Consider the following 72,089-nt stretch of genomic DNA (forward strand, 5'->3'; position numbering starts at 1 on the left):
TGTTAAGCCACTCAACAACCCTTGAAGAAGCATGTGTTCTTTGTCGAGCACAGAGATACAGAGACCAATAAGACATGGTTCTCGTCACACGCTTTCTGAAGAAAATGTATCTGCTCCATGCCTTCCCGAATGGGTACTTCCCCATATGGCATCCTGAACAGATGTCTCAAAGTCATTTCCATGCTAATAGAAAATAAACCTGAATTCTTAAAATCAAACGTTCTGAATATTCAGACATTTTCTACAATGCTCAACACTTTGTTTTTTTTTCCTCTGAAATGCCTAAGGCTATGGAGTGTGACCCTTTATTACTAAGCCTAATATGAAAAATGCTTTAAAGCCACATGATGGATGGAATATCAGTTTGCAGTAAGAAATACCTTCAATTGTACATATCAAAGAGAGAGAAAAAAGCATTCTGATTTCTTTTTACCCCGTGGCCTGACAACTTGAAAGAATATTCTTTTATTCCAAAGAGGCTATTTGGGGGCCCTTTTCTGGAAATCAATGCTAGGTATTTAGGTATTTTGAGAGTGAACAGAAGATCGTGCTGTTAAAAGTTTTTGCCTATCATAATAACAAATCAATAAAATAAAAACAAAGACACAATACACATAGGAACAAAACAAATGTGGATTCTTTAAAAAGACTAAGAAAACAGGTAGATATTCAACAAGAATGAGCAAGAGAAACAAAAGAAGGCAAAAATAAACACTATTAAGCATGAAAAGGAGCCATAACTATAAATACAGTAAAGATGTTTTTTTTAAGTATGAGAATTCGATTCTCTACTTTAAAGCAGTAAAATAAAAAAAAAGAAGAAATGGAAAAATCTCCTAGAAAAATATGTTACCAAAATTGACACCAAAAAATAGAAAAAGAACAAAAGCTGTTGAATGTATCTTTATAAGTTCAGTCTAAAGCTCTAATTCAGAAGTAGACAGTACAAAAACAGGAAAGCAATAGGTCAATCTCAGTTAAAAACATCAATGCAAAAATCCTAAATAAGACATTAGCAAACATATCCAGCAGTGTGGTGTGTATATAAATGTATATTTATTTTAAAATATATGTTTTTTTTTCTTTTTTGTTTTGATTTTTTTTTGCAGTACGTGGGCCTCTCACTGTTGTGGCCTCTCCCGTTGCAGAGCACAGGCTCCAGACGCATAAGCTCAGCGGCCACAGCTCACGGGCCCAGCTGCTCCACAGCATGTGGGACCCTCCCGGACCAGGGCACAAACCCGCGTCCCCTGCCTCGGCAGGCAGACTCTCAACCACTGTGCCACCAGGGAAGCCCTAAAATATATGTTTTTTGATATGATATACATCATGTATCATATATATCATGATCACATATATATCATATTTATCACATGGTAAATATATGGTGTGCATGAGTGTTTGTGATGACCAGTAAGGTTTATCCCAGAAGCTCAAGGAAGATTCAACATTAGAAAATCATACTGTAATTCACCACACGGACAGATTAAGAAGGAAAGACTAATCATCACAATAGATGCAGAAAAAGACATTTATAAAATTTAGTACCCATTCACAATTTAAGAGTACAGTAAAATACCTAGCCAACCAAGAATAGAAGGAAGTTTTTACTCAGCAGTTTCTACTAAAAACCTACAATAAACTTTAGGAACATATTTCCTTTAAAGTCAGGAACTAGAAAAATATGTTTTTTCTAACAACACTCCACTCATCATTGTGTGACATATTGGGCTGACACAATAAACAAAGGAAAAGGAGTAAGAGAAATAAGGATTTGAAATGGAGAAAAAAAAAGAATCATGTGCACAAAGGACTGTCTACATAGAGAATCCATGAGAAACTACAAACAATTAAAAGTCATAAGAGAGTTTGGCAAGAATGCTGAAGACAAGATTAATATACAGACATCCATGGCGTCCTTATCAGCAACAATGAATTAGAAAATGTAATTTTTAAAAGATCCCATTAGCAATAACAATAAACTATGACAAACCTAGGAATGAATCTAAAGAAAGAGGTGCAAGAGTTAAATGAAAGCAAATTATAAAACTTCACTGAAAGTCCTAAGACCTAAATAAACAGAGATATATCTCATGCTCAGAGATGAGAGGATTCAACATCAACATCAGTTCCTCCTAAGTTAATACATAAATTGAATGTAATTCATATTAAAGTCCTAGAAAGGTTTGTTTTTTTGTTTTTGTTTTTGTTTTTGTCTTTGTTTTGCGGTACGCGGGCCTCTCACTGTTGTGGCCTCTCCCGTTGCAGAGCACAGGCTCTGGACGTGCAGGCTCAGTGGCCATGGCTCACGGGCCTAGCCGCTCCGTGGCATGTGGGATCTTCCCGGACCGGGGCACGAACCCGTGTTCCCTGCATCAGCAGGCAGACTCTCAACCACTGCGCCACCAGGGAAGCCCCTTAGAAAGGTTTTTCATGAACATTTTTAGCTGGTTTTAAAATTCATATGGAAGAATTAAAGTCAAAAAACAGCCAAGACGATATTGAAAAAGTGTAAGATGGACACTTGTCTTACCAGATATCAAAACATTTATTAAAGCCTTATGATTAAGACACAATAGGATTGGTACAGAGTTAGACCAATGTAATAGGGAGAGCCCCTCTGTGTATAGGAACTTGTGATGTGACAGAGGTAGCATTATAGAACTGCGGGAAATGACTGAACTATATATTAAATGGTTCTGGGACAACTGGTTATTTACAGGGGAAAAAAATAGATCTCTAACTCATGCTGTATCCAAAAATGAATTCCAAGAGAATTACAGTTAACTTTAAAAGATTTAGGAAAAAATACAGACACTATTTTTATAATCCCAGACTAGGCAATGACACAATAGCACAAACCATGAAGCAAAAAAAAAAAAAAAATATTGACCAATATGATTTTAAAACTTTTGTGACAAGACACCAGAAAACACAGGTGAAAGGCAAGAAATGGACAGAGCTGGAAGCTGTAAGAGGCCAGCCTTGCTGACACCTTGATTTTAGCTCTTTAAGACTCAATTTGGACTTCTGACCTCCAGAACTGTAAGAAAATTAATTAGTTCTGTTTTAAACCAAACCAAACCAAAACAAAACAGAAATGGAGAGAGTAGTTTTGTTTTTGTTTATTAAGTATCCAGGATATATAGTGAATGTTTGGTAACTGTAAGGAAAAACACAAGTAACCCACTACAAAAAATGAGCAAAATCTATAAACTGGCAATGCATAGAAAAAGAAACCCAAATGACCAACAATCATGAGAAAGAAAAGCATAAATCACCAGAAATCCAGAGAAGTATAAATCAATACCACAATGAGATACCTTTCAATCTATCAGATTAGCAAAATGTAAAAGCCTGATTATGCCAAGAGTTGGAGAAGATGCAGAGCAACTAGAACTCTCATACACGGCTCTGGAAGTGCAAATTGAGAGCAATTCAGCAACATCTACCAAAGTGGATGATGTTTGTCCCCTAAGACCCAGAAATCCACATCTGCATCTATACCTTTGAGAAGCTCACATGTCCACATGGAAACAAGCCCAAAGAAGTACACAACAGGGGCTTCCCTGGTGGTGCAGTGGTTAACAGTCTGCCTGCCAATGCAGGAGACACGGGTTCGAGCCCTGGTCTGGGAAGATCCCACATGCCGCGGAGCAACTAAGCCCGTGTGCCACAGCTACTAAGACTGCGCTCTAGAGTCTTCGAGCCACAGCTACTGAAGCCCGCGAGCCTAGAGCCTGTGCTCTGCAACAAGAGAAGCCACTGCAATAAGAGAAGCCACTGCAATGAGAAGCCCATGCACCGCAACGAAGAATGGCCCCGCTGGCCACAATGAGAGGAAGTCCGCGCACAGCAATGAAGACTCAATGCAGCCAAAAATAAATAAATAAATAAATAAATAAATTTATTAAAGAAAAAAAAGAAGTACACAACAACTGTCTGTAAAATGAAAAGGTGGAAACAATCTAAACTCCCATCAATTAGAGAATGGATATATTATGATATATTCACTGAAAGGAATTAATACAGCAGGTAAGGAAACTAGCTCTACATCAATTAATTAGGATAAATCCTAAAAACGTAACTTTGAGTGATAAAGCAAGCTGAAGAAAGATGGATTACTGAGTAAGAACATTACCGTAAATGTTTTAAACTCACAAAATAACACCAGTTATTATTCATGACACATAGCCAGGAGCCAAATGCAACAACATGCATGTAACAACACAACTTTGGAAGACTGGCTGCCTCTAGGAAAGCTGCAGGGGAATGGGATCAGGGTGAGGTAGAAAAGAGGCTTTAACTGCAACATTTTCTGCAAAAAAAAAAAAAAAACTTTAAAAAATGTGGCTAAATGTCAACATTTATTAAATCTGAGTAGAGGGCGAAACAAAAAAAAAAACGTTTTCGCCTATCAATATTTAGAATATTTCCTATTTTATTTTTTAATTAATTAATTAATTAATTTTATTTTTGGCTGTGTTGGGTCCTCATTGCTGTGGGCGGGCTTTCTTTTAGTTGCAGTGAGCAGGGGCTACTCTTCTTTGCCGTGCACGGGCTTCTCATTGCAGTGGCTTCTCTTTGTTGCGGAGCACGGGCTCTAGAGCGCAGGCTCAGTAGTTGTGGCACACGGGCTTAGCTGTTCCGTGGCATGTGGGATCTTCTTGCACCAGGGCTCAAAACCGTGTCCCCTGCACTGGCAGGCAGATTCTTAACCACTGCACCACCAGGGAAGCCCCTATGTTAATTTTGTCATGTTACCAGTGACAATGTAGATAAAAACCTAGAATAGTACAGAATTGAAATTTGCCCCACATTTTTCTTTACCCCCACATGTATCCTGATGAGAAGAGCTTCCTGTTTTACTCATATTTTAGATTCAATCATCTTTCCAAGACCTTCTGAACTCCAAGCAGAAAAGCACCACCTGAAGGTCAAAGACAGAGGCACTTAGGTCTGTGGTCCACACATGTCTCCAAGGTGAACCCCAAGGTGTCTTGTCCCTCTAACCCATGTGACTCCACCAAGAAGGGGTTTTATTACTATAAAGATTAAACTGTTTGATATTTAAAAATCATTTTATCAATTTCTATAGACTTAATGAAATTATAAGTTTCAGGAAATTATAGTACAAAGCAGAAATGTCATAAAGCCAATAATAGCCTCGCTGGCATAAAAGATGATCCCCATGGCTCCACGCATAACCCACGTCACTACTGTGCAGCCCACATTCAGCTTGAAGTCAGCTCTTCTCATTCACCCTGGTTTACTTTCCTCTCCAGCTGATGGCTATTCTGAATGGGTGCACTTGGCAGATATCAACATATTTGCCAGGCATACTGACCTCAGTTAGAGACTATTGAGTTCACTACCCCAGGAACATAAACATTTAAGGTGCATTGAAAACTTTGTTTTAGAATTGCCTTTCCAATCATTAAACAATAAGCAACTTTTTCCTGCTATTTACTTTTCTGTTGTATAGCACTTTACATTTAATAGAACATTTGCACCTTATAAAGCATACATTTCTAACACAGGAACATATAAGTATAGGTAGGATGGGTGGCGGTTCTTTCTCATTTACATTCACCAGAACAGCGGGCTCCAATGGGCCACTGGATGAACACACACAGACCTCCATTTCTAATAGACCCCTTCTGCTCCTTACATAGGGGACACAATCCACCTTTCACCTAAGGTTCACACACTCCCTCTGAAGCCCTTTCGGTTCAATCAGAATCAAGAGCTGTCATCTGTGAAGCTGTCAGGATGTCACAGAGGAGAACATGGATTCCACATGCTCTGCTGGGGGGATTCCAGGACAAGGAGGAAAGTAAGGGCAGAGAGATGTCCGGTTTTCCAAAAACTGGACCTAGAATTAGCAAAGTTCTCACTCGGGGTGAGCTTGGCTCTAGGATCAATGACAATTACCCACTGGCAATGATAGAAGAAAATATGATTCTCACTAATAATGGTTTGTTTCAACAAAAGTCTGCAGTTAAATTTATTTTGTCCTTACGTGGGAAGATGCTTACATTTCGCCAGGATCAATCTGATCATGAGAAGAATTGTGGGTGCACTGCTGACAGATAACAAGGACTACAAATGGTGACAGAATCCCATGAGGTCACCCCCAGAAACAGCCAAAGTCATGAAGACATCGTGTCATATTACTGAACATCCAGATGGACTTGCAGCCAGAATGCATTCTGCCCCTAGGAGCCCAGCATTGGATGCCCACACTGGAGAAGCTCATGGGGATGCCAGCGTCCACTTCTCAGCATGTTCCCCATTGAAATCCCTGATCATCTCCTGAGCTCCTTCCCTGGGCCAGGCACTGAGCTGTGAGGGACACTGCGATGAATTGGACATGTAGCCTCCATGGGAAATAGCATGTGATATGGCATGAGCAAGAGAGACAGTTAAAGAGGGGTAGGGGACATTGTCAGGGCTCAAAGAGGGACAGATCATATATTCACAATGGCCATGATGTGGAAACAACCTGTGTCCATCAATGACTGAATGAATAAAGAAGATACACACACACACACACAATGGAATACTATTCAGACATGAGAAAAAAGAAAATCCTGCCATTTCCAACAAGATGGATGAGTCTTGAGAGCATTAAGCTAAGTGAAACAAGTCAGAGAAAGACAAATATGTATGATCTCACTTATATGTGGAATCTAAAAAAGCAAAACTCGTAGAAACAGAGAGTAGGCTGGTGGTTACCAGGGGCTGCCAACTGTCACTTATCAATGAGTTCCTGAAGCTACTTCTTCTTATACCCATTATATTTCATTAATTTATGTTACCTGTCTGACCCCCGTAGGCCTTGACTTTGCAATGCCTGTTCTCATTCAATCTCCTCCTTTTCCAGATAAGAACACAGCAACCCAGAAGGAAATGAAAGGACTTACTTAAGTCACACAACTGCTTTGTGGTGGGTGGGGTTAAAACTCAGGTCTCTGACTCTCAGTCCAAATCCCATACAGCATCATCCAGTTTCCCCCTCACTCTAGAAAAGGTTTTACAAATGTCTCATACTGTTTATTTTGTTCAAAAATAATCAGGAACAAATTCAAGAACAGCAAACACATAGTATCTCCAGATGTCCAGACACTGCCCTGAGTGCTGGTGGAGTAGAGATGGAGCAGACAGGACCCCTTCCTGCTCAAAGAAACTCTGTAAAAGTCTGTGGGAGGACGGAGAAAGGAGCCCCTCAACCTCCTGAGGAGCCAGGAGACAGCAAGGAGAGGCTGGTAAGATGGAGGGAACTACGCCTTTGCCCAGTGGAAAGTCACTGGGGGCACATAAAGGGGGAAAAGTTACTCTGGACAAAGAGAGTCAATCATCTTTTTCCTTAAAATTCTTCATAGCATGTAACAATACAGGAAGTCAATTTTCCCTGGCAGATCTATATGCTTGCAAAAACAGGTCCAAACAACCCAAGTCATATACCTGGAGTTGCGGATGGAGTGAAGAATTTGATCCCTCGTGGCTCAATGCCAACTGAACATCTGTTCTTGAATCCTCTTTTAGTTCAAATCCCAGCCCCACATCAGATTAGAGAACTGTACATCCAATGAAAATCAGCTCCACCTGTTAGGCCACCCTCTGGCAGAATAAGGGCACCTCACGTCTCACCAGTCAGTACAACCCACCTTCAGGCTGGCATTACTAGCAAAGTTAAAAATCACTCAGGAGAACAGATGGTCCAGAAATAGATTATCATACATAGACAACAGATTTTCAACAAAGGCAAATCAATGGAGAAAGAATAGACTTTTCAACACATGTTGTTGGAGCAACTGGACATCCATATGGAAAACAAAATTAAACCTCAACCTAAACTTCATACCTTATTAAAAATTAACTAAAATTTGTACATGGACTTAAAAGTAAACTTTAAAACTATAAGGCTTTTATAAGAAACCATAGGAGGAAATATTTAGAACTTAGGGCTTGGTGAAGAGTTCTTAGATATGACACCAAAACCATGGGCCATAAAAGAAAAAAATGAATGAACAGAACTTAATCAAAATGTGTAAAAAAAAATCTTTACTCTGAGAAAGTCACTATTAAGAGAATTAAATGACAAGCTACAAACTTGGAGAAAATATTTGCTAATCTTTTTTTTTCTTTGGTGTGCATATATCTTTTATTTTTTAATTGGGGTACAGTTTCTTTACAAAGTTGTATTAGTTTCTGCTGTGCAATGAAGCGAATCAGCTATATGTATACATATATCCCATCCCTCTTGGACCTCCCCCACCCCATCCCACCCATCTAGGTCACCACAGAGCACCAAGCTGAGCTCCCTGCATGATATAGCATGTTCCCACTAGCTATCTGTTTTACACATGGTAGTGTATATACGTCAATCCCAATCTCCCAATTCGTTCCATCCCTCTTCCCCCCCCACCGTGTCCACACGTCCATTCTCTATGTGTGTGTCTCTATTCTTGCCCTGCAACATATTTGCTAATCTTATACCTGACAAAGAACTTGTATACAGAGTAAAGAACATTTAAAGCTCAACTAAAAACCAATTTTTAAAAATTGGCAAAGCTGTGAATAGACCCTTCACCAAAGAGATATAGAAGGCAAATAAACACATTAAAAAGGTGCCATTAGGAAAATGCAAATTAATGCCACACTGAGCTACCACTACACCTGTTAGGATGGGAAAATAACAATCTGGCAATACCAAGTCCTGACAAGGATTCAGAACGACTAAATCTTTCATAAACTACTGATTGGGATGCAAAAAGGTATGATATTTTTTGAGAATTATTTTGCAGTTTCTTATAAAGTTACACATATATTCACCATATGACCCAGCAATCCTACTCCTAATATATTTGCCCTAGTCATTTACCCAAGTGAATTATGTTCACATAAAATCCTGTAACTGAATGCTTAATAGCACATTTATAATCATCAAAAACTGTAAATAACAGGAATGAGTTTCTGTGGGAGAATGGATATCCAGAAGTGGTACATCTATATATGGAATACTACTCAGTGATAAAAAGGAACAAACTACTAATATAAGCAATCTGGATGATCTTCCAGAGAATTATGCTGAGAGAGAAAAAAAGATAATCTCAAAAGATTATACACTCTAGGATGACATTCTTAAATAGGCAAAACTATAGAAAGAAGTACAGATCAGTGACTGTCAGGTTTTCTGGCTGTGGGAGAGTTTGACAATAAAGGGGCGACATGAGAGAATTTTAGGGGGTGATAGAACTGTTTTGCATCCTGACTGTGTTGGTAGTTATGTGAATTTATGCATGTGTTAAAATTCATAGAACTGTACACACCAAAAAAGTTAATTTTATAGTATGTTAATTAAAAACAATCACAAAGACAACACTGGAGTTGGGGAGAGTTAAGTATGTGAAAAAATAGTGGTATTAGTCAGGATTCTCCAGAGAAAGAAACCAATAGAATGGAAGGATGGATGGACGGATGGATGGACAGGTAGAGAGATAGATAGATGACAGATACATAGATATATAGATACACAGATACATACATTTATTGTAAAGAATTGGCTCACGTGGTTACGGAGGATGAGAAGTCCCAAGACCAGCAGTCAGCAAGCTGGAGACCCAGGAGGTCTGATGTGGAGATCCAGTGTGAGTCCAAAAGCCTGAGAACTAGGAGAGCCAATGGTGTAAATTCCAGTCCTAAAGTTGGCAGTCTCAACTGTACTTGAGATCCGAGTCTACTATGGATGCTTTTATTCCTTCTCTACCTATTATCAGACGTTTGGTATTATTGCTAAACCTACCTCAAATATGGAGGCCAGAAACCACATTAAAGCAGATATAAATCGCTTTAACGTCTCAGACAGCAAAATTTGATGTAAATTCCCCAACCCTAGTGCTATGGACTGAATGTTTTTGTCCTCTCAAAATTCATATGTTGAAACCCTAATCCCAATGTGACGGTATTAGGAGGTGAGGCCTTTGGGAGGCAATTAGATCATGAGGGTGGAGACCTCAGGATGGGATTAGTGTCCTTATAAGAAGAGAAACAAGAGGAACATGGCTCCCTCTCTCTCCCAAGATGGGAAGATGGCCTTCTGAAAACCAGGAAGAGGGCTCTCACCAGACACTAGACCTGCTGGCACCTTGATCTTGGACTTCCCACCTCCAGAACTGTAAGAAATAAATGTCTGCTGTTGCTGAGGCACCCAGTCTGTGGCATCTTTGTTACAGCACCTTGAACTCATGTGGACCCCTAGCAGCAATGTGAGTGCCTCGTGGAAGAAGGAATAAGTGACTCAGTCAGTGTCTGACAGGATGAGGTTCCGGGATCTATGGGGAAATCCAAGTAGAGATGCCAAGGAGGAAGCTGCGTCTCTAGAAGATAGGTGTGCGTGGTGGATCCGGGTGTGAGGGTGTCGGCAGTGAGGGTGAGGATGAATGAGGGCCCCTGACCACATCTGAAGAGCAGGAATGCCCAGTGCACTCAAGGCAGAGGTTCAGGAAACATAAACTTTTAAAGCGTGAGTAGGGAAAGAGGATTATCTGGCAGAGTCTGAAGAAGGATTGCACTCAGAGAGAAAATCAGGAGAGAATGGTTTCACATGAAGAAAGCAGATCAAGAAGAGGGTGGTCACAATGCCAACGACTGCAAACATTCCTATAGGAAGAGAAAATGGGGAAAAAGAAATTATCTTGTTCATGGATTATTTGAAAAAGTCCAGACCACTAATTTTCTATTGTGCACCCATTTTACCCAGGAAAGATAATGTTCTTCTGATTCGAAATGACAGAGCAGACAGTTCAAGGAGGGAATGGCAGCCACAGGTTCATCGGGAGATGGCAGGAGAATATTTAACCATTTACAACACATACAGGCCCTCCGGTCAGCCTAACGACCGATGTTCCTGCTGCTGAAGGACCACACAGGTATCATCTCAGTCACTGTCAGTAAATTTTGTCATCACTTGTAGAACAGGAGACAGATGCCAGGAGATTGGGGATGGGCAAAGGTTGCTGAGAATGTCAAGACAAGGGAAACAAATGGGGACTTAGAGAATAACCCTGTCAGTCTGGCCCTGCATCCTAACACACACACACACAGCTCACCCCCACCCCGTTCCTTTCCTGTGCATGTGTTTTTACAGGTGCACACACCACACGAGTATCAGTTGCCTGTGAGGGAAGGATCTGCTCCAGGCCTCTCTCCTTGGCTTGTGGCTGACCATCTTCTCCCCCGTCTCTCACATCATCTCCCCTCTATCTGTGCCTCTGTGTCCACATTTCCCGTTTTCATAAGACACCAGTCATATGGGATCTCATGGTGTTTACTTGGTTACCTCTGTAAAGACCCTGTTTCCAAATACAGTCACATTCTGAGGCCCTGGGAATTAGGATTCAACATGCGTATTTTGCAGGATACCATTCAACTCTTAACGATGTCCAAGCTGAACCCATTTTCTAAGGGCTGGTCTTCTCCTTATTACCCATAAACAGAACAGAAAACTAGTGAATGATGATATCCTATGTGGAGGGTCCAGGCCTCAAATCCTTTCCATTTTATGTGAAAGAAAAACAGAAACATTGGTGTAGACCCATTTGAACACATGCACAAACACAAAACCAAAGGAGTTCTGGAACTTCAGCCTCATCTACAAATGCTTCCCTAGAACAGACCCATCCCTGCCTTGGCTGCTCGGCTGACTTAGGGTTACTCATTTACCAATAGCGTGAGTCACAGGGATCTCAGAATAAGCAAGACATCCACTGCTGCCAAACAGAACAGGTCACAGGAAGCCCACGGCCAGGTAGAGCAACAGAAGGAGCCAGGCCGAACCTGGGAAAGTCTCCTCACCTCTCTCAGCCTCAATTTCCCATCACTAAAGTGCAGACGAGAACAATAGTACAGCCCACTGGCTCATTCTAAAGATTAAGCAAGACATGAAGCTAAATGTACATCACAGTGCCTGACAAATAGCAAGTGGTCCATAAATGTTAGCTTAAAAAGATGTAAAGCGTGGCCAGGTGTGAGGTAAGTACTCATTCTTCCTGGTTCACTGGATTTAGAAGTGATAACCAGGTGGCCTCTTGCTTCACTTAGCATCCTCTGGAGGCCGAAATGCTAGCCCACTCCCATTGCTGGAGTTTAATGTGTTAAGATTCCTCGTTTCATAGAAGGCTTGCTTTGAGATCCATAATACAAGAGGGGTTCTCCCAAACACACACAGGCAGTATAGACCGGGGCAATCGTTTCCATGACAACAAGGAACCTAGGAAAGTGACAGGTAAATTTCTGCCATGTCCGTACCTCATCCCACTCTTCTCACAGGTGAGTTTTTTGCCTCATGGTTTTGAGACACTGAAAAATCCAACAGCCCACCTTAGAATATGCGCCACAGAAAAGATACTTAAAAGGCAAGTCCAGTCTGCCTAAGGTTTTGAATGGACATCAATCATCCCTTTAGGTTAATGCAGATGTCAGACCAAGGGTAAGAGAATGTGTGTATAGGGTGGGGGGCATTCATAGCTTGTCATCATGTGTTGAAACAATTCTTGATTTCACTGAGGATAGACAACAAGAAGCTCTTTTCTTCAGGTCCACAAAGTCTGGTCAGGTGAGCTCTGGGGCGTTTGCTTCATTAAAGCAGAAGTTTAGCCCCTGGAGGAAGGACACCACCTAACACTTGGAGCACGAGGAATGTCTTGGCAAAAACAAACCAGCCTCACTGTGCTCTGGAGCCGCACACAGACGCTCTCAGGAGATGCTGGTGGAACTGAACAAAGCTGAGTTAGACAGCTCCTCACAGACTGGCACCCTGACAGCAAGCATTTCACCGCCTTCCTTCCTCTCTCAGCACCGCATCCACTGGTCATGAACTTTCACCCATTTCGCCATGAAACTCTGTGGAATCCTGTTAGCCTGTTCTTGTTCATTGCCTCAGCCTTGTGTCAGGCTCTCATGGCTCACATTTGTCCTTCGCCCCCCTTTGGCACCACAGATATAAGGAAATCCGAAGTCCCCGGCACGCCATTCAGAGGCGCTCTACACCGGGGCGCCAAGCTCTGTTTCCAGGCTGTTTCTCACCACTCCGCACCTAAACTCTGCTCCACCCACAAGGGCCATCCACGTCCCTTTCTCTGAAACCTCAGACAAACTCCTTGGTCACTGCTTTCGCTTTCGCTGCTTTTTCAACCTTTAACAGCCTTTTCACCTCCTCAGTTACATCTTACCCCCTGCCTATCAACGCCTCCTCAACCATCAGAGACCTTCGCTTCCTCCGGGAAAGAATTAATAACGTCTCAAAACCTCTGTAAGTCTTTCATTTTATTTTTTTTTCTTATGACACTAGGAGGTAGTGTACTTTAGGAGAAAAGGTGGAGTCAAATAAGTTTTGTTTAAAATCCCAGGCCTACTACTTTTTAGGAGTCTGACTTTGGGCGTGTTACCTAACCTCTCTATGCCTGAATTTCCTTATAACAGAAGTTACTGGTATGATATAAGCACTTAAATATGATTTCCCTTGTTCTTCCCCAGCATGGTCTGTGTGCGAGCATGCTCTCTCTCTGTCTCATATCTGTGTATATATGCATATATATTATACATCTATAGGCACAATAGAGGTACTCAATAACTATTTGTTGAATTAATGAAAAATTAGTATATTCTTAATGAACGCTTTTTAGTTGAGCTGATTCATTCCATTAAATATTTGTATTCTGATCACAGGAGGAAGCTAAGCTAGAGAAAGAAAAAATATGTCATCACCCCTCAATTCCAGTCCAGCATTCACCATCTTTATCATTGTCACCACCACCACCACCATTTCTTTCTTCTTACTGCACTCTTCTTCCTATGGAACCTTTATTCCAAAGAGAACAAAGCACCTAATTACCCTTACAATAGTTCTATCTTATGATTAATCAAAACCACCTGGGAAAGCAAGTGAAAAATTCCAATTTTTTCAGTCCAATTCCCCTTCCTAAAATTATGTGTGGAATGACTTCAGAAGAGGATTCATCATAGCGAGGGTGCAGATCCCTGCCTTTAGAAATCAAAGCTGCCTGACTACAGAGCTGATGGCCATGGACACTCCAGGACAAGGCCCACATTCAGCAGGTGCTCAATATTATGAGAAAGAGTCAAGAAACACACAAGAGGAAGTGCCCACAGTTGATTCAATTCTGATGTTCATCATCTAACACATCTTCCAGTGTCCAATAATTACTAAGTGCAGCCAAAGGATCTTTACCTTTACAAAATGATTGTATATTTCTTAGTTAATGCAAATACCTCCTGAGATAAAACCCAGAGCAATGCATACAGAGTCACTGAAAAGTTCATACCTTTTGTCTAAATAATATGAATTCTCAAAATTTATCCTCACAAAATCATTTCCAAAGGAACAAAACCCAATAAGTACAAAAATATTTACTGTTCTTTAATAATAGAAAACATATGGAAACACTTTATATGTCCAAGAATAGGGAAATAATTTTTTTCCCAGAGGCACTCCATGATTATTTAATTAGATCACTTCCACATCATAGGGTTGTGAGGATAATTCAGGTGAACCGTGAAGTGTATAATCGGTCCTTCAGAACTGTCAGCTTTACAATGATATTTTGTCCCAAATCCTCAGCGTCCATAAAAACTTGGCCTCTGCAGTCTCATTTCTTCCTATTCCCGACACACAGACCCTCCCTTGGGAGCAGGGTCTCCACCATCAGACCTGCTCTTCTCGCCCGACTTCTACGTTTACACCCACCATGCATCAAATGCTACAGACCAGGCTCTGTAGTAAGAAAGTTCCATAAATTCTCTCAATCAAACCACCAAAAGCCCTTAGGAGGTCGCTTCTCTCACTGCTACCATCTTAGAGAGCAGGGCACAGGCCCTGAGGGTTTGAGTGACTTCCCCAATGTCAACTCAGGCGGCGAGCCCTCTTCCCAGGTCGGAGGTGCACCCTCGGTCCGTGCAAACCCCGCCCAGCCCCGCACTTCCGGCCACTTCCCCGCTGCCCCGCGCGCCCCTCTCACCGAGAACCTGAGTCAGGCCTTGAGGGCACGCCCCGCCGTCCTGGGTGGTTTTCCCCTTTTCTCCGACAGAGACTGAGGGTGAGATCCATGTTGGTGTCCCAGACGTGAGGAGGTCACCCTGAGGTGACCCAACGGACAAGTCCGGCAGAGGAGGGAGGGAATGTCCCGCCGCAGGCCAGGGTGTGGTGGGGTGAGGGGAGCTCCGCGCGGGACTTGCCGGGAACGGCCGATCACTTGGTGGGGAGGGGGCGCATGCGCGCCCAGCCAGGGAAATTCTCTTTAAAGCGCGCGGGACTGGCCGGGAACGCCGATCACTTGGTGGGGAGGGGGCGCATGCGCGCCCAGCCAGGGAAATTCTCTTTAAAGCGTTAAGTCCTGCTACCCTTCTGAGTCTGTTTCCTTATGTGTAAATTGGAAATACTATTTACTTAATTGTTTTAGGGGATCAAATTAATTAATGCAAATAAAGTAGGTACATTCGAAATTGGGTTCCAAGAGAGTCCTCGTAGTAGTAAACCGCCTTTTCACTTGAACTCTTTTGAAAGGTTTTTATTTATTGTTCCTTGCAGTCCAGTGATCTTGGATTCTGATGAGCGGCGTGGTGCAGAGACAGACACAGAGAAACATGGCCCTCTCTTCACTCTACCCGTAAGTGGGTGAAAAAATGCAATAAATGTTTAATTATAGGTAACATAAATTACCAGATATAACACCTATACAAATGTCATTCCAATTCTGTTTTTCCATAGAGATGCATGTTGACAATGGGCCACCCACTGCGCAGCCCCATATGTGCAAGATCTCATTAAATACTGATTGTTTCTTACATCTTACAGATGAGGAAACGGAAGCTCAGAAAAGTTATATATCATGAGTTGAGGAGATGAAATTTCTGTATGGAAGAGTTTAGGCCTGCAGTCTCCATTAGTATGTGAGTGTGTGTGTGTGTGTGTGTGTGTGTGTGTGTGTGTGAGAGAGAGAGAGAGAGAGAGAGAGAGAGAGAGAGAGAGAGAGAGAGAGAATGAAAGAAAGAACACAGAAGTGAAGAGCCAGGAGTGGGAGTTGGCTAAAGGACTGACTTGTTTTGAAGTTAAATTTGCCTACAAAACATTTTTTTTACTTAGTGTTTTTTGTTTGTTTTTGTTTAAAATGTTTTGCATGGTTTGTGGAAGTTACTCAAGATTAGGGTACTTGTCTTGAAGCTTCATTTGTATCTGATGCAATCTGTCTTTATCAGTGTTTAGGTATGTGTTCCTTTGGGGTAGATTGTGGAGCATAGGGCTGTTGAACCATCGCATGTGGAAGGCTAAAGTACTTACAAATAAATCCCTCTCTCCTCTCTTGCTCCCCCATTGATTAAAATCTAGTCCAGAGTCACACAGATTGGCCAGACTCTAAAACCAAAGTGCCTAGCCACAAAGGTGACCTCCCTTTACAGGAACAATAATATCTGTTTTTAAATCTCACATTACTAAAGTACTGTATGGTTTTCAAAGAATTTTTTGATCTGTAATTTTATTTAAGTGTGACCCAACTTGCAGAGAAAACATTCTTATTTTAATGAGACCAACTTAAAGATACCTTCAAGTAATCCAGATATCCCAGAACTCACCAGCCTGAAAGATGACATTTATTTTTCATAACCAAAGCATGAAACTCAAGCCTCCACCAACCTGATTGCTGGAAATCAGGCTTCTATTTCCAAAATATCCCCTTGGTGTATCTTGGGGTACTTTCAGTTGCAGGCATCACACAGGGTCCACTCTGTTCTTTGCTTTATTCTCCCCCAGGTTGCTGCCTTCCAAGTAAGTGAGAAGAGGCTTCACCATTTTCACTGCCCATCTTGCAAGGCCCAAGGTCAACACCAAGAGTGCTATATCCAGATGCTGTCTCAGGTTCCCATCTTCAGGGTATAAGGCATTGCTGGGAGAAAAGACTCCAAGAACTCCAGTTCAGGGTCTCACCTTAGCCCTGAAGCAGCTCAGCTTGCAGTCCATGTTGTTGCACATGGAGAGTTTTGAAAGCTTTGGGCTGGAATCTCACCCCTTACTTGCTTAGAATTTCATCACTTATCTTGTAAAAATATGATTCTCTAGATTCCTGGGGCCCAGGAGGAGCTCAAACCAGAGGAGCTCAAACCCAGGCCAAAAGACCAGATGGCTGATGGTTTTCTGGTGGTTGTCTGGAAACAGATTCTGAGGCAGAAAGTTGCTTACCAGAGGTGAACTGGGGAAAGCTCTTGAGAGTGGCAGTGTTGAAGTTTACCTGAGCCCTGGGTTCCCAGAAGGCAGTAGCAGTTAAGAACTCATCCACCACGACCACTCTGTTTTGTTCTGGAAATGGCTAACCACAAAGGACCATCCAACACTGGCATATTTGCATAAGCCCAGATAAGACCATCTCTATCCATCTACTTGGCCTCTGTAATACTCTTGGATGAAGCAAATGACTCTCTTGTCTCCTGCTTTTATAAAATTCGAGCCCCCTTCTTTTTCTTTGAGAAGTTCCTTATTAATGAATATTCTACCTATTGCATCTCCTTAAGTGCCTTGTGCCATTAATTCTGTCTTTGACCAGAGACAGGGCTGTGAGGAGGTTAGGGAGGAACGGCTGAGCGGTAGAAGATGCCAAAGGACAGTGTAGTTGCAAATGGGGCCTCAGCTGATCCCATAGGGGCTCCAGAGCTGACGTGGTCCTTCAGAGCTGTCCCAAATTCAAGCAAGGACCCCCAGCCTTTCTGTCCTTGAATTAGTCAGTTATCCAGCCCTAGGCAGGAGATGTAACCTGGAGCAAAACAGTTCTCTGAGGCCTAAAGTGATTCCCAGTGAGAAGAAGCAACTGTGACCTTTCAGCAGCCAAATTCCCAGGAGCTAAGGATGGTGCCAGCATGGGGGATCTGGACCAAGGTATCCACTCCACTGATGGGAAACTAGCCATGGATCTTCCACATTTCTGCCCTCCTTCCATCCCAGCCCCCAGGGAAAATGACTCCTTCCTTCTCAACTTAAAATCGAAAGCTGCCATGAATATCAGTGAGCGGAAAGGATGCAAACAAAGCTGGGATGGAGCTAAGATACAGAAGATAGCCAGGAGCAACTGGGCAAAGGGGAGGGGCATGCCCTCTACATACCAGGAGTGTTTCTCAAACTGTGGTTCACAGACTTTCCCATGCTGGTCTCTTAATGCATTAAACTTGATAACATGCCACTTTATACTTTTGTTTCTGAAATGAGTTAGCAATTTCCTCATGAATATTTAATGAAAATAAAATTAAAAAGCCAACTGACACCATTTGTTGCTACCTAATCAAAGTTAGCTCAAGTCTCTCCATTCTTTCCAAGGAGAGGTTTTACTGACTACATTCCCATGAATTTGTATGAGCTTGGGCTCAAGACAGAAATATTGTAAGTCACTCTTTTGTTATAACGAGACTGATCCTTTGTACATTTTTCCTTCTTCCCAGAAGCAGTTACTGAACTCCTATCCTGTGTCAGGTATCATATTATACCCTGTGAGGAAGACAAACTTTTTTCTCTATCTTTCCCCCTGTGATTACTGCCTCCATAAGGCACATATGACTTTGCTGGGATGATGTCAGTGACAAGAGAGAGGCAAGATGCAGAGCAGTTAACTGAGGAGCCAGGGTTAATGAGCATGTGAAGACAACATTGTGTAAAGTGTTTTTTCTAGATTCTAGAAATCTGGAATCTAGAAGCATTGCTGGTCTAGTGGGTAGCTAAATGGAGACACAGGGTAGTGGGAGGGTGTGATTTTTTTCTTTGTTTTATGTTTCGTTCTATAGTGGGAGAAACTGAGCATGTTTAAGTGCTAATGAGAAGGAACAAGGAAGCCAGTAGACAAGATTGGAAATAGAGGAGATAGGCTCCTGCATCTGAAAATGGGTGAGAAATGGGATTTGCTTCAGACAGAAGAGTATGTCTTTAACTGTGGTTGGACGGACTTCCCTGGTGGCACAGTGATTAAGAATCCGCCGGTGTGCCTACAGATTCTGCCTGTGTGCCTATTGCTCTACCTTCTCTACAAGAGAAGCCACCACAATGAGAAGCCCGTGCACCACGATGAAGAGTAGCCCCCGCTCGCTGCAACTAGAGAAAGCTCACGTGCAGCAATGAAGACCCAACGCAGACAAAAATAAAAATAAATAAAATAAATAAATTTATAAAAACCTTGCCTTCATGAAGCAGCATAGAAAAAACTTATTATGTAAAATTTTAAAAATAAGTACAATGAGGTAACTGTGGTTGGAGAAAGGAGAGGTTAGAGAAGGAGGTCAGAAATGGAAGGACAGTTGGACTGATCCAGGGTTATGGCTTTTCCAGATGATACACAGGACAGTGAAGACTCAAAGCAGGTAAAGGGGTCAGCCACTGACTAATTGAGGAGATAGATCTAGCATCTAGATTAAAAGAGAAGAGGGGCCGATAACCAAAGAAAACAGATGGTTTGGGAGAAAATGGAAGAGTTTAAAGTTGGGAGCTACCAAATGGGTTTTTTAAAGGCAGTGTTGAAGGAGAGAGAGAGAAGAGTAGTAAGAGCAAGCACTTACGAAAAGCCAGCCATTGTTCTAAGCCATCAAGTTGAAATAACCTGAAGAGACATAGGCTATTATTTTCCACATTTTGTATAAGAGGAAACTGAGGCACTAAGTGGTTAAATCATGTGTGTAAGGTCACACAGCTAAGAAGTGGTACAGCTTTGGTAAGTCTGGTTTTACTCTCTGCTTCTCTCTGCTTTGACCAGGCCAGAGAGGAGAGTTTGAGTTTGTTATTTCAGGTTGGCAGTGTGGGTGATGACGAGGTCCAGGGTCTAGGTGAGGATGTGGTCTAGGGTGGAGCATAGCAATGTGTTGATGAAGTGGGACAGGTGCTGTACCTAGTCCACTACAGCTCTTTGGCCCTCTCCTTTTGCTCTGCAAACAGGACTGCCACATCCCAAGGACCTTCTGCTGGTCTTTGTCATTGCAGCCTCATGGGGCCACTGTCACCAGCTAGTCTTTGACTGGGTACCCAGTAGAGAAGATAACTGTGAAACCAACCCAAGAGGAGCTGCATAAGGAAGTTCAAATCAAAAGATCCATCCAGGGCTTCCCTGGTGGCGCAGTGGTTGAGAGTCTGCCTGCCGATGCAGGGGACACGAGTTTGTGCCCCGGTCCAGGAAGATCCCATATGCCGCGGAGCGGCTGGGCCCGTGAGCCATGGCCGCTGAGCCTGCACGTCCGGAGCCTGTGCTCCACAACGGGAGAGTCCACAACAGTGAGAAGCCCGCGTAGCGCAAAAAAAAAAAAAAAAATGGAGTTAGTAATCGTGTGACTGGGATCATTCTTGAGGAATGCTTCACAAAGCCTGGCTCACAGTAGGACCTCATTCATGGCAGTGGGGGGGGCAAGGAGGAGTAATATTAGTAGTCAGTGGAAGGAGGAGGAGGAGGAGGAGCAGGAGAAGGAGAAGGAGGAGCAGGAGGAGCATGCCACTGTGCTATTGGGTCCTCCCCAGAGTCCTCAGAGCTCCTTCTCTGCCACGCCATGGAGCACATCAGATGGAAGCTCCAGCATCCAAGGAGAAGAGGGCACACGCTCTCTCCAGGCCTCAGCACACACCAAATCCTTGTTCAGAGACCTGATGGATGAAAAGGTGGCTGATTTGTTGCATTTCATGGTCCTCAAATATAGACTGAAGGAGCCCTTAACAGAGGCAGAAATGCTGAAGGTTGTCATCAGAAAGTACAAAAACCAATTCCCTGTGATCTTCAAGAAAGCTTCTAAGTGCCTAGAGGTGATCTCTGGCATGATGTGAAGGAAATGGATCCCAAAATCCACTCCTATGTCCTTGTCAACTCATTGGACCTCACCCATGATGAGATGCATAGTGATGACCAGAGCATGCCTAAAAATGGCCTCCTGGTAATCATCCTCGGTGTGATTTTCATAGAGGGCAACTGCACCCCGGAGAAAAACATCTGGGATTTCTTTAATATGATAGGCGTGTATGCTGGGAGGAAGCACTTCATTTATGGGGATCCCAGGAGGAGGATCAGGAGGAGGAGTAGGAGGAGGAGGAGGAGAAGGAGGAGGAGGAGGAGGAGGAGGAGGAGCAGGAGGAGATGGAGGAGGAGAAGGAGGAGCAGAAGCAGGTCATAGATACAGAGGTGGTGGGTGGGGTGTGGGCAAAATGTGTGAAAGGGGCCAAAAGGGACAAACTTCCAGTTATAAAATAAATAAGTCATGGGGAGGTAATGTACAGCATGGTGACTATAGTTAATAATACTGTATTGCATATTGGAAAGTCGCTAAGAAGAGTAAATCATAAAAGTCCTCATTACAAGAAAAATAATTTTTGCTAACTGTGTATGGTGATAGATATTAGCTAGACTTATTGTGGTGATCATTCTGAAAACTCAAAGGTTTGTTATAATACAAGCTGATGGCTGCTTCCAATATTTATATGGAAATGCAAAAGACCTGGAATAGCCAAAATAACTTTTATTTTATTTATTTATTTTTAAAATTTATTTATTTATTTTTGGCTGCGTGGCGTCTTCGTTGTTGCATGTGGGCTTTCTCTAGTTGCAGCAAGCAATAATCAACACACTGTTGTATTGGTATAATGATAAAAATATATAACTGGAATGTGATAGAGATTCCAATAATAGAACCATACATATATATGCATATATAGACAAATCAATTATCAACAGAGATCTGAGGTAGATTAGAGAGGATAGTCTTTGCAAAATCTGAGTCTGGAGCAATTGCATATCCACATGCAAAAAATTTAATTTTGATCCCTACATCTCACCACATAAAAATGAACTCAGAATAGATCATAGACCTTAATAATGCTTCTATATGAAAACCCAGGGAAAATATTTGTTGCTTTGAAACCATTTCTGATGTACAAAAAACCCAGTCTATTAAGGAAAAAAAAAGATGTATTGGATTTAATTCAAATTACAATCTTTGAAAAACACTGTAAAGAGAATGAAAAGACAAATCACAGATTGTGAGAAAAGCTTTGCCAATCACATATCTAATAAAGGACTTGTGTCAAGAATATATAAAGAATTCTCAAAACTCAATAATAAGAAATCAAACAATCCAATAAAAAAACAAGCGAAAGATTTGAACAGACACTTCATCAAAGAAGATATAGGGGTGGCAAATAAGCACATTAAAAGATGCTTAGTCATTAGGGAAATGCTATATCACAATTAGAATCTACTGGGTACTTATTAGAAGGTCTAAAATTGAAAATACTGTTGATACTGTGTCCGTGAGGATGTAGCTCACTGGAACACTATTACACCTCTGGTCAGAATGTAAATGGCACAATAATTTTGGGAAACAATTTAGCAGATTCGTAAAAAGCTAAACATTTACTACCACATGATCAGTCCATTCTAAACCTTGGTATTTATCCAAGAGACATGAAAACATATGTGATGCAAAGAACTATACACAAATGTTCATAACAGATTTACTCATAATGGCCAAAAAAAATGGACAAAACCGAAATGTACACCAACAAGGGTATGGCTAAACAAAATTTGGTATCTCCATACAGTGGAATACGATTCAGCCACAGAAATGAATAAGCAAAGATACACACAGCTACATGGATTAATCGCAAAATAATTATGCTGAGTGAAAGAAAGAAGACAGAAGAGAATGTGTATTGTTTGATTCCATCTATATAAATTTCCAGAATATTTAAACTGATCTATTGTCACAGAAAGCATATCAGTATTTGCCTTGGTTTGAGGTTGGAGAAAGGCAGCAGGGATTAACAGGAAAGACGGGGTTATAAAGTTGCATGAGGAAAATTTGGAGATGATGGATAGGTTATCATGTGTATATAAATGTCAAAAATTATCATAGTTCACATTTTAATATGTGCAGTTTATTATATATCCTTTATACCTCCAAAAAGCTGTGATTTTTTTTAATTTTTATTTATTTATTTATGGCTGTGTTGGGTCTTCGTTTCTGTGCGAGGGCTTTCTCTAGTTGCGTCAAGTGGGGTCCACTCCTCATCGCGGTGCACGGGCCTCTCACTATCACGGCCTCTCTTGTCGCGGAGCACAGGCTCCAGACGCGCAGGCTCAGTAACTGTGGCTCACGGGGCTAGTTGCTCCGCGGCATGTGGGATCTTCCAAGACCAGGGCTCGAACCCGTGTCCCCTGCATTGGCAGGCAGATTCTCAACCACTGCACCACCAGGGAAGCCCCACTGAAGGGTTTAAGGGTCAAATTCATAGCATCCTCTGTCATTTTTTACGGATTCAGGATTGTTTCTGGGGAGAAATCCCGATACAGTTTCAGACAGAGGGAAACATATAGAGACGGGAAATTAATATTAAAAAATTGGGGTCAGCCAGCCTTCTGTGGAGCCATAGCATAGCCTGAGGCAAAGGAAAAAATGTTTCACCCCAATGCGTTCATTCACTCATTTGTATTATTAATCTTTCTACCAGGGACTCAAGCCAGAGCAGCTCTGTGCTTTACCCCCACTGTGTTCCCAAGGCCACCCCCAGTGTTACTTTGTTGAGCATTTCTCCACTCAGAAAGTTGCAGTTCACATTGTCATCAATGCAAGGCCACCTTCCTGAGTAGAGCACTGCAGGTAGTGTGGCTGAGCATGGCAGCCCTGGTCTTTAAAAAAAATTAGAGGTATAAATTGCATACCATAAAATTCACTGGTTTCATGTAGTACAATTCAGTGAGTTTTAGTCAGTTTAGAGGTGTACACCCATCACCACAATCAAATTTACAGCATTGCCTTCAACTCAGAAAGAAACCTAATGCTCAGTTGTATCCCCTCTGGTAACACTTGATTCACTTGGCCTCCAAGGCACTTATTTTCTCTTAGTCTTCTGCTTAAGTCACTGGCTTTTCTTTCTTAGCCTCTTTCGCTGGATTCTCTCTTCCTTGTTGTCATAAGGTTGGAATGCCTTTGGGTTCAGCTCTGGGATCCCACCTCTTTTCTCTCTCCGTACTCACCCTGAATGAATGTTTCCAGTCTCATGGCTTTAAATACCATCCAAATGCTAATGACACCTAATTTTATATTTCCAGCTTAAGCTTTCCTCCTGAACTCCAGAGGACACACTTGCCTATTCAGCATGTCTGTGTGCATGGCTAACAGTCATATTAAATTTAACTCATCTCCTAACCAGCCCCATATTCTCCTTGAACTGGAGACCTCTCTATCTCAAATACTGGACATTCTATTCATTAGTAAAACCTGTAGGCACTCCTCTTAAAAATATATACAAAATAATTGTTTTAACTGGTAAGTCAGATAAATACTTTGCAGCACCAAACCTGCAGTGGCTCCCCTATTGAACTAGAATTAAAAGCCAGTCGGTGCAGTGGCTTACAGAGCCCTGTTTAACGAGCTTCCCTTTAGTTTCCTGAACTTCATCCCTAAAGACTCTCCCAGTGTGCACTCCAGCCACACTGGCCTTGATGTTCTTAGAGCCGAGCAGCCACTCTCCTCAGGGCATTTGCATAGGATGTTCCTTAGGTGCTCTCTTCTATGCTGGCTCATGTTATTCCTCTCTCACATCCTTCACATGTTCTAGATATTTGCTCAGAAATCACCTTCTCATTGAGACTATAGAGGAGGACAAATAATTTTTTCTCTACCCATCTGAGTTCTTGGTGGAGACCCAAGTCATAAAAGACAGATTAACAAGAGAAAAACAGGCAAGTTTATTAACATGTATACCTCCTGTACACATGGGAGATACTCAGGGAGAGTGACTCAGAGGTGCTTAGAATTCAGACTTAAATACCATCTTAATAGGGAAGGCGGAGATGGTATGTAGGCCTCTTAGGGGAGAGTAAATAATTTTTAAGAAAGGTGAAGGGACCTTTAGAAGAATAGATGGGAAGTATGATGGTTTGTGAGAACGTGTGTCTGGCTGTAGTGTTGACTTCTAGCCTCCTATCATGTGATAAAAGTCCGTCTTACCTGGTTGATGAAACTCTGAGGGAGAGGGTCTATGACAGTTGAGTTCCTTTTGGAGGATCTGTCAATAGGCAGATAAGGGGAGTTCAGAAAAAGCCTCTTCCTAAAGTTGCTATTGTTTTCAAAAGCCTACAGCTCAAAATAATCAAAATATCAAAGTGGCATAGTTTGGAGTGGCATATTCTCTTACCCTTCAAGACTTCCCTTGACCACTTTCCTTCATTTTACAACCAGTCCGCATACCAGAACTCCACATCCCCTTTAACATGGATGCGTATTTTTTCCCCTTGACCTTTATCACTTTCTAATGGTAGACAATTTACTTATATCTGTGCCACCTCCACCCTCCTAGAATGCAAGTTCTCTGAGGACAAGTATTCTTGGTTCTTTTGTTTAATGATGGCATGTAATTGGCACCAACAAATATTTGTTGAATGAATACCAAGTGGCAGGGTGTATCTATCATAATTAAAACAATTGAGTATCTGGTTCAAGAAGTGACTGAAGGGGAGGGGGAACTGGAGGAAGACAGTCAAAAGGTACAAACTTCCAGTTACAAGATAAATAAGTACTAGGGCTGTAATGTACAATATGATCAATATAATTAGCACTGCTGTACATTATATATGAAAGTTGTTCAGAAAGTAAATTCTAAGGGTCCTCATCACAAGGAAAATTTTTTTTCTATTTCTTAAATTTTGTATGTATATAACATGATGGGTGTTCACTAAACTTATTGCAGTAGTCATTTCATGATATATGTAAGTCAAATCAGTATGCTGTACACCTTAAACTTATACAGTGTTGTATGTCAATTATATCTTTTTTGTTTTTTTGCAGTACATGGGCCTCTCATTGTTGTGGCCTCTCTCATTGTGGAGCACAGGCTCCCGATGTGCAGGCTCAGCGGCCATGGCTCACGGGCCCAGCCGCTCCGCGGCATGTGGGATCTTCTAGGACCAGGGCTCGAACCTGTGTCCCCTGCATTGGCAGGCAGATTCGTAACCACTGTGCCACCAGGGAATCCCCAAGCCCATGCCTCTTTCATTCTTATTCAGAATAAGTAGTTGGAGCTGTTAATGGCAGTTTTCTTTCATTCTTCTATTTATTTATTTTGTGTAGGATATCTTGGGATAATTAATTGCAAGGACAGAATCCTAAAAATAACTAGTTTCTGAAGTGAACTTTTATAACATTATGTTAATTATTTTGATTTTTATTCAGCTGTGGAAAACCATTCATCTGTTCTATTCAAGAAATTTTTCTGATTACTGAAAATGAAAATATAATTCTTATTTATTAACTACCATCCGTACTTTTTCTGGGATAAAAAGTATTGCTGTTTGTATACAATACAACTTTTGACTAATTAATTAGAATGTATGCCCATATTATCACGAATGTTTATATTTGGAAAGAGGACAAGAACACTTTTAGACTTCTAATTTAACATGTAAATTCTTGGCAGGCCTGGTTCCATAGCTAGTCTGGGCCTTATCAAATCATCTTGAGAGTAAATTGCTTACTGATAATAAATGATGAATAACTCTTAAGTATTTAGTGTCTGGTAACCTGAAATTTTTCTTCCTAAATGATGAATGGTTAGCAGAAAATAAAAGATACACCATGATATCATTAAACAGGTAATCAAATTAGTTGTGATATAGTTTTCAGGAGCCAGGAGAGTATAGCAAGGAGCCTTTCCAACCCTGTGGTTAGTTTTTAGAGTGCTTTGTTGGCTAACCCAGGACCAGGGGTAACATGATTACAATCAAATTTCAATGATATACAAAGAATCAAGCCAGAAAGCGGTGGGAGTCAGAATCAGAGACAGAAGAAAAATGAAAAAAGCAGGCCTTGAGAACAGTACTCCAGAGACTAAAATCCATAGGGAGAGGCAACATGTGAGATGCAGATAATACCAAAGAGGTCTCAGGAAGAGGGGGAGCAGGTCCAAGTGAGGCCATAATACTGTAAGAGACCACTTTGATTGGGACCAGCATCTATAACTTAGGCTTAAATTTTCCCTTTACTCACCTACTCATAGGAAAATCCACAAGAGATCATAGGTGCAGGTTGAAGGATACATAGTAGTATGATAAGAGGCCAAACAAGACACTTACCACTCTGCTCATGCAATTTACTTGTGCCGTCAGTGGCTGGAAGTTAAGTTTCACACTTGGCCATCTGGGGCCCACTAGGCAACCAAGCAAAAAATTAGTTTATGGTGTTTGCTGGGTGATTGATATTATGTAGAAGAGTAAAGGTACTGAAACATGGTGCAGCAGAGATGACCATGAAGGGAACTTGGGGAAATCTCCTGGGGTGTTCTGTTGTTCTACAAGTATGCTCACAGGTAAAGCATAATGGTCCATTAATGAAACTATGCAGGTAGGGCAACTGAGAGTTCAGATCCCTCAGGAATGAAAATTGGATCATACCACCCAGGTAAACATCCTAAATAGTAAATAGTTGCCTACCAGCAGTATTGATAGGTACCAGAAAATAGTGTTTATAAAGTCTTATGAATTATACATTTTATGCATATTTAATGCAAACAAGGTTGAGCATGAAGTATTTAAATAGTAATATCCCAAACTACTTTGCCTTGGATGGTGGTGGTCTATATTTCATTGTGTTACCCAGGAGGTATCAGAGCACTTTACAAAAGGAAACTCTTTTAAATTTGGATTCCAAGTACGAAGAGACTTTCAGCCAAAGAGGACATAAATTCCTGTTTCCTCCCTGCCTCTACCCCACTCCCACCTCCTGTCACTGTGTTCAGAACCTTGTGGTGTGTTGGAGAAAGAATAGAGTCATCTAAAAGTCTACAAACACAGAATGCTCAGGTTAAGGAAATATAGTTATTCTCACCCCTTAATTCCCACCTTCTATTCCTCTCCTGAGGTCTATTGTTCTTGCTCCCATGGCCTGTAATGAGGTTAGCCTGTGTCCTGAATTTCTCCTATCATATGCTGATGGAAGACATCACTAATCAATTATGACATGATTTCCTACTGAGCTAGACCGGTTACATAGCTACTACAAATTGTTTGGGTTGGAAGTTGAGATGAAATCTATTTGATATCTTGGGTCTATAGTATCAGAAAAAACAATTAGAAACAACTATAGGAAGGCCTGATCACCTGCTCACTCATTTCTTAGTAGGCTGACAGCAAAAGTATAAGGGTAAACAGTGGTGTCTATATAATCTAATGCTAGGAGACAAAAAAGTACACGCGGGGTGAAGGCAGTAGACCAGAGAGCAAAATAAGCTATTTACTAAACGAGGGCAGGGTTTTTCTAATTCACCCAGTACTAGGAAGTACTGCTGAATAAGCACCCATAGTATTAAATCAATAGGTTATTATCCCATTTGATAAAAAGTGACCAGTTAAGAAGTGCAAGAAAGTGCAATTATATGGCCACTCAACACCTAGAGGAAAGGTAGGGTGATTACAAGCATAAAATAAAACATACTACAGCATGCTTAGAAAGCCTATTACACTATGGGCTTACAATACAAATAATTGACAATAAAAATATCCTATTAAGAATACCAGGGGGACGTTCAAGATGGCGGAGGAGTAAGATATGGAGATCACCTTCCTCCCCACAAATACATCAAAAATGCATCTACATGTGGAACAAATCTTACAGAACACTTACTGAATGCTGGCAGAAGACCTCAGACGTCCCAAAAGACGCCCTCAGGCGACCTACACGCAGAGACAGGGACAAAGCCAAAGCTGAAACCCAGGTGCTGTCTGAAAAAAGAAGAGAAAGGGAAACTTTTCCCAGCATCCTCAGGAGCAGTAGATTAAATCTCCACAATCAACTTGGTGTACTCTGCATCTCTGGAATAATTGAATAGACAATGAATCATCCCAAAATTGATGTGGTGGACTTTGGAAGCAACTGTAGACTTGGGGTTTGCTTTCTGCATCTAATTTGTTTCTGGTTTTATGTTTATCTTAGTTTAGTATTTAGAGCTTATTATTACTGGTAGATTTGTTTAGTGGTTTGGTTGCTCTCTTCCTTTATTTTACATATATATATTTTTTTCTTTTTCTCTTTCTGTGCATGTGTATGTGTATGCTTCTTTGTGTGATTTTGTCTGTATAGCTTTGGTTTTACCATTTGTCCTAGGCTTCTCTGTCCTTTTTTTTTTTTTTTTTAGTATAGTTTGTAGCGCTTGTTATCATTGGTGGATTGGATTTTTGGTTTGGTTGCTCACTTCTTTCTTTCTTTTTGCTTTTAATTACTTTTTTACTTTTAATAATTTTTTATTTTAATAATTTTATTCTATTTTATTTTATTTTTTTCCTTTTTCCTTCTTTATTTTTCTTCCTATTTTCTGAGCTGTGTGGCTGACAGGGTTTTGGTGCTCTGGCTGGATGTCAGGCTTGAGCCTCTGAGGTGGGAGAGCCGAGCTCAAGACAGTGCTCCATCAGAGACCTCTGGCGCCACGTAATATCAAACGGTGAAAGCTCTCCCAGACATCTCCATCTCAATGCTGAGACCCAGCTCCACTCAATGACCAGCAAGCTACAGTGCTGGACACCCTATGCCAAACAACTAGCAAGACAGGAACACAACCCCACCCATTAGCAGAGAGGCTGCCTAAAATCATAATAAGGGCACAGACACCCCAAAATACACCACCAGACGTGGTCCTGCCCACCAGAAAGACAAGATCAAGCCTCACACACCAGAACACAGGCACAAGTCCCCTCCACCAGGAAGCCCACACAAACCACTGAACCAACCTTACCCACTGGGGGCAGACACCAAATACAATGGGAACTAGGAACCTGCAGCCTGTGGAAGGGAGACCCCAAACACAGTAAGTTAAGCAAAATGAAAAGACGGAGAAATACATAGCAGATGAAGGAGCAAGGTAAAACCTCACCAGACCAAACAAATGAAGAGGAAATAGGCAGTCTACCTGAAAAAGAATTGAGAGTAATGATAGGAAAGATGATCCAAAATCATGGAAACAGAATGGAAAAAATACAAGAAATGTTTAACAAGGACCTAGAAGAACTAAAGAGCAAACAAACAATGACAAACAATAAAATAAATGAAATTAAAAATTCTCTAGGGCTTCCCTGGTGGTGCAGTGATTGAGAGTCCGCCTGCCGATGCAGGGGACACGGGTTCGTGCCCCGGTCTGGGAAGATCCCACATGCCGCGGAGCGGCTGGGCCCGTGAGCCATGGCCGCAGAGCCTGCGCATCGGAGCCTGTGCTCCGCAACGGGAGAGGCCACAACGGTAAGAGGACCACGTACCGCAAAACAAAAACAAAAACAAAATCAAAAACAAACAAACAAAAAAAACGAAACAAAAATTCTCTAGAAGGAATCAAGAGCAGAATAACTGAGGCAGAAGAACGGATTAGTGACCTGGAACATAAAATAGTGGAAATTACTACCACAGAGTGGAATAAAGAAAAAAGAATGAAAAGAATTGAGGACAGTCTCAGAGACCTCTGGGACAACATTAAATGCACCAACATTCGAATTATAGGGGTCCTAGAAGAATAGAAGAAAAAAGGGACTGAGAAAATACTTGAAGAGATTATAGTTGAAAACTTCCCTAATACGGAAAAGGAAACAGTCAATCAAGTCGAGGAAGCACAGAGTGTCCCATACAGGATAAGTCCAGGAGAAACACAGCAAGACACATATTAATCAAACTATCAAAAATTAAATACAAAGAAAAAATATTAAAAGCAGCAAGGGAAAAACAACATATAATGCACAAGGGAATCACCATAAGGTTAACAGCTGGTCTTTGAGCAGAAACTCTGCAAGTCAGAAGGGAGTGGCAGGACATATTTAAAGTGATGAAAGGGGAAAAACTACAACCAAGATTATTCTACCCAGCAAGGATCTCATTCAGATTCGACAGAGAAATTAAAACCTTTACAGACAAGCAAATGCTAAGAGAATTCAGCACCACCAAACCAGCTCTACAACAAATGCTAAAGGAACTTCTCTAGGCAGGAAACACAAGAGAAGGAAAAAACCTACAACAACAAATCCAAAATAATTAAGAAAATGGTAATAGGAACATACATATCAAGAACTACCTTAAATGTAAATGGATTAAATGCTCCAACAAAAAGACACAGACTGGGTGAATGGATACAAAAACAAGACCCATATGTATGCTGTCCTCAAGAGGCCCACTTCAGACATAGGGACACATACGGACTGAAAGTGAGGGGATTGAAAAAGATGTTCCATGCAAATGGAAATCAAAAGAAAGCTGGAGTAGCAATTCTCATATCAAAGTAGACTTTAAAATAAAGACTATTACAAGAGACAAAAAAGGACACTACATAATGATCAAGGGATCAATCCACGAAGAAGATATAACAATTGTAAATATTTATGAACCCAACATAGGAGCACCTCAATACATAAGGCAAATGCTAACAGCCATAAAAGGGGAAATTGACAGCAACACAATCATAGTAGGGGACTTTAACACCCCACTTTCACCAATGGACACATCATTCAAAATGAAAATAAAAAAGAAAACACAAGCTTTAAATGATACATTAAACAAGATGGACTTAATTGATATTTATAGGACATTCCTTCCAAAAACAACAGAATACACTTTCCTCTCAAGTGCTCATGGAACACTCTCCAGGATAGATCATATCTTGGGTCACAAATCAAGCCTTGGTAAATTTAAGAAAATTGAAATAGTATCAAGTATCTTTTGTGACCACAATGCTATGAGACTAGATATCAATTACAGGAAAAAATCTGTACACATGGAGGCACATTCTAATACAAACACATGGAGGCTAAACAATACACTACTAAATAACCAAGAGATCACTGAAGAAATCAAAGAGGAAATCAAAAGATACCTAGAAACAAATGAATGAGAAGGAAAACATGAAAACCCAAAACCTATGGGACGCAGCAAAAGCAGTTCTAAGACGGAAGTTTACAGCAATACAATCCTACCTCAAGAAACAAGAAACATCTCAAATAAACAAGCTAATCTTACACCTAAAGCAATTAGAGAAAGAAGAAGAAGAAAACTCCAAAGTTAGCAGAAGGAAAGAAATCATAAAGATCAGCCTAGAAATAAATGAAAAAGAAATGAAGGAAAAGACAAAAAAGATCAATAAAACTAAAAGCTGGTTCTTTGAGAAGATAAACAAAATTGATAAACTATTAGCCAGATTCATCAAGAAAAAAAGGGAGAAGACTCAAATCAATAGAATTAGAAATGAAAAAGGAGAAGTAACACCTGACACTGCAGAAATACAAAGAATCATGCAAGATTACTACAAGCAAATATATACCAATAAAATGGACAACCTGGAAGAAACGCACAAATTCTTAGAAAAGCACAATCTTCCGAGACTGAACCAGGAAGAAATAGAAAATATAAACAGACTAATCACAAGCACTGAAATTGAAACTGTGATTAAAAATCTTCCAACAAACAAAAGCCCAGGACCAGATGGCTTCACAGGCGGATTCTATCAAACATTTAGAGAAGAGCTAACACCTGTCCTTCTCAAACTCTTCCAAAATACAGCAGAGGGAGAAACACTCCCAAACTCATTCTATGAGGCCACCATCACCCTGATACCAAAACCAGACAGGAATGTCACAAAGAAAGAAGACTACAGGCCAATATCACTGATGAACATAGATGCAAAAATCCTCAACAAAATACTAGCAAACAGAATCCAACAGCACATTAAAAGGATCATACCCCATGATCAAGTGGGGTTTATCCCAGGAATATTCTTCAATATATGCAAATCAATGAATGTGATACACCATATTAACAAATTGAAGAAGAAAAACCATATGATCATCTCAATAGATGCAGAAAAAGCTTTCGACAAACTTCAACACCCAATTATTTTAAAAACCCTCCAGAAAGTAGGCATACAGGGAACTTACCTCAACATAATAAAGACCATATATGACAAACCCACAGCCAACATCGTTCTCAATGGTGAAAACCTGAAACCATTTCCACTAAGGTCAGGAACAAGACAAGGTTTTGCACTGTCACCGCTATTATTCAACATAGTTTTGGAAGTTTTAGCCACAGCAATCAGAGAAGAAAAAGACAGAAAAGGAATCCAAATCAGAAAAGAAGAAGTAAAACTGTCACTGCTTGCAGATGACATATTATACATAGAGAATCATTAAAATGCTACCAGAAAACTACTAGAGGTAATCAATGAATTTGGTAAAGTAGCAGGATACAAAATTAATGCACAGACATCTCTGGCATACCTATACACTAATGATGAAAAATCTGAATGTGAAATCAAGAAAACACTCCCATTTACCACTGCAACAAAAAGAATAAAATATCTAGGAATAAACCTACCTAAGGAAACAAAAGACCTGTGTGCAGAAAATTATAAGACACTGATGAAAGATATTAAAGATGATACAAATAGATGGAGAGATATACCATGTTCTTGGATTGGAAGAATCAACATTGTGAAAATGACTCTACTACCGAAAGCAATCTACAGATTCAATGCAATCCCTATCAAACTACCACTGGCATTTTTCACAGAACTAGAACAAAAAATTTCACAATTTGTATGGAAACACAAAAGACCCCGAATAGCCAAAGCAATCTTGAGAAAGAAAAATGGAGCTGGAGGAATCAGGCTCCCTGACTTCAGACTATACTACAAAGCTACAGTAATCAAGACAGTATGGTACTGGCACAAAAACAGAAATATAGATCAATGGAACAGGATAGAAAGCCCAGAGATAAACCCATGTACATATGGTCACCTTATCTTTGATAAAGGAGGGAAGAGTATACAATGGTGAAAAGACAGCCTCTTCAATAATTGGTGCTGGGAAAACTGGACAGCTACATGTAAAAAATGAAATTAGAATTCCCCCTAACACCATACACAAAAATAAACTCAAAATGGATTCAAGACCTAAATGTAAGGGCAGACCCTATAAAAATCTTAGAGGAAAACATAGGCAGAGCACACTTTGACATAAATCACAGCAAGACCCTTTTTGACCCACCTCGTAGAGAAATGGAAATAAAGACAAAAATAAACAAATGGGACCTAATGAAACTTAAAACCTTTTGCACAGCAAAGGAAACCGTAAAGAAAATGAAAAGAAAATCCTCAGAATGGGAGAAAATATTTGCAAACGGAGCAACTGACAATGGATTAATCTCCAAAATTTACAAGCAGCTCTTGCAGCTCAATATGCAAAAAACAAAGAAAGCATCCAAAAATGGGCAAAAGACCTAAATAGACATTTCTCCACAGAAGATATACAGATTGCCAACAAACACATGCAAGAATGCTCATCATTAATCATTAGAGATATGCAAATCAAAACTACAATGAGATATAATCTCACACTAGTCAGAATGGCCATCATCAAAAAATCTACAAACAATAAATGCTGGAGAGGGTGTGGAGAAAAGGGAACCCTCTTGCACTGTTGGTGGGAATGTAAATTGATACAGCCACTATGGAGAACAGTACGGAGGTTCCTTAAAAATCTAAAAATAGAACTACCATATGACCCAGCAATCCCACTACTGGGCATATACCCTGAGAAAACCATAATTCAAAAAGAGTCATGTGGGCTTCCCTGGTGGTGCAGTGGTTGAGAATCCACCTGCCAATGCAGGGGACACGGGTTCGAGCCCTGGTCTGGGAGGACCCCACATGCCGTGGAGCAACTAGGCCCGTGAGCCACAACTACTGAGCCTGTGCATCTGGAGCCTGTGCTCCGCGACAAGAGAGGCCGTGATAGTGAGAGGCCTGTGCACCGCGATGAAGAGTGGCCCCCGCTTGCCACAAGTAGAGAAAGCCCTCGCACAGAAACGAAGACCCAACACAGCAAAAAAAAAATAATTAATTAAAAAGAGTCATGTACCAGAATGTTCACTGAAGCTCTATTTACAATCCAGGACATGGAAGCAACCTAAGTGTACATCGACAGATGAATGGATAAAGAAGATGTGGCACATATATACAATGGAATATCACTCATCCATAAAAAAAACATGAAATTGAGTTATTTGTAGTGAGGTGGATGGACCTAGTGTCTGTCATACAGAGTGAAGTGAGTCAGAAAGAGAAAAACAAATACCGTATGCTAACACATATATATATGGAATCTAAAAAAAGAAAAAAAGGTTCTGAAGAACCTAGGGGCAGGACAGGAATAAAGACACAGATGTAGAGAATGGACTTGAGGACATGGGGAGGGTGAAGGGTAAGCTGGGATGAAGTGAGAGAGTGGCATGGAAATATATACACTACCAAATGTCAAATAGATAGGTAGTGGGAAGCAGGCACATAGCACAGGGAGATCAGCTCCGTGCTTTGTGACCATCTAGAGGGGTGGGATAGGGAGTGTGGGAGGGAGACACAAGAGGGAGGAGATATGGGGATATATGTATATGTATAGCTGATTCACTTTGTTATACAGCAGAAACTAACACACCATTGTAAAGCAATTATACTCCAATAAAGATGTTAAAAAAAAAAAAAGAATACCAGAAGCCAGCGAATTCCCTGGCGGTTCAGTGGTTAGGACTCTGTGTTTTTCACGGCCGTGGACCCAGGTTCGTTTCCTGGTCAGGGAATTAAGATACCACAAGCCACGATGCAAAAAAAGAAAAAAAAAAGAGTATACCAGAAGCAAGAAAAAATCCAAACTCAACAATTTCCTTTAATGTTAAATAAGCTTTACTTACCCATTACTGAGCTACAACAACTATGTCACTAACCATCAACATCAAGACTTTTCCGATCCAGCTGTCTTTTCCAGCTCCACCAGCCTCAGTAGCCCTACACTTTCTGAAAGCACACTAAGGTGAAAGTGCTCTATTTATGCCTACTTTCTGGAGGGTTTTTATCATAAATGGGTGCTTACATCTGATGGAAATCAAGAGCTGGATTTTGATAGACTATCTAAATTCGGTGAAAACATTTATCTCAGCGGTGTTGCAATGGACAAATATGGTACTTAAATTAAAAAATCAGAAAGGTTAACTTCAAAACTGTTCTAATTCAAAATATGCAGCAGGCAAATGAAATATTTTTGGAATTCCTTCCTGAGAACTGCTTCATAGAATGCCTATGAGCTAAAGAATTAAACGTAGTCTTGTAATATCCTAATTTATTTTTTTAACCTAGGAAGATAATGTCTGGTTTATTCACCTTCTCTTTGACTACGCTTGGCTCTGAAAGACTTTTGGTAGTTTCCAAAAGGTAAATTCATCCTTAAGAACAAAAGAAGGTCAAACTATGTCCCCAGTGTTTGAAGATCCTAATGAAGATCCCCCCAAATACTTTGTGCAATAGTTGCCTCCCTGAAATGTGTGTAGCTTCCCCATGTAAAAAAAAATGTATTATTTATTCATTTATTCACCCACTTAGTTACTTGACAAATGTATACTGATAGCTATTTTCCAGGTAGATTTCCTCTAGATGCTGGAGATGCAGGAGTCAAGAAAAAAGACAAAGATTTCTGCCTTCATGTAGCTTATAGAAAGGTGAGGTGAGACAAACAATAGACGATAAACATAATAAATAATAAATAGTATGTCAGGAGGTGATATCGTGCTACAAAGAAAACAAAAGGTGAAGAGGGGAAGGGGAATGGGAGCAATGAAGGTTAGGGGTGGAAAGTAATGAAAAGGTGACAATTTGAGCTAAGGTTTAAAGTAGTGAGAGAGTCTGCCTTCTGGATATCTGGGGTAACTGCTATAGGCAGGGGAAAAGAAATAAAGAAAATGCCTGATATCATGAAGGAACAACAAAAATCAATGAGGATGAAATGGATTGAATAAAGGGGGGAGTAAAAGGAGATGAAGGCAGAGTAGTAATCGAGAGGGCCAGATTATATAGAGTTATATAGGTCACTTGGCTTTTATTCTGAATAATTTGGGGAGCTATTGCAGGGTTTTGAGCAGAGGTATTACATGGCTTGATTTGTGTCTAAAAGGATCACTCTGGGAGTTCTATTTCTAGTAAGTCTGAGTACTTCCTACTGGACCTGGCTCTCCATAACAACTATAAACTCTGGAAAATATTGAATGCACAGGAAAGTGAACAAAAGGGGGGGTGCTGGGGGACATGTTGGAGGGGTTGACACTTGGAAGAAGCAATGGCAGGGGGGTGAGAGTCCCATTCTCAGGTTTCAGCCCAAGAGCAGGCTGAATGCAGCACCATAAAGTGGCTAGAACTCTGACTGAAAACCTGTAGTCTTTCCAGCCTAAATAATTAGAGTACAGAGTCTGGACAATTACAGCCTCTGCACCTCTGGCTGAATCACATGTGTGCAGGGTAGACTCAAAGCAGCTGAGCTAAAGGTTAAAAGAATAGAGAAGAAATTAAATGAGACTTGAACTATAGTCCAAGAGACAGACTTGGTGGACAATCAAGGGGAACACCTACTTATGGATGAGACGGCAGTCCTTACTAAAGAGGCAACATTTATGCTGAAATCTAAAGGATAAGGAGGAGCAAGCCATGTGAAGGCGAGGGTGGGGGAAGTGAGAAACAGAATTCCAGGCTTTGGAAACACCATGACCAGAAACTCAAAGGCAGGAAAGAGTATGGTGTTTTCCAGGAAATGCAAGGAGACCAAAATGGGGAAACTGGTCAATTTATACTAAAACAATAAATGCTCTAAATATGAGATAAGGAAAAAGCATTAAAGTTGATCTCTATCCTCAAGGTATTTATAATCATATCAGGGAGACAAACATGCTAATGTCAATGAAACAACTAAAATTCAATACTAGACAGTATGTAGTTGACCAGCACTTTGAGTTTTCAAATCACATTTGCAAGAATCACCTTATTTGGTCCTCACAATAATAGCCCGATGAGGCAGGTACTCTTATTGCTACTGTTCTTATTTAACCTGGTTATTTTCTCTCTTTCCCCTGATGATAAGAGCTATGAGGGCAGGGCCATACCTGTTCTCCTACCACTGCACCCCCAGCATCAGGCAGAGCTTTGAGTTCAGAGAAGTACTAAGTAAATCTTTGTTGAATGCATGGGTTTAACAGATTGGAAACTCAGGCTTTGAGGGGAAAGGACTTAAATGCTCAAGGGAACACAGCATGTCCATGACAGAATCATCTAGAATTCATGGCTCTCGTCTTCTGGGCCAATATTATAACCTGGCCAGTGATTTTCAGTCTCTTCCCTACCCCCCACCCCTCTTCTGCCTTTTTTCCTCCTTTTCCTCCTTCCTTTTCTCTTTCCTTCCTTCAAGCAGCAGAACGCTTTGTTTTCAAACAAAATTTTTTCACTTGGATATGGAAACCAAAACTTCAGTTATCAACACATTATAAATATTTTATAAATTCAATGTTATAGGATTTATTATTGTCAGTCACGGAGAATGATGACAGTTGTTTGGATGGACACAGAAATTAGACATCATGTGCCTGGATGATAGTGGCCATCATACGACAGTCTCACCATCCAATTTATTAAGGAATTTTGTTTTGAATGCCCAGTATTGAGAAAATCCAGATGAATCCTAAGAAGTGTAATAGTTGAAAATGGTAACAGGTGTTAAATTGTGTGCCAGCCATCTCAGTATGCTTAAACTCAACGGATCCTGAGGATTAGGAAAGGATATCTTTATTTTAAATTTGAATCACTAACAACATCTAACTGTTAACTGCCATGCCGTACCATTAATATAAAAGTCTGACAAGAAGCCCCTATGGAAAACCTGCTGCAGCACTTTATAGTATGATAATACTTTCATAATGTAACATGTTATGTGTACCTTTGTAGTTGCACAACTGACTACCACGCGGAAAGTGAGACCAAGCACCGATGACGTGACTGTGCCTTGTCTTGCATTTCATTGGGTCCAGTACATGTGTTCTATGATCCGCTTCTTATTTGTACAATTTTGTGTGAGTGAACCCACACAGGCCTGAAATAAAATGGTGAGTGGAAACCTATAATTTCTTCAATCAGTGATATATGTCCAAGCAGTTCAAATCCATGCTAGATGTGACAGGAAGAGTTATATTCTGAGATCTGCCCCCAAAACCTGTTCTGTACTACATAAGGAAACACATCTATGGCTTTCAATGTGCTCAAACATGGTACATTTGAGTGAGCTTATTATGTTTACTATAGTTTAACAAGGAATTTAGAGTGCTTTTCTAAAATTAAATTCAATCCAAGATATTTGTACTCTTGAAGCACTTCAAAGCAGTCCAAGGGTTCTATAAAACTCTGTTGGTAATCCAAGCCCTCTAGCACTATGCTTCACCCTAAACGACCTCACATTTAGGTGGGCTGACTTTCTGGTGGTGTAGGCAGGTATGGCCTGGATAGCTCTGGCAATGAGGCATTATGGGAATTTTCTTGCAATGTTCATGACATGGATGTGCATTTTGCCAACTATCTCGGGCACAGCCCCTGGAAACAAAGCTATAGCCTTTTGCTCTCCAGTTGAAATGCAATTGCTGTGTTCATCAAAATTTAGTTGGGGAACTGAAGGAATATTTGAATTTTTATAGTGTTGTTAATATTCTTTCCCTTTCCAGTTAGCTTATCATCAATCTGTAAGGAGAGATTCTGGAATGTCAAGAGTTGAAGGCTATGTGATTAAATTAGGTCATTTGGTTTCATTAACTTAGTAACTGCATAAATAAATTCTCAGAAGGATCTGTCACTAATGCTTATTTGTCTTTATATTAATATTTTTTCAATGAAATAAAGTTGTTTTTACTGTTGTAAAATGTACAAGTTCAGGCTTACAGGAAAAGGGCTTTGAACCTATTTTGTGGGGAAGGATAAATGTGTGAGAGAGACAGACAAGGGAGTTAGACTCTGATTAGGTGGTTTGCCTTTTTGTACTTTAACAGACCTGAGGTAGAAGATTCCTCTCAGTAATGATGGTTCACAATGCAGTGATTCTCAGAGTCAGTGTGGAAATGGAGCCGTATAAAATTCTGAAGGGCCTCAGGTGTGTAGCTTGAAAAGCCCGGAATTTAATATGAATGCTTTCTCATAGCTTCTCAGCCTACTGAAATCCTACCTAGCTTTTGGGAGTGCCTCCATAAAAACTTCTCAGACCTTTGTTATTTCTTATTCATGGACCATTCATCCCTTCTCTGAACTTCTACAGAAGTTATAGGGCCCACACTACTTAACCTAGCTTAATAAGCAGACTGAATGGTATGACTCAAGAAAGTGTACTTTATCAGGAGTTCAAAGACATAGATTTTGGTTTGTGCCCATGTGGCCCCACTGGCCAAGTAACTCACTTACTCTGATTCCTGTCTGTTAAATGGGTATGGTAGTAATAATTCTACCTGCCTCATACGGTTGTTAGGAGGGTTAAATGAGATGATTCTTACAAATGTGTTTTGGAAACTCAAGGCACTGAGCAGCTACACGCTGTCTAGTATTGAAGTTTAGTTGTTCCATTGACATTAGCACTTTTGTCTCCCCAATGTGATTGTAAGCACCTTGAGGATAAAGATCAACTTTAAAGTTTTTTCTTATCTCCTTACAGTGCTGCGTGTATAATAAATATTTAGAGCAGTTATTGTTTTTATAATTATCAATTACATTAACATAGTGCTTCATAGTTGCTAAAACATTTTCACATACATTATTATCCATGGTGTACCTCCATTTTTATATTGCCACAGGACTGAGATTTCGGGAGGAACAGTGACTTTCCCAAGGCCATACAGTTAGTGGAGTTGTTGCAACTATTACACAAGTCTGCAGGTTTGCAGTCTGTGGCTCTTTTCACTGTGTGATTAGACCTTTTGTAATCTGGGCACTATCAAAAAGGTACTTTAGTCTAGGTAGTTCATGCAGTTCTGGTTGTAGAAGAGATTTGACTTTGTAAACTACGTAAGTCTTCTGGGAGTGACATTATTGATTCTCTACTTTACAGCCGGTTCCATCTGCACCTTTGACAGCATTATTTTATCTTTCAGTATAACAGCAAGTGTAGTTAGAGTATGGCAGCTGCCCAGAGTGATGTGTGGTTTGGGATTTCTCCATTTCAATGAAGCCAATTCTTAATTTTTGAAATTGTGGATTTTCCAGGGTCTCTGTTGGGCTGGTCTTTTCCCTTTCTGCTATGGCCCAATTTTTGTACACGTCATGGTGAGCTAGAATTCTGATCAGAAGGAAATCCAGCAAGGGGAAAAGAGGGTGACCAATTTCAGTCCTAAAATGTGATACTTTTTCATCACTCTGCACAGAATACTTTAGAGAAGAGGTCAAAGTTATTGGACAAGCACTCATTTTAAAATTATCTGGGTATTTGCCCCCTCCACGTTCTCCTGGTCCTAATTTAGTACTGACTGTGCCATCCAAATTAATCCCAAACAAAAATAAACAGTCAATGTATCATTGTATCCCAATTATTATAATTAAAACCTGAATTTGGGTCAAAATGTGCTCTTTAAATCACCTAGAGTTTGACTAGAAATGATAGTAATTGTGATGCAGTGGGCTATTGACCAGACCTTCACAAATTCTCATCAATTTCTGTAGTGATTTTTACATTTCCTCAAAGCTCAGGAGGAAATTGAGCATCTATTTATTTGATTTTAAAAATCACAGGGCGTCACAATGTACTCAAGTGACTACAAATGAAACGCTTTAAAAAAGAAGAACTGCAGTGGGTGCATCACAACTGAAATTAGAGCAAGTGTCAGTATGTCAGCTGCAAATTGACAGGTCTTGCACAAGGCACTTAAGGTTAATGAGTGATATTTAATTTGGCCAGAGTGACCAAAAAACTTCAACGATGTGAGGTCATCTTAGAAAAGGGCTACTTAAAGCAAGAGTCTAGAGGAAGCTGATGTAGCTTTAACAGCAGCAAATGTACATCACAATGTAATAGTACTGGTGTATTAGTGTTAGCATAGGTGCTAGTATTGGGTTGGCCAAAAAGTCCGTTCTGGCTTTTCTGTAAGCTCTAATGGGAATAATAATAATAATGCAACTGTCATTTGTTCGGTGTGTACCATGTGCCAGGCACTGTACACTAAAGCATGTACCCGTACAATCTCATTTGTCCTCAGTTCAACCTTAGGTTGCTCCATTTACAACTGAGCAAGCGTTCAGGGAGTGAAAAGCTGGGATTTTAACCCGTGTCTGTCACATTACAGAACCCAGTTTTCTAACCCTTTACCTATTACATGGGTCTTGTGTCAGATCTAACATTTACTGTACTGTTGTGTGACCTTGGAGAAGATGCTTTCCCTCGCTCAAAATATCTCCATCTGTAAAATGAAGGAACTTGACTGTGAGTTTTCCTATCTCTAAAGTCTTTTAAGAATGAATGGGTACAAGATCTTTGGATGGGGTGAAGTGTTGTGGAGGAGTACGGGGAACTGGTATGAAAATGGTGTGCAGGTGAAACAGGACCTTAGAGCTTGGATGGGCACTCTTGCTCTGTGATACGAGCCACTCCTCTGCTCTGGGCCAGTTTGTACCTTTCTCAACAAGCTTTGTTATTCTGGGCTTCAGAAAGGCCTAGAGGGAGGGAGAAGAGTTTTTGGACATTAGGAAAGAAGGTTCTTTTTTTTTTTATGAACACCAGTTAATACTCCACTATTGCAGATTTATATGTATCTTTAGGCCAATGCTCCTTGTATTATTATTATTTTTTATTATTATTAGCTTCTGCTTTATAACAATGTGAATCAGTCATACATATACAACTGTTCCCACATCCCTTCCCTCTTGCGCCTCCCTCCCTCCCACCCTCCCTATCCCACCCCTCCAGGGAGTCACAAAGCACCGAGCTGATCTCCCTGTGCTATGCGGCTGCTTCCCACTGTCTATCGAAGGTTCTTTTTTGGATTCTCCTCTTATTAGCACACTAGCCTCTGGAGGTGAGCACATCCCAATGGCCTGGATCTGAAGGCATGAAGACAACTCAAAAGCCCTACACTGAAAGTCAAGAAACTGGCGGTTGAGCAGTGCTGATGTGGAGGTAAAAACAAGTTTTTGTTTTTCTCCAGCCATTAACAAATTTTTAATGTAAGTAATGTAAATATAATATATAATGTGCATATTTTTTTGGCTGTGCTGGGTCTTCATTGCGTGCGTGGGCTCTTTGTTGTGGGCTTCTCTTTAGTTGCGGCACACGGGTTTAGTTGCCCCGCGGCACGTGGGATCTCAGTTCCCTGACCAGGGATTGAACCTGCGTCCCCTGCATTGGAAGGCAAATTCTTCACCACTGGACTACCAGGGAAGTCCTTAATGTGTTTTTAATATTTAATTTTGTAGAAAATTAGATATATGTATACATAAAAAGCAAATTAAAAGCATCCACAATCCAACTGCTTAGAGAACAGCTCTTAATAGTTTCATATTGTTACAGACTGCAGATTTTAAAAAACAAACTAGACTGTCACTAGTTTCTCTGTTTCTCAGCACCTTTGGTCAGGAGTGGGGTGGGGGTGGGGGTGGGGGTACCAATCCCGTTGTTCAGATTGTTCTTTTTTTACAGTGATTGATTGTTTGATATTAGTAACCTAGACTGAGAATGGAAAAGATAATATGGATAATTCTGGATTATCAGTCTCTGACCTATGACTGGCAGCTCATTGTTTATTCACCAGTTGCCTTTGCTGATAATACTTTTAATCAGTTAGTGACTGATTATGTTCTTTTATTTCTCATTACATCTATAAAAAGGAAATTCTTCAAGAACCGACTCCAAATTATACTATTTTTTTCCTTTATCTCAATTTGCCTTTTATCCTGAGAGATTTTTTAAAGTGTAATTGGTGTTATTTTGTGTAACCATTTGTTCTCTAAGGTGGGTCTCTTTCATTTTTAAGGATGACTTTGGTCTTTTCAAGGTCAGGCCAATTTTAAAACAGAATTTTCCTGAATATTATATTTTAGTGTTTTGAGAAAGGCAGTTTTCACACTCCTGAGGGACAAACATTTCTGAAAACTGTTTTGATGGAAACTACGGTTCATAATGATCAAAGTCTCCTCAGAACCTGTTACTTTTTTAGAAAAGCTTAAAAGCACATTGTTCCTCCCCCGAGTGTATCCCCTAGAGAAATTCTTGCACATCTGCACAGATGGCATGTACCAGGATGTTCATTATTAGTGACAGCAAAAAATGTAAGTATCTTAAGTGTTCTATCAATGGGAGCACAGATAAATAAATTATATATATTGGTATATGCTCCACCCATCAGCATGGGTGCATCTCAAAACTGTCAAGCAAAAAAGTTGCTGATGAACCTAGGGGCAGGACAGGAATAAAGATGCAGACATAGAGAATGGACTTGAGGACACGGGGAGGGGGAAGGGTAAGCTGGGACGAAGTGAGAGAGTAGTATTGATGTATATACACTACCAAATGTAAAATACATAGCTAGTGGGAAGCAGCCGCATAGCACAGGGAAATCAGCTCAGTGCTTTGTGACCACCTAGAGGGGTGTGGTAGGGAGGGTGGGAGGGAGATGCAAGAGGGAGGGGATATGGGGATATATGTCTACGTATAGCTGATTCACTTTGTTATACAGCAGAAACTAACACAACATTGTAAAGCAATTATACTCCAATAAAGATGTTAAAAAAATGCTGAATGATAAATATGGTAGGATACCATTTTTTTTTTTTCTTTTTGCGGTATGCGGGCCTCTCACTGTTGTGGCCTCTCCCGCTGCGGAGCACAGGCTCCAGATGCGCAGGCCCAGCGGCCATGGCTCACGGGCCCAGCCGCTCCACGGCATATGGGATCCTCCCAGACCGGGGCACGAACCCGTATCCCCTGCATCGGCAGGCGGACTCTCAACCACTGCGCCACCAGGGAGGCCCAAGGTAGGATACCATTTATACAAAGTTTAAAACTATGCAAAATGTATCTGTTTGGATAAGCTAGGTTATGCTGCTTTAAGAAACACTGCCAAATCTTAGTGACTTACAGCCATGATATGGCTGGCATAGATTACTTTGGGCCTCTGTTCATGAGTAATTCAGAGTCGCAGGCTGATATAAGCTTCATTTTATCACATGCTTCACTGATCACTTTACCAATGGGAAGCAGATAAAGTGACTTGCATGGTAGTTCTTAAAGCTTCTCCTGAAAGTGGCACATTTCACTTTCACTCATATTTCATTGTCCAGAACAAGTCACATAGCTACACTGAACTTTAAGGGGACTGGGAAGGATAATCTTACCATGTGCTTTGAGGGTAAGATCACCCCAAGTATTTGGTGAATAACTCTAATAACTACCAGACTAAACAATACTCTGTAGTGCATATGGATATATACAAGTATAGTAAAAGTACACAGATTTGAATGGAACTATTGAACTCCAAATTCAGATTAGTGATACCTCTGTGGAGGGAGGGAAGGAGGAGAGTGGGATGGGATGAGAAAGCTGAATAACTGGTACCTACCTCTTCAGTTAACTCTTTTCTCCACTCTGCTCTCTGCCAGGGGAGTCTGACCTGTATCGACCTCATCAGTGGGTTCTCCATGTTCTGTGACTTCAGGATGGGTTTGGACAATGGGAAAGCCAGTGGGAGATCAGAAAGAGACTAGAGAGTATTCTTCTGGCTCCCTCTCCATGAGGTCACCTCAAACTGACTATGTCCCTTGACCAGAGGTCTCTGCTACTTTCAAAGAGGCCAATTCTACATGATTATTCTTTGGATTCCAGGCATCTCTCCTTTTCTTATCCCTTTGGGCCTAACGGTGGTAACAGTTTAGTTGCTACTAGTTGCAAGTTTCTGCACTGTCCATTGTAGCTCTCTTATACCCAATCAAAAAATGGGCAGAAGATCTAAATAGTCATTTCTCCAAAGAAGACATACAGATGGCCAACAGGCACATGAAAAAACACTCAACATAGCTAATTATTAGAGAAATGCAAATCAAAACTACCATGAGGTTATCACTTCACTCTGGTGAAAATGGCCATCATCAAAAAGCCTATATAAAATATTTCATAATTAAAGAACAAACTGCAAAATTTATGTCAAACACACTGTAAACATCACAATGCCCTCCCCCCAAAAAACCTTTAAAATTCTATTTTTTAAACCTATTCTATTGACAGTTTCTAAAGTATGATTAAGTTGGGTTTTGTTCCTTTTTCCTTTGGGATTTTTCTGTTTCATAAAACAAACAAACAAACAGAAAAACTCCCAAACAGTAGGAGTTCTGTAAGCTGACCGCTGAGTGGTTTCTGGTTCCTCTATGATACATGTAATACTTACAGCACATGTAAAGTTCATAGCTGGTAAGCATCTCCCTATGCGCCTATGTGGCCCTTTTCCTACTGACTGAGGTGTATGCTTATCAAGAATCATTTGTATGCTCACAATCTTTTTATATGCTAATTAAGCTTGGTATCGTAACTATTAAATGAAATGTCAAGAAAACCAATGAGATATACCTGTAAAAGAAAGATTTTTTTCTTGTAGGAATGCCCAGATAAAAGCCTTGGAAAGACACAATAAAGGTGAGCCTCTAAAATAAATCTGTATTAATTAGGTATGAGCAAGAAAATTAAAAGATTTGTAAAAATAGTATAAAAATTAGAAGGCCTCCCTCAGACTGTTTGGCAGGCATTTTTTAAAGTTATTGCTCCAATTCAAACAAAATGTAACTAGAAATTATAGTGTATTCACTATGAGTATGTATTTCATAAGAAAGATGAACAGAACTCTGGATACATCTCAAGAGAAGACCTTGGCTTCACACGACAGGACTGGTTAAGGAATGTACACTTTCATGTTTTATGTTCAAAATATGGAAAACAACTACAAAACTCTAATGAAAGAAATCAAAGGTTTATGTAAATGGAGATATTCCATATGCATGGATAGGAAGAATCAATATTGTCAAGATGTCAGTTCTTTCCAACTTGTTTTATAGATTCAAAGCAGTCCCAGTTAAAATCCCAGGAAATTATTTTGTGGACATTGACTTTAGAATCAGTTTGTCAACATAGAAAACCTAGAAGACCTTGGATATGACAATGACATTTTAGACACTACACCAAAGGCGTGATCCATGAAAGAAATAATTGATAACTTGAACTTCATTAAAATTATAAACTTCTGCCCTGCAAAAGATGCTGTCAAGAAAATAAGACAAACCACAGACTGGCAGAAAATACTGCAAAAGACATATCTGATAAAGGACTGTAACCCAATATATAACTCAAAATATACAAAGAACTCTTAAAACGCAACAGTAAGAAAACAACACCCCAATTAAAAAATGGGCAAGAGACCTGAAGAGACACCTCATGAAAGAAGATATATAGATGGCGAATAAGCATATGAAAAGATGCTCAACAACATATATCATTAGGGAATCGCAAATTAAAACCACAATGAGATACCACTACACAAGTATTAGAATAGCCAAAATCCAGAACATTGACAATGCCAAATGCTGATGAGGATGTGGAGTAATAGGAACTCTCATTCATTGCCGGTGGGAAAGCAACATAGTATGGCTACTTGGGAAGATTGTTTGGCAGTTTCTTACCAAACTAAATATACGATCCAGGAATCATAATCCTTAGTATTTTCCAAAAAAGTTGAAAACTGATGTGCATGCAAAAACCTGCACATGGGGCTTCCCTGGTGGCGCAGTGGTTGAGAGTCCGCCTGCCGATGCAGGGGACACGGGTTCGTGCCCCGGTCCGGGAAGATCCCACATGCCGCAGAGCAGCTGGGCCCGTGAGCCATGGCCACTGAGCCTGCACGTCCTGAGCCTGTGCTCTGCAACGGGAGAGGCCACAGCAGAGAGAGTCCCGCGTACCGCAAAAAAAAAAAAAACAAACAAAAAAACCTGCACATGGATGTTTATAGCAGCTCTATTCATAATTGCCAAAACCTGCAATCAACCAAGATGTCCTTCAGTAAGTGAATGGATAAATAAACGGTGGCACTTCCAGACAGTGGAATACTATTCAGAGCTTAAAAGGACTGACCTATCAAGCCATGAAAAGAGATGGTGGAATCTTACTGGAAGTGCACATTACTAAGTGAGAGAAGCCAATCAGAAAAGACTACATACTGTATGCTCTAAAAAATAAAGTCTATTAAAAATATTTAGTATAATTTTTAATTCCTGTTTTAACTGACTTTTTAGACTGCTTACAATAAATGAGAGGTCTTCTGTATTTGCATTAAAAAAGACTGAGAAGAAGTACAGTTGACTCTTGAATAACATGGGAGTTAAAGGGACTGACCCTCCACTCAGTTGAAAATCTGCTTATAACTTTATAGTCCACCTCTGTATCTACATGTCCACATCTGCAGATTCAACCAACAGTGGATGGTTAGTACTATACATATTTAATGAAAAAAAATCCACATATAAGTGACCCATGCAGTTCAACCCATTTCAAGGTGCAACTGTTTATCAGTATTTTCAAGTCCCTTATCCCTGGGTGGTATATTACAGGTGAGTTTATTTTCTTTACATGTTGTTTTCATTTTCCATATTTTCTATAATAAACATTTACAATTTAAAGGGTTATCTTTAAAATAGTGAAAATAATGTGGAAGAGTAAAAGTAGCCTAGACTACAGGGTAATTCTTTAGTATTTACTGCAAGAATCCTTCTATTATTTTGACAATTGTAACATTTAAACTATACTTGAAATTAATATCCTATCCTGGTGTAACTACTTTGATATCCCAGCAGGTTTTTTGGTTTGTTGTTTTGTCCTTTTGCCATGAGGAAATAACTGCCTGAAGTTCCTTTCTGTTGTCTATATGATGTGTTATGGATGCCAGAAAATTTTATGTCTTCTTGTAAGTATGGCAAAAATTGCCTGCTTGTTGTAAATATCAGTTTGCTGGGAGATATTCATAATGTTGGGTTTATGCACTGTCTGTAAATCCATTCCTTCCTCTTTTGCCTAAAGATATACTTGGAAATAGAGTGTTTCATCAGTTAAGTAATTTTCCACAAAATATCAGAAATAAATAAGAGGAGAGAGAAGTACACTCAAGTGAAATGTATTGAGTATAATTATGTAAGTATACTACAGAAAGTGAACTTGAGAGAGAAAAGAGCATATTTTTTCACAAGATGCTCCAAGTGGAAAAGAAGATGACACATTTGTATAGAGAGAAATTTAGGAATGAAGTGTTCAAAAGCTGGAACAACAAATGGATGCAACTTTTAAGAATTACTTGTTTATAATAAAATACCAGTTAGTGACAGAAGCCAGGATATGGTCATCCTCAAGTCATCTTGTCCTCAGTTGGCCTGCAGTAGTCAGTCACCTTTGGCTACCATTGTGCCATCCAGACTTCTAGCATTATGATTCCTATGGTGAAGAGGGGCATGGGTATTCTGATGCTGAAGGCAATCTTTGGTGCCCCCATCTCAGTTTACTTCTACTCTTGAGTACATTTCATGTGTCAGTATGTGCACTTAATTCTGGAATGTACAGTCTAGAAGGGAAGACTCACATATACTTAAATCATGCCAAACCTGGGCAAACTGTAGTTGGCAATAGAAGGGCAAAGTACTGCCAGTACATGTGGGTAAAGAGGGAATATGGTTTGGAGAATGGAGAGGGAGGTAGTGGCATCTGAGCTGATCCTTGAAGGACAATGTGCACTCAGGGTCTGGTGAGAAGCTCATTTTGTTTGGCATTATGGCTTCCTGAGGCTTATCTCACCAGAGTAAGAAGGTTGATTTTTGAGTCAAGGTTAGAGCTGGTAAGAGGTGCCTTTTTTAGAAAGAATGCTCTGCCCTTAAGAGTGGAATGCACTGGCGAAAAGGCAACACTGGAGAAATCACCGTTTTCTGTTAACCCTCCAAAACTATCACACCCTGCACCCTAATATGCCTCCATTTGGCTTACTCTCCAAATGAGTAGAAAAATTATAGCACTTAATTCTGTTCTATCTAGTATCCGATCTTTGATAAGATGCTCACATTAGGACATTGTTCAGATTCTCACTTACCTGGATCATCCTGTGGGTACAAGAGGAAAAATAAAATTATGTCATCTTAAAAAAAAAAAAGTCAGGGGTTTCCGTGGTGGTGCGGTGGTTAAGAATCCGCCTGCCAATGCAGGGGACACGGGTTCGTGCCCTGGTCCAGGAAGATCCCACATGCCACAGAGCAACTAAGCCCGTGAGCCACAACTATTGAGCCTGCACTCTAGAGCCCACGAACCACAACTGCTGAGCCTGAGTGCCTCAACTACTGAAGTCCGTGTGCCCAGAGCCCGTGCTCTGCAACAAGAGAAGCCACCGCAATGAGAAGCCCACGCACCGCAATGAAGAGAAGCCCCCGCTCGCCGCAACTACAGAAAGCCCACGTACAGCAACGAAGAACCAGTGCAGCCCACAAATAAATAAATAAATAAATAAATAAATTCATTTAAAAAAAAAGAAGCCTGCTGCAGACAGAGGAGGTACCACGGAATACAGCCCTTTACTTGCTTTCAGCCCTGGGAGGTCCTAAAGCATGGTGGCTAGATGTGGGGTCCGCTGACTTCCCATTCGGGCATCAGAAAGAGGTGAGGACCTTGCTCTGAGGGGCCCTGTTTCATGTGAGGAGAGGGGAGGGGGCCCAGGCCCTGCCAGGCATCCAGAGAAGGATCTTGAGGCAAGACTGGGGCGACCCCCTTCCCAGACAGTGCAGGACCCACAGGAAGCCGCCCACGCAACCAGCACAGGCCGTCCGGGGCCGCCCAGTCGGGCAGAGCACCCCTCCCCCACGTCCTCTTTGGAGGGGGCGGTCTCAGGGAAATGGGGACCTTGGACCGAGGGACGCATCATCAGGTCAGCAAGAGGGAGGGCCCATACAAGCCCTGTCGGGAGTAAATATAAATACTACCTCGGACAAGTCTGCGGGTATGCCTACAATCTCAGAGCGGGAGGGTAGCTTGCCTGCCTCTACTATCAACCCTCCGCAGCCGTGGCATGTTGTAGCTGACATAACGTTCGCTCACTTCTGCCTTGATGTTCTCGGGGAGCATCGGCTTGTTCTGGAGCCCACGAGGGAAGCAGCCCAGGCAGTGCCGGAGTCAAGGTGAGGACTCTGAGCCAGGACTGAGTGGCTTTTCCACCCCAGAGCAGGGATCCTGTCAGCGCCCTGCAGAAAGAGTGAGAATCCCGTCAGTGCCCCGCAGAAAGAGCAGGAACCCCGGGCCCCGCCCTGCCCCTGCTGCCATCCCTGGGTCACCCCAGGCAGGGTCCCTGGACGCAGCGTGTGGGGACTAGCACCTCAGGAGTCTGCAGGACAGGAGGTTGTCTCTGAGACGTGCAGACTTAGACCAGAAGAGAGAGGATTCCTACGCTCTGCCAAGCTTCTGGGTGAGGCCCCTGAGGAAGGAGGGAGAGGCCCCCACCGCAGAGGCTTCGCCCCCCGCTGTGCCGGCAGTCCTGGAAAGCCGCCAGCACAGGCCGTCAGCTGTGGCGCTTCGGGCGCTGCCGGGAGTCTCAGGGACACGAGGCTAGGCTGAGGGCTCGCGGGAGGGAGGAGCCCCAGGCATTGTCTGGTGTAAGGGGAGGACCCAGAGGGATGAGAAGCCCACTGCAGGGGGGTTCCGCCACACGCTTGCTGGCCGCTCTGAGGACACGCAGTCAGGCTTCCTGGACATGTGGTGAGGCTTGTTAGTGGGGACTGGACTGGGCAGCAGAGGAACGAGCCCAGGCCCCGCCGGGCGGCAAGGCGAGGGTCCACAGGGAGGAGAGCGGCCCTCTCAGCTGCCCTAGACGGGCCCCCCCCGCCCGCTCTGCCCCTGCCGTCTTTCTCGCGAGAGGCCCGGGGCAGGGGTCCCGGATATGACGTGTCCTGATTTCCGGCCGGGGGCTGAGAGACCGCGTCGTCTGCTGGGGCTGGTGGCGCGGACTTGGGTCGGCGGAGACGGAGGCCCTCGCTGGCCAGCAGAGGTGAGGATGGGGAGGAAGGCCTGGGGACCGCTCTCCACAGCCCCCGGCCCGCCCTGCGTGGCACCCCAGGCAGCCCAGGCCGGGCCCTCGGAGGTGTTCTCCCTGGGTCTCCGTGTCAGGAGCGTCGGGGCTGGACTCGGGTTAGAAAAGCGGGGGTCCCGGCTCTGCCAGCTGTTAAGGGGGGCCCTCGTGGAGGGCCGAGGGAGCCTCGCAGTCCACACAGGGGGTCCCGTGGGCGCCCGCCCCGCCCAGTCCGGCTGGCTGTGCGCCCTGAGCCGACTCGGGCGGGGCTGTGGGCCGCGGGGTCCCTCTCCGTCTCCTGACGTCTCTTCCTGGCGACCCGGGGCCGTGGTGGCCGTGGGCTGAGGCAGCGGCCTCGGGTCAGAAGAAGGGAGGGGGCAGGGCCTCATGGGGACTGCGTGGGAAGCCGTGAGGATGGACGAGGGCACCTTCCGCGGACGCGGAGCCCCACGAGCGCCCCCGGGAGGGCTCAGCGATGCCCCCTCGTTCCCTCAGGACGCCATGGGGCTGGTCTCCGGGAGAGACGCCTTTGCCTGAGGGCCGACGGCGGCACCTTGAGGGGGGACGGGAGCTCCCCCCGCCACCGAAGAGATGGCGTTCAGCCCCTGCTGTCAGCCCTAGGAGGTCCTGGGCAGGGGTGGCAGGATGTGGCCTCTTGTTACTCTTTTTTTTTTTTTTTTTTTTTGTGGCACGCGGGCCTCTCACTGCTGTGGCCTCTCCCGTTGTGGAGCACAGGCTCCGGACGCGCAGGCTCCGGACGCGCAGGTTCAGCGGCCATGGCTCACGGGCCCAGCCGTTCCGTGGCATGTGGGATCTTCCTGGACCGGGGCATGAACCCGCGTCCCCTGCATCAGCAGGCGGACTCTCAACCACTGCACCACCAGGGAAGCCCTCTCGTTACTTTTATCTGGACCTTCTCAGGGCAGCGAGGCCCTAGACCTGAAAGGGCAGGGACAGCTCGGCAGAGGGAGGAGTCCCAGGCTTTCCCCGGGCTCAGATTAAGGACTGAGGGCACCGCGAACACCAGAACAGATGGGGCCCAGCAGTTCTCTGCCCTTGCTGTCGACACGGGAGAGCCAAGGATCGTTACTGGATGTGGGCCCCGGCTCACTCTTTTTCTGGGGGTTTCCCAGGGTGGTGAAGACCTTGGTCTGGTGGGCGTGCCTGAGTTCAGCCCCGGGAGAACTACCACATGCTGCCAGGCGTCAAGATAAGGACCCTGAGGGAAGATTTGCTGGGCCTCCCACCCTGTAGAGAGGGGTCTCACAGCAACCTGCCCCTGCTGTCAGCCCTGGGAGACCACATAACAGGGTTGCCAAATGTGGCGTTTATTGACTTCCACTCTGGGAGTCTCAGGGAAGTGAGACTTTTTCTGAGGGGTGGACCTCAGGGTAATAGAGAGGACTGTGAGGGAGGATTGAGAGGACCTCCCTCCCAGGTAGATTTGGCCTTTGTCTGCCCTGAAAATACCCGTTTTAGAGAGAAGGGGCCCCAACCTAGCCCTGCCCCTCTTGTCAGCCCCAGGAGACCACAGGCAAGGTTGGCCGGATGTGGCGTTTCCTGAGTTTTGCTGGGGGGAGGGTCTCAGACAGGTCACAGCGTCGGTCTGAGGGTAAGCCACATCAGTTCAGAAGAGGGAGGCATCGCAGGCTGTATCAGAAGTCAAGGGAAGGACGGTTGGGAGGCCTGAAGGCCCCCTTTCCCTGAAAAGAAGGATGCCACAGAATCTCAGCGCTGGGAGGATCAGAGTAGCAGTAAGCAGATGGGAGGAACTCTCACTTCTCTGCAAGCTCTACCAGGAGTCAAGGGGGTGGAGTGTCTCAGGGAGGTAAGGGCTGGGTTGGAGCAGAAAACTTCAGGTCAGCAGAGGGTAGGACAAGCCTTGCCAGGAGTACAGATGAATACCTTGAACGAGGATTGAGTGCATTCCCCATGCTAGAACAGACCCCAGGCAGGTGTGGCTGGATTTGGTGTCTTTTTACTTTGTCTGGGGTGTCCCAGAGAGGTGAAGGCCTTGGTCTGAGCTGATGACACCAGCAAAGGGGGGAGTTCCAGAATCTGAGGAGTCAAGGTAAGGTAAAGGCCTTGAAGGAGGACTAAGGTTACCCCCTAAGACAGACAGAAGAGGTCTCACAGAAATTCCACCCTGTCCCCACTGTCCACCCTGGGAGGATCCTGGCAGGAAAGCCCAGATGTGGTGTACCCTCACTCCCTGCAAGGAGTGCGTGGAGGTGTCCCTGGGAGGTAAAGCCTTGGTCTGAGAAGGATGATTTCAGGTCACCAGATAAGGTGGGCCCAGACCCTCCAGGAGTAAAGAATACATTGAGGGAAGACAGAGGCAACTCCTTATCCCAGAACAGAGGGAACCCAGCCCCTGCTGTCAGCCATGGGAGACCCCAGGCTGGGGTGGCTGGATGTGATGTCTCTTCACTTTTGCCTTAAGGGTCTCAGGGAAGTGAAGGCCTTGGTGTGAGTGAGAAGACAGGTCAACTGAAGGAGTCACATCCCGTCAGAAGAAGGAAGAGTCTCAAGCTCTACCAGAGTCAAGGTAAGGACCCTCAGTGAGGACCAGAGGTACTTCCAACCCCAGAAAGAAGAGACCCCATTGAGTCTGGCTATCTCCTGTCCTCAGGCCTGGAAAGACTCAGGCAGGGTTGGCTGTACAGGTATGCCCTCACTTTCTCCAAGGGTGAGAGAGGTGTCTCTGAAAGGTGAGGTCCAGTCAGTAGGGGGTAGCCTAGGCCCTGTCAGGAGTAAAGATGGATAACGTGACGGAGGATTGAGGATAGCCCCACCACAGGACACATGGGGACCAGGTCTTGCTTTTGGCAGTGGGAGGACATAGCAGGGGTGGTAAGATGTGGTGCCCCATTTTGGTCCATGGGTTCTCAGGGAGGTGCGGTCCTCGTTCTGAGGAAGTGGCAGTCTGAGGGGAAGCCACATCAGGTCAGCAGAGGGAAGAGTCCTAGACTCTGCCAGAGTTTAAGGTGGGGACCCTGAGTGAGGCCTGAGGGCACACCCTCACCCGAGGACTGAAGGCACACCCAGCTCGGCCCTTCCCCTGTTGTCAGCTCTGGGAGGCCCTGGGCACAGTGGTCAGATATGGTGTACCCTCACTTCCCTCTTGGTGGTCTCAGGGCTTGTTCTGAAGGGGCCAGACTCAGGACAGCAGAGGGAGGAGTCCCAGAACCTACCAGGCATCAATGTGAGGAATGAGGGTAACACTCAGCTAGGAGAGAGGGGGACCCCACAAACTTCATTCACCTCTTTCCGTTACCCCCGGGAGGCCCTGGGCAGGTGTGGTCGAAAGTGTTACCCCTTCACTTCCTTCTCATCTGTTTAAGGAATGTGACCTCTTCCCTTAGGCTAGCAGAGGTGCAGGAGGAGAGGGCACAAGCCTCCTTAGAGGAAAGGTAAGAACCTTAGCGTGGAGGGGATCATCACTCCAGAACAGCGGGGACCTCACAGAACTCGGCCCCTCCTTGCCTGTCAGGGGCTTCAGGAGCCATGAGGTGAGGGCCTGGGTGTGAGGCACATGTCCTCAGGTCAGCAGATCATAGGAAGCCCAGACGGTACTGGGAGACAAGGTGAGGTGCGCACCCTGAATGTCTGCCAAGGACCCCACAGTGCCTGACCCACCTGCCCACAGTCAGCCCTGGAAGCCTCGGTTTGTACTGGTTGGCTGCACCCTGAGGAGCTTTCTTGCATCTTCCTACAGGTCCCTAGGGGACAAACTGTCCAGGGAGACCGGAGCCCTGTGAGGCCCTAGAGCACCCCCTAAAGAGGGCATCTGAAAGCCAGCCTTTGTCAGAGCTGCCAAGGGTGCATTTCTCTGCTGAGGCTGCTGAACCACTCCCTCTCTACCCCAGGCCCTCAGATCCCATCTCCCACCATCCTGCTTACACTTCTACCCGCTGCCTCCAACAAGAGTCATCATGCCTCACTCTCCAAAGCATCTGTGCCTCACATTTGAGCCAGGCTTTCAGACCCTAAGTGACATGCAAGACCTGCTGATAGTACAGGTTCCCCCAGCTGAGGATGAGGAGGAGACCACCTGTTTCCTCTTCCTCTTTTGCTTTCTCCTACCCCTCAACTTCCCCCCCTTCCTTTCCTCTGCTACTGGGCACCCCAGAGGAGGAGCAGGAGGAGGAGGAGAAGGAGGAGAAGCAGGAGGAGGAGGAGGAGCAGGAGGAGGAGGAGCAGGAGGAGATGGAGGAGGAGAAGGAGGAGCAGAAGCAGGTCATAGATACAGAGGTGGTGGGTGGGGTGTGTGCAAAATGTGTGAAAGGGGCCAAAAGGTATAAACTTCCAGTTATAAAATAAATAAGTCATGGGGAGGTAATGTACAGCATGGTGACTATAGTTAATAATACTGTATTGCATATTGGAAAGTCGCTAAGAAGAGTAAATCATAAAAGTCCTCATTACAAGAAAAAAATATTTTGGTAACCATGTATGGTGATGGATATTAACTAGACTTATTGTGGTGATCATTCTGAAAACCCAAAGGTTTGTTATAATACAAGCTGATGGCTGCTTCTAATATTTATATGGAAATGCAAAAGACCTGGAATAGCCAAAAGAACTTTTATTTTATTTATTTATTTTTACAATCTATTTATTTATTTTTGGCTGCGTTGCGTCTTCGTTGTTGCGTGTGGGCTTTCTCTAGTTGCAGCGAGCAATAATCAACACAGTGTTGTATTGGTATAATGATAAAAATATATAACTGGAATGTGATAGAGATTCCAATAATAGAACCATACATGTATATGCATATATAGACAAATCAATTATCAACAGAGATCTGAGGTAGATTAGAGAGGATAGTCTTTGCAAAATCTGAGTCTGGAGCAATTGCATATCCACATGCAAAAAAATTAATTTTGATCTCTACATCTCACCACATAAAAATGAACTCAGAATAGATCATAGACCTTAATAATGCTTCTATATGAAAACCCAGGGAAAATATTTGTTGCCTTGAAACCATTTCTTATGTACAAAAAACCCAGTCTATTAATGAAAAAAAAGATATATTGGATTTAATTCAAATTACAATCTTTGAAAAACACTGTAAAGAGAATGAAAAGACAAATCACAGATTGTGAGAAAAGGTTTGCCAATCACATACCTGATAAAGGACTTGTGTCAAGAATATATAAAGAATTCTCAAAACTCAATAATAAGAAATCAAACAATCCAATAAAAAAACAAGCAAAAGATTTGAACAGACACTTCATCAAAGAAGATATAGGGTTGGCAAATAAGCACATGAAAAGATGCTTAGTCATTAGGGAAATGCTATATCACAATTAGATTCTACTGGGTACTTATTAGAAGGTCTAAAATTGAAAATACTGCTGATATTGTGTCCGTGAGGATGTAGCTCACTGGAACACTATTACACTTCTGGTCAGAATGTAAATGGCACAATCATTTGGGGAAACAATTTAGCAGATTCGTAAAAAGCTAAACATTTACTACCACATGATCAGTCCGTTCTAAACCTTGGTATTTATCCAAGAGACATGAAAACATATGTGATGCAAAGAACTATACACAAATGTTCATAACAGATTTACTCATAATGGCAAAAAAAATAGAAACAACCGAAATGTACACCAACAAGGGTATGGATAAACAAAATTTGGTATCTCCATACAGTGGAATACGATTCAGCCATAGAAATGAATAAGCAAAGATACACACAGCTACATGGATTAATCGCAAAATAATTACGCTGAGTGAAAGAAAGAAGACAGAAAAGAATGTGTATTGTTTGATTCCATCTATATAAATTTCCAGAATACTTAAACTGATCTATTGTCACAGAAAGCATATCAGTATTTGCCTTGGTTTGAGGTTGGAGAAAGGCAGCAGGGATTAACAGGGAAGACGGGGTTACAAAGTTGCATGAGGAAAATTTGGAGATGATGGATAGGTTCTCGTGTATATAAATGTCAAAAATTATCATAGTTCACATTTTAATATGTGCAGTTTATTATATATCCTTTATACCTCCAAAAAGCTGTGAATATTTTTTTTTAATTTTTATTTATTTATTTATGGCTGTGTTGGGTCTTCGTTTCCGTGCGAGGGCTTTCTCTAGTTGCAGCAAGTGGGGTCCACTCCTCATCGCGGTTTGCGGGCCTCTCACTATCGCGGCCTCTCTTGTTGTGGAGCATAGGCTCCAGACGTGCAGGCTCAGTAATTGTGGCTCACGGGGCTAGTTGCTCCGCGGCATGTGGGATCTTCCCAGACCAGGGCTCAAACCCGTGTCCCCTACATTGGTAGGCAGATTCTCAACCACTGCACCACCAGGGAAGCCCCACTGAAGGGTTTAAGGGTCAAATTCAGAGCATCCTCTGTCATTTTTTACGGATTCAGGATTGTTTCTGGGGAGAAATCCCAATACAGTTTCAGACAGAGGGAAACACATAGAGACGGGAAATTAATATTAAAAAATTGGGGTCAGCCAGCCTTCTGTGGAGCCATAGCATAGCCTGAGGCAAAGGAAAATATGTTTCACCCCAATGCGTTCATTCACTCATTTGTATTATTAATTTTTCTACCAGGGACTCAAGCCAGAGCAGCTCTGTGCTTTACCCCCACTGTGTTCCCAAGGCCACCCCCAGTGTTACTTTGTTGAGCATTTCTCCACTCAGAAAGTTGCAGTTCACATTGTCATCAATGCAAGGCCACCTTCCTGAGTAGAGCACTGCAGGTAGTGTGGCTGAGCATGGCAGCCCTGGTCTTTAAAAAAAATTAGAGGTATAAATTACATACCATAAAATTCACTGGTTTCATGTAGTACAATTCAGTGAGTTTTAGTCAGTTTAGAGGTGTACACCCATCACCACAATCAAATTTACAGCATTGCCTTCAACTCAGAAAGAAACCTAATGCTCAGTTGTATCCCCCCTGGTAACACTTGATTCACTTGGCCTCCAAGGCACTTATTTTCTCTTAGTCTTCTGCTTAAGTCACTGGCTTTTCCTTCTTAGCCTCTTTCGCTGGATTCTCTCTTCCTTGTTGTCATAAGGTTGGAATGCCTTTGGGTTCAGCTCTGGGATCCCACCTCTTTTCTCTCTCCGTACTCACCCTGAATGAATGTTTCCAGTCTCATGGCTTTAAATGCCATCTGTATGCTAATGACACCTAATTTTATATTTCCAGCTTAAGCTTTCCTCCTGAACTCCAGAGGACACACTTGCCTATTCAGCATGTCTGTGTGCATGGCTAACAGTCATATTAAATTTAACTCATCTCCTGACCAGGCCCATATTCTTCTTGAACTGGAGACCTCTCTATCTCAAATACTGGACATTCTATTCATTAGTAAAACCTGTAGGCACTCCTTTTAAAAATATATACAAAATAATTGTTTTAACTGGTAAGTCAGATAAATACTTTGCAGCACCAAACCTGCAGTGGCTCCCCTATTGAACTAGGATTAAAAGCCAGTCAGTGCAGTGGCTTACAGAGCCCTGTTTAACGAGCTTCCCTTTATTTTCCTGAACTTCATCCCTAAAGACTCTCCCAGTGTGCACTCTAGCCACACTGGCCTTGATGTTCTTAGAGCCGAGCAGCCACTCTCCTCAGGGCATTTGCATAGGATGTTCCTTAGGTGCTCTCTTCTATGCTGGCTCATGTTATTCTCCTCTCACATCCTTCATTCACATGTTCTAGATATTTGCTCAGAAATCACCTTCTCATTGAGACTATAGAGGAGGACAAATAATTTTTTCTCTACCCATCTGAGTTCTTGGTGGAGACCCAAGTCATAAAAGACAGATTAACAAGAGAAAAACAAGCAAGTTTATTAACATGTATACCACCTGTACACATGGGAGATACTCAGGGAGAGTAACTCAGAGGTGCTTAGAATTCAGACTTAAATACCATCTTAATAGGGAAGGCGGAGATGGTATGTAGGCCTCTTAGGGGAGAGTAAATAATTTTTAAGAAAGGTGAAGGGACCTTTAGAAGAATAGATGGGAAGTATGATGGTTTGTGAGAACGTGTGTCTGGCTGTAGTGTTGACTTCTAGCCTCCTATCCTGTGATAAAAGTCCGTCTTACCTGGTTGATGAAACTCTGAGGGAGAGGGTCTATGACAGTTGAGTTCCTTTTGGAGGATCTGTCAATAGGCAGATAAGGGGAGTTCAGAAAAAGCCTCTTCCTAAAGTTGCTATTGTTTTCAAAAGCCTACAGCTCAAAATAATCAAAATATCCAAGTGGCATAGTTTGGAGTGGCATATTCTCTTACCCTTCAAGACTTCCCTTGATCACTTTCCTTCATTTTACAACCAGTCCCCATACCAGAACTCCACATCCCCTTTAACGTGGATGCGTATTTTTTCCCCTTGACCTTTATCACTTTCTAATGGTAGATAATTTACTTATATCTGTGCCACCTCCACCCTCCTAGAATGCAAGTTCTCTGAGGACAAGTATTCTTGGTTCTTTTGTTTAATGATGGCATGTAATTGGCACCAACAAATATTTGTTGAATGAATACCAAGTGGCAGGGTGTAGCTATCATAATTAAAACAGTTGAGTATCTGGTTCAAGAAGTGACTGAAGGGGAGGGGGAACTGGAGGAAGACAGTCAAAAGGTACAAACTTCCAGTTATAAGATAAATAAGTACTAGGGCTGTAATGTACAATATGATCAATATAATTAGCACTGCTGTACATTATATATGAAAGTTGTTCAGAAAGTAAATCCTAAGGGTCCTCATCACAAGGAAAATTTTTTTCTATTTCTTTAATTTTGTATGTATATAACATGATGGATGGTCACTAAACTTATTGCAGTAGTCATTTCATGATATATGTAAGTCAAATCAGTATGCTGTACACCTTAAACTTATACAGTGTTGTATGTCAATTATATCTTTTTTTTTTTTTTTTGCGGTACACGGGCCTCACATTGTTGTGGCCTCTCCCGTTGCGGAGCACAGGCTCCGGACGCGCAGGCTCAGCGGCCATGGCTCACGGGCCCAGCCGCTCCGTGGCATGTGAGATCTTCCTGGACAGGTGCACCAACCCATGTCCCCTTCATTGGCAGCTGGACTCTCAACCACTGCGCCACCACAGAAGCCCTGTCAATTATATCTTAATGAAACTGGAGAAAAAAGAAGTGACTGAAGGATAAATATAACAAAATTGAAAGCTCAAATATTACAAAGCCCAGTTGCATATTAGTGTGCGCACACACACACAAGTAAAGTTAAAAAATCTCACATTCGTAGTATTTACCCAAATAAAATCCATATGGGTTAAAGAGATAGAGTATAAAATATGAGCCATAAAATCCCATTGATCCCAAAAAGGACATGCACTATCTCTTGTTAAGGAAAGAAAGCAAGTTGCAGAAAAATGTTCTTATAGAATGAGCTCATACTTGCACAGACAAAGATGAGGTGGATAAAAAAAGCCTTAAATGTGTACATATGAGTTAGTAGATGGTTGTGTGAGCGAGGAAAACAGTGTGGGCAGATGAGTACAGGGATTTTGGTAATGGCTGAGGCTGGGTATAGGAATTGATTACTAATATTTTTTCTTTATATATTTGTGAATTGTTTCAAATATTAGAATAAGCAAGTAGTGTCTTTTAATTAAAATTTCATGCATTTTAAAAAATTAAACTTACCTTCTACCACATTAAACAAATTAAAGTCTTCAACTCTCAAGCTTCCCAGTCTGTAAAAAGGGATAATTTCTGGCCTTATGACTGATAATGACAATTAAGATGACAATTGTTAACATTTACCAAGTTCTCACTGACATTTCAGGCACTGTGCTAAGAGCTTTTATGTGGTTCTGCTCATTTAATCTGCATAATAAAAGTCATGACAGATAATGTTATTACTTCTGCCTCAATGATCTGTTAAGAGGATTAAATAAGAGCCAACACACATGAAGATACTGCTATAAACCGAACACAATCTAGACATAATTTTAATATGCAGTAACACATCTAACAAAGCAAATGTATTGATAGTAGTTTGTTTAGTCCTTGAGAACTAATATACTTGGCTCTTAGCTTATGAGCACTGTGAACAATCCAACCCATTAGCAAGCTTAATCACCACTAAAGTGTCACCATGTTGTTCAGTATGGTAGCCACTAGCCACGTGTCTATCAGCACTTAAAACGTGGCCAGTCCAAGGGGAGATATGATGCAAGTGTAAAATACCAGATTTTAAGCACTTTGTGTGAAAAAAGAAAGGAAAATATTTCATTGTTATGCTGCTTATATTGATTACCAATTGAAATTATATTTTGGATGTATCCAGGTAAATAAAAATAGATTACTAAGGTTGTTTCAACCTGCTCCTTTTGTACTTTTAAAATGTGGCTGCTAGAAAATTTAAAATTATGTATGTGTCTCTACATGTTTCTATTAGACAGTGACACTTTATACAGAATTGTTCCTAGTGAGATTGGTTTTCATGTGGTTACTAGAACATTCCTTGATCAGTTGGCACCTAAATCCTCCCAAAACATACTTACCTGAGGCCCTTCTCAGAACACAGTTGAAACAATCTGGAGTAAAGGAAATGGTTGGGGTGGTGGGATGAGAAATGTGGTATAAACCCTAAAGCAAGGAGATTGAAAAAATTTTCAGTTTCAGAACTCATAAACAGCATTTACTGAATGTGATGATCATCACATCAGTAATGTGATCATACTGATCATCATCAGTATGTTTCCTGGCTATGTGTCTAAGACATAGGTAACATTAACAATATAGAACATTCAGTAGCACTCATTGAAAAACAATGAGAACTACTAGCAAGCCATTTCTTAAAGTTGGACAGAAAAATTAAAAATATACACTTAGATCTATAGTTTTCTTATATACCAGCAGTAATCAACTAGAATACACAAGGGGGAAAACTCCACTCAGAATAAATTTGTCATTAAGACTTCAGTGACAATATTGAAAAAATCAAAACTTTACAAAAAAATTAAAAAGATATTTTGAGTCAATGGATGAGCATTTTCAATACCAGACAGTAAATTCTGAATCAAGGCACTATATAAGGTATTGTTACCAGGGACTGGGAATGGGGGAAATAGGGAATTGCTGTTCAAAAGGTATAGATTTTCAGTTACGCAACATGAAGAAGTTTTAGAGATTGGCTCTACAACACTGTGCCTATAATGAACAGTATTGTGTACATAAACCTTTAAGGGGGTAAATCTCATGTTAAGTGTGCTTATCACAAAGTTAAAAAAAATGTCGACTAAAGAATTCAGAGATATCATTGGAACAGAACTGGTAGTTAAAATGGAATAAGGGAAATACTAGATTTGTGGAGAAAAGGCCAGAAAATATACTCAAATGCATTCCTCCTAGGTTAATCAACTGAATGTTAAAACATGAAAGAGTATTTTCCAAGGGTAATAGCTTTGGAGTGATATTAAGTGAGAGATCATTATGAACAACATGTTGAACCTCATAGCAGGACAAAATAAAATCATCGATATGTTTGAATATGCTGAAGAGGAAGAGAGGAATGACAGTGGGAGGAGAGGAGAATGAGTAGCAGAAAGAAGGGGGGAAGAGGTTGGAGGAAGGAAGGAAAGAAGAAAAGAGAAAGCAGGGAAGGGGAGACAGGAGGAGAGGAACGCAGAGGGGAGAGGAAAGAGGACAGGAGACAGGAGAGAAGAGGGGAGGGAAGGAGAGGAGATCAGAGTGAAGAAGAAACCAGAGAAGGGAGAGGAGAGGAGAGGGGAGGGGAGGGGAGGAGTGAAGAGGAAAGAGAAGGAGGGAAGGAAGGTTCACAAAAGAGGAGGAAAGAAGGGGAGGAGCGTGAAAAGGTAGGAGAGGGGAGAAGGGAGGGGAAAGAAGGAGAGGACTCGAGAAGAGAGGGAGAGAGGAGGGAAGGGGAGGGAAGAGGAGGGGTAAGGAAGGGAAGAAAGAAGGAAGGAAGAGAGGGAGGGAAGGAGGAGAGGGGAGAGCAGGGGAGAGAAGAGAGGAGAGGATGGAAGGAAGGGAGAGAGAAAGGAGGAGGACATTAGGAGAGGAGGGGAGGGGGCTGGAGGAGAAGTGGAGAAATAACCATAAGATGAGGCATTTGTCCCATGTTTGCTGAAGTATCAGACTTTGCATGAAGCGCTTTGACCAGGATGATCTCATCTGTTGCTCACTGAATACACCTGAACACTGTGCACTGTACTCTAATGTACACGTGGATAAGTGAATTCTGTTATTACTTCTAACAATTTTCATTGTGAGGACAAAGTGAGCCAACAAATGTGAAAACAGTTCTGTAAATTGGGAACTGACCTAAAAAAGTGAGGGATGGGGCTTCCCTGGTGGTGCAGTGGTTGAGAGTCCGCCTGCCGATGCAGGGGATACGGGTTCATGCCCCAGTCTGGGAAGATCCCACATGCTGTGGAGCGGCTGGGCCCATGAGCCATGGCCGCTGAGCCTGCGCGTCCGGAGCCTGTGCTCCGGTTTGGGAGAGGCCACAACAGTGAGAGGCCCGCGTACCGCAAAAAAAAAAAAAAAAAAAAAAGTGAGGGATGATTATAGTGTTGTTTTGGGGCCTAACTAACCACTTTACATACATGTTTTCTCACTAAGAGCCCACCTGCCAGGCTCTGAGCACCAGAGATGAGCCCCTTACAGGCTCCATTTCACCCCCAGGGTCTAGTGACAGTTCTTTTCACCAACAGGTCACTAGTACATTGGGGTCTCCCGCTGCTGCCCTGAGTACCTGGGGGGCCAGGGGCCACCACCATCCCCTCCAAGTGCCAATTCCATAGGGGAAGGTCCCAATCATGTCAGCCAAGGAGCTGCAAACCCAGGTGCACAGAAAGGGGGCAGTGCTGGGGGCTGGGGACCCCCTTTTTCCAGGTTCAGGTCTCCAAATGCCCCCCATGGAAAGGATAAAATTACCCCCCTGAAAACTCAAGAACTTCAAGTGAAACTCCCTGAGAACTCAAAAGATGGTCCAGCAAGGCGGGCCGACAGGAGAAGACTCAGCAAAGAGCGTGGAGAGCAGCCCTTCACAACAGGAAGAAAGGATGTAAAACCCCAGTGAGAAGCCGGCTCCGATGTGTCCAGAACAAGAATGAAGACACCCTCGAACTTGCACGAGGGCTTGAAAGGAGGGAAGAAACACACGTGGCCCCGCTGCCTGGCGTGGGTCCAGGCAGCCCAGCGCCCACGGCTCTCAACTGGAATTCTGCTCTTGGAGGCAGGACATTCCAAATGATTTATGTGCCATACGGTATTAAACCCTGCCTGCCACAATAAGGTGGTGAGAAGATTCATGAAACTGGCCACAAAAGCAAAGGAATGAGGGGCACTGGCCGTGGCAAATTGTGCTCTACAATGAAGATAGTACTGGGGAGACATGGGTTTTGACACGGACAGCGGATCAGAATGGAGCCCAGTGGACAACAGGCATATGGAATCATATGGAATGTTTGTGGCTGAGGCAGGGGGAGGGGGGAACGGACAAGTTAATCCCCATGTCTCACCAAAATTCTCAGAAAAAAATCCGAAAAGTGTTTTGAGACGTCTGAAAAGATTTGGCACAAGATCAGGAGTTGCACCTTACAACATGAAGCATAAACGTGTGGTGCACGGGGTTCTCCTCAGTGATCAGAACAAGTCATAGAGCAGCCTGCAGACTAGGATGCGACGCCCAGCGTGACTCAGGCCTTGCCCATCCGCGCTCCCAGTGGGAGATCCCCGCTTCCAGCTGGAGACCATGGAGCTGCCCAGCAGGGAAGGCCAGGCCGGAGCAGCAGATCACAGTGGGTGTGAGGGATGGGCAGCCATGGACGACCAGGGTTGGGGAGACCACCATATGTCTGCTCCTGCATCTTTGCAGCACTGCATCCCTTAGGATGAGCAAGTGATACTTACGTAAGTAAAATATCAAGGAAAATATGCAGCAAGATAAATGTGAATGCACATGTGTGTTCCTACCGAGCCCCTCAGTTTCTCCAGATCTCAAATTCTCCCACCTCTAAAAATCAGATAACACCCGCTCTTTGAATAACAACGACAAAGTACCTTCGAGAAGCTATAAAATAAAGCTTTACAGTGTTGCTGAGGAATTTAGCAAAGCTTTGAATCAATGGATGTATCTCCATTTCTGTACAGCAAGATTATGCATTTACGATGTTGATTTTTATTTCATTTGCGTTAGGAATATTTTACCTCTGTGCTGCCCAAGATGGCAACCACTAGCCACAGGTGGCTGGCTTTGAACCATCTCCGGATGGAAGTACATTTCGTTTAGTTTAAAATAAATTCAAACTTAAACAGTCACCTGTGTCAGCTTTGGGGAATTCATTCACAAAATGAAATTAAAGAGTAATGAGAGATATTTCTCTTACTGGATATTAAAATGGAATTATAAGACTACCAAATTAAAACAAATTAAAAATTAAAGCTGCCCATCCCTCACACCCAGTGTGATCTGCTGCTCCGGCCTGGCCTTCCCTGCTGGGCAGCTCCATGGTCTCCAGCTGGAAGCGGGGATCTCCCACTGGGAGCGCGGATGGGCAAGGCCTGAGTCACGCTGGGCGTCGCATCCTAGTCTGCAGGCTGCTCTATGACTTGTTCTGATCACTGAGGAGAACCCCGTGCACCACACGTTTATGCTTCATGTTGTAAAGTGCAACTCCTGATCTTGTGCCGAATCTTTTCAGACGTCTCAAAACACTTTTCGGATTTTTTTCTGAGAATTTTGGTGAGACATGGGGATTAACTTGTCCGTTCCCCCCTCCCGCTGCCTGGTTTTGGATCAAGAACTGACAGAATTGAAAACAGTACTAAGATTAAATGCTGTGGGAAAATTAGATATTTGTGGAAAAATTAAACTGTTAAATCAGTACTTCCCAATTTACACTCAATATATTTTCACGGGTTAGAACATTGAATTTTAAAATGTAATACAAGATACAGCTATTGATCTTGAAGGACTTTTATGGCATATTTTAAGTGAGAACAAATTAGAAAAGTTTAAATGCATAGCATGACCCCTGTTTCTAAAAGAAAACAATTCTTTTCTTAAATTAATTAATTAATTAATTTATTTTTGGCTGCGTTGGGTCTTCGTTGCTGCACGTGGGCTTTCTTTTTTTAGTTGCGGTGAGCGGGGGCTACTGTTCATTGCCGTGTGTGGGACTCTCATTGTGGTGGCCTCTCTCGTCATGGAGCACCGGCTCTAGGCGCGCGGGCTGTAGAGCGCAGGCTCAGTAGTTGTGGCACACGGGCCTAGCTGCTCTGCAGCATGTGGGATCTTCCTGAACTAGGGCTCGAACCTGTGTCCCCTGCATGGGCTGGCAGATTCCTAACCACTGTGCCCCCAGGGAAGCCCAAGAAAACAATTCTTAAAGATTACAGTGGCATCTAGGCAGGTTGAGGTGGAAGAGCAGGTCAGCCCAGGCGAGGCAGATGTGGAGGTGGGAGAGTTGGGTGCGGAAGCTTATATGCACATATGTAAGTGACTGTGTCTGTTTATCTGATCCACTTTTCACAGTGAATGATATGTATGTAAGGTGCTTAGCATTATGTCTGGCTATTAGAAAACACCCAAAATGTGAGCAATTAACATTATTAGGTCACCTATTAAACAAAATGGATTAAAAGATTTTTTCTAATATGCTTAATTAATAAAGGAGTTAATTTATGTGATAAACACTCTGGAAAAGTAATTTATGGTAAGGGGCATAGGGCATAGTAGAAGGAGAGTGGTTGCCATTTTGTATGCAGTGATCTTTTTCTTATAGGGTGATATTTGAGCAAAGATCTGAAGGAAGTGAGGGAACAAGCCATGCAGATATTTGGAGACAGAACAGAATGCTCTAGTCAGGGAAAGCTCCAAACGCACCAAAATACCATGCATGATGTGTTTGAGTTAAGTTAGGGTTGGGTTAGGATTAAGGATACCAACCAGTCAGTACAGGGATGCGTGGTAGAAGATGAGTTCAGAGAAGTAGCCAGAAGGTTGATCGTGCAGGATGATCATGTAATAGAGTATGGATTTTGAATTTTATTCAGAAAAAAGTAAGAAGCTATTTCAAAGTTTTAAGCAGAGGTGCAGTCTGACATGTTTTAACCAAATAACCGAATATCTCTGGCCAATGTATTATGATCAAATTGAGGCCTGGATCAAAAGGGCAGAAGCAGGGAGATCGGTTTGAAGGCTATTGCGATAATCCAGTTAAGAGATAATATTTGGACCATAATGTTACTGGAATGTGGTGAGAACTGACTTGTTTCTAGATATCTTTTGAAGTGCTAATGGACTAGATTGGTTTTGTGAACAAAATTGGCTGTGTCAGAGTTAACTCCAATGTTTTTGCCTGATCATTTGGTAGAAAGGAATTACCATTAAGGGAGATAAGCTAGGGTGATGGTGTGTGTTCAGGGACATGTTATGGATTTGGCAAATCCAAGGTACCTGTTAGATATCCAAGTCGAATTTAATTGAATATTTAATTCTAGAGCTGAAGGGGGATGTTGGATCTGGCCTAGAGCCATGTAATTGGGATTTATGAGACCATAGGTGAATTTAATGTCATGAGAAAAGATAAAATCACTTAGAAAGCGAATGTACACAGAGATCATAGATGGATGCAAATTTGGGGAAGAGCTTCTTGACTTGGCGCTTAACCCCATCCCCCAGTCCTGCACCATCATATTGTTGGGAGAATATCATCATCCACCCCATTCCTACTGCAAGGAGGGAAAGCTACACCTAGCCCAGCACCAATGCAATTCCAGCCAAAGGCGGTGGGATACCACCGATTGCTACTGGGACCTGCAACCTGACTGCAGTGGAGAACCAATAACATGTGCAGGCAAGGGGGCCAGCTCCTAAACTTCCTCTCCTCATCCTGCCACCACCTTACTCTACAGGTTAGGCAATTGCAACAGTAAATTATATGGTTACCCTATTGCTGAAACACTTAAAACAAAAGTGCACATAAAATAAAAATAAAGGGATGGCAAATTATGAGACACAGGTAAGCTAAAGGAAAGATATTATAGCAATTTTATGTCACATAAAGTAGAATTTGAAGTGAAAACATCATAAAAGACAAATGGGGTGTTATTTACTGGTAACAAGAAAAATGGATCAAGAAGATACAAGGATCATGAGAAAAGCACTATAAAGCTGTAAATGGCAGAACCACAGAGAAAAGACAGTTCAGAAATTTTAGTTGGTAGTATTAACACAGTTCTATTGGAAATTGATAGACAAGGATACAGCTACCAAAAAACCCCAATGAACTGGAAGACATAAATAACACAATAAGAGCACGGACTCTGACAGCAGACTGGCTGCATTCACATTCTACCTTTATTCTTGGCCAGCTGTGTGACTTCGGTAAAATTATTTAACATTTCTTTGCAGCAGTGTTTTTCCTTTGTAAAATGGAAATGATAATACATACCTCACAAGGTTTTGGTGAGGAATGAATAAATTATTATATTTAAAGTGCTTAGTATCAGATGCAATGAATTATTATCAACAAATGTATATAAATTTATAGCTAACAGCATACACATTATTTTTTAATTGAGATGTAATTGACATATGACATTGTATTAGCTTTAGGTGTACAAGAATATACATTATTTTTTAACACAAATGAAACATTCACAAAATTCAACTGACACAAAAGAAGTCTAAATAAATTCTAAAGAATCAGCGTCAAACAGGATATGTTCCCCTGACCACAATGAAATGAAATCAGATATCAGTCAGAAGAGATGACAGAAAAAGGCCTTGTCTGGAAAAATATACTAATAAGTAACACTTGAATTTATAAGTATAGATAAGGGAAATAGTGAGATACTTAAATGGGAATGATAATAAAAAATGCTACATGTCAAAATGTAGTGAACAAAGCTAAAGCAGAACTTAGGAGGGGAAATATATATATAATGATCTTCCATAGGTGAGGAATTGGAATCTTACTTCAGGGGTTGGGCTCGATGTCACTATACAGCACAGTGCCAGTGCCACAGTGTTCCTGAGCAACAGGAGTTGTTTTCCCATTGCTGGGGTTCCCACACTGGCTTTCATAGCTACATGTTGCATAGTTTATCTGTGTGGTATGTTCTAATTCTGTATAAGGAGGGCTGCTGCTAGCAAGCTAAACTTGAATTGGCAAGGTGGGACTTTGGTTACATATCATCTGTCTCTTTTGTTATTAGATTAAAGAATAATATAAATTAAAGTTTTCCATTATAAAGATGAACTTTACTGATACTGTTGCCCCACTCTTGCATGCCACCATCTGTTACAAAATCTTCAACCACAGGTTCCTGTCCCACTATTCTGTAGGTGCATTAAGTTTTAATTTGAGCTGAATCTCTAAAAGTAACTGAGAGAGGATAAAAGATAAAAGAATGACATATGTGCCAGCAAGGATGGCTTTTACTAGAAATGTATTTCAAATTGGTTTCAAAGATAAAACAAAGCCAGACACTAATTAAAGTGGTAAGGACAGATTTTTAAGCAGTAATATACTATTGCAATAGGGAAGAAGGTCCAGTGTAAACAGAATTCAACTTTGATTTGTACAGAGATGACAGGGTGTTTCAAAGGGAGAAGTGAAGAGAGAGAAGGGATGGCAGGGGCTTGTGGAGACTCAGGGAAGTGGGAATGTACAAAAAGCAGGAAGAAATGGTTGGTCCCTGCGCAACGTACCTGGGTTTGCTAACTGGTGCTTATCAAAGTTAGGCTCCTCTCCTCCCACAGAGGCTGGGAGACAGAGGCTGTATCTTCAGGTGCTGGCTGGAACAAAGGGTACATTCTTTTGGCAGCCTTGACTTTTTTCAGGCAGGTACTTTTAGGAGGGCTGTGTCATGCTAAGGATGTGGCCTTAGGCTGTTAGGTACTATGTTAATGTTTGTTCAAGTTTTTTAATGTGTGGGAGATGGACAAAATAATTTGCTCTGAGAGTCTCTGTATTGTTATCAAAGTGATCATAGGACAAAATGGATCAGGAAATGCTGTTCTAGGAGAGCAAGCACAGAGGCCTAATAGGTAACCTGCCTCCAATATTTCCCCCTTCAAATCTCTTCTCCATGCTGTCATTTTAGTAATCTTTCTAAACCTCTGACCATGTTACTCGTTTTCTTGAAACATGCCATGTGTTTGTAATCTGTACCCTTAGATCATGAGCATGAGAAACTGTCTTTTTCACCTTCAGCTCACAAATGGCTAGCACATAGTAGGTGTCCACTGCATGTTTATTGCATAGAATTGATATGGGATAAAAGTTCATTATTTGTTTATGCAAAAAGATTGACATCCAAAAAATAATGGCAATGGAGAAAGGAGAGGAGACATGGGGTTATAAATCCATAGAGATCATAATGCCTTGGGGGATCCCTGTCTCCAAAATCATTTCCTTCTAAATAGTTTTAACTTAATTTTCCTCTCATCTCAGAAATCTAATCTTCACAGAGTCTTACTGGTCACCTGAAAGAGGTACTTTAAAAACTAAAGTTGCCCAAGGAAAATGACATCCTAATCATTAAATTTGATTGAGGTTCAACAGTCTTGCACTCTCCTCTGCTTATTTTTGTTTATTCATTAAGTTAAAATGAATAGACAGGTAGATGATAGACAGACAGACACACACACGCAGGCAGTGTCTTGCAAATTTGTTCTATGGATAATTCTAAAGAGCAGTTCTTCTAGAAATTACTTTATGAATCATAGAATGTTTTTATTTTAGTTAAATGATTTCCTTTATCTAATTTTGTTTTTCTTCAGCTCATGTTTACATTTGTTTGCATCCTCTAGCACAAGAGAAAAGCAGCATAGGTGACTACTCAGTAGCAGAGGGAACCAGTTGACTCCCTAATCCACAAACCTCACTCAATGAAAGCAAATTCTCACAGACCCTAATGAATGGCAGTGCGAATTTCATTGCTGGAATTCTAAAAATAAAAGTATCAAATCGCTTCTTTACAATGGAAGTAATGGCAAAGCAGCACACCTAAGACACCAAACCTGGAGCAAGGCTGTATTTCCCTGACATGTAAGGAATGGATCATTCTGACATCCAGGCCTTCATGACGGCTCCAGTGACCCG

The 72,089-nt window shown here is 42.1% G+C and overlaps 1 long non-coding RNA gene across 1 annotated transcript; it reads right to left on the reverse strand.

The window, feature by feature from the left end:
• Positions 1 to 28,711: 28,711 nt before the first annotated feature.
• On the reverse strand, positions 28,712 to 51,620 carry LOC309797665. The gene is made up of 3 exons (XR_014292769.1): positions 51,298 to 51,620; positions 51,024 to 51,166; positions 28,712 to 28,796 (listed from the first exon to the last, which is right to left on the reverse strand). It is a non-coding gene; the product is annotated as an uncharacterized lncRNA (long non-coding RNA).
• Between the last annotated feature and the right edge of the window lie 20,469 nt (positions 51,621 to 72,089).

The sequence above is a fragment of the Mesoplodon mirus genome (genome assembly GCF_964341445.2).
Source record: "Mesoplodon mirus genome assembly, contig: HAP1_SCAFFOLD_840, whole genome shotgun sequence".
Taxonomy (NCBI): Eukaryota; Metazoa; Chordata; class Mammalia; order Artiodactyla; family Ziphiidae; genus Mesoplodon; species Mesoplodon mirus.